This window comes from Cavia porcellus, unplaced genomic scaffold (assembly GCF_034190915.1).
Source record: "Cavia porcellus strain 051 isolate PalLab524CR breed Dunkin Hartley unplaced genomic scaffold, mCavPor4.1 scaffold_4, whole genome shotgun sequence".
Lineage (NCBI taxonomy): Eukaryota > Metazoa > Chordata > Mammalia > Rodentia > Caviidae > Cavia > Cavia porcellus.
The window spans coordinates 104,872,757-104,943,820 of NW_026947487.1; the positions used below are offsets into that span (position 1 = coordinate 104,872,757).

General features: G+C 43.3%; 2 protein-coding genes across 9 annotated transcripts; both read left to right on the plus strand.

Annotated features, from left to right (window-relative positions):
• The first annotated feature begins 15,666 nt into the window (after positions 1-15,666).
• Znf23 (zinc finger protein 23) lies at positions 15,667-28,872 on the plus strand. Of its 6 annotated transcripts, none has more exons than XM_013154945.3 (6): positions 15,667-15,801; positions 18,898-18,993; positions 19,418-19,482; positions 21,644-21,770; positions 22,328-22,441; positions 24,402-28,872. In XM_013154945.3, the coding sequence occupies exons 3-6, from the start codon at positions 19,450-19,452 to the stop codon at positions 26,198-26,200; spliced, it is 2,073 nt and encodes a 690-aa protein (XP_013010399.1). In that variant the 5' UTR covers positions 15,667-15,801; positions 18,898-18,993; positions 19,418-19,449; the 3' UTR covers positions 26,201-28,872. The 6 variants fall into 6 exon arrangements, with proteins under 6 accessions (XP_013010399.1, XP_013010400.1, XP_003471980.1 ...); XM_013154946.3 differs by having other exon boundaries at positions 15,668-15,801; positions 21,594-21,770; positions 24,399-28,872; XM_003471932.5 differs by having other exon boundaries at positions 15,668-15,801; positions 24,399-28,872.
• A 21,511-nt stretch (positions 28,873-50,383) lies between these two features.
• On the plus strand, positions 50,384-55,449 carry Tle7 (TLE family member 7). 3 transcript variants are annotated; one of them, XM_063246751.1, is made up of 11 exons: positions 50,384-50,703; positions 51,693-51,816; positions 51,934-52,340; positions 52,462-52,484; positions 52,631-52,689; positions 53,013-53,225; positions 53,318-53,559; positions 53,732-53,873; positions 54,012-54,165; positions 54,528-54,601; positions 55,134-55,449. In XM_063246751.1, exons 3-11 carry the CDS (start codon positions 52,027-52,029, stop codon positions 55,263-55,265), a joined length of 1,353 nt encoding a protein of 450 aa, XP_063102821.1. In that variant the 5' UTR covers positions 50,384-50,703; positions 51,693-51,816; positions 51,934-52,026; the 3' UTR covers positions 55,266-55,449. The 3 variants fall into 3 exon arrangements, with proteins under 3 accessions (XP_063102821.1, XP_063102820.1, XP_063102822.1); XM_063246750.1 differs by lacking the exon at positions 51,693-51,816; XM_063246752.1 differs by lacking the exon at positions 51,693-51,816 and having other exon boundaries at positions 50,388-50,703; positions 55,070-55,449.
• The last annotated feature ends 15,615 nt before the right edge of the window (positions 55,450-71,064 follow it).

The following is a 71,064-nucleotide window of genomic DNA, read 5'->3' on the forward strand; positions in this document are numbered from 1 at the left end:
CATAATTTGATTACAGTTATTCACCAAAGTTACTGGAAATTAAATTTTGCAACCCAGAATGCTGTTTTCCACTGAAATAACCTCTTCGATGATGATTGAGTTCCCGCTTGGTGAATGAAAATCTTTTTTTTTTATAATGAGCAATTTTACTGTGTTTGTACAAAAATCACTGTAAACAAAACAGTGATATTGGAAAATATCAAATGTGAAATAGTTTCTTCCATTTCATTCTTTTTATTAAGATACCAGGGGAAGTGGGAGGCCAATTAATTACAATTTAACAGAATTTCCATAAAAGTAAATATTTGGAAATACTGTATTCCCTGGCACATTCCCAGAATAGTCGTAAGCACACAGTAGACCCTCAACAAAAATTTGTCAAATAGATATTCAGTGAAGAATTCAAAATTTATTGAAAATATTAATGGAGGAAGCCTTCTATAAATTTCTGAGGCCCTTAATATTTGATGTAGTAAACTTTTGACATTAAAAAGAAAAATCACGGTTTTCCATTCCACAATGAAGTTTTTTTCTTTAGCGATACTGAGGATGGAACCTCTTGGTGCCCTACTGCTGAGTTACATCCTGAACCCTCATTAAATTTTTATCTTGAGACAAAGTCCCACTACAGTCTCCAAGTTTCCCAGGTTGAGCTTGAATTTGTGACCCTCTTTCCTCCCCAAAACTTTGGGGATACAGGAACCTGCCACCATGCCTGGCCACGTTCAAGGCTTCACTCCTAGTTTCTCCATGGGGTAAGCCATCCCCACGATCTGTTTCTTTCCAGTGCATTAAATGAAGCGTTAAGAGGCAGCTGAGGTTGTTGAATAAATGCTGAAAAATTGAAAAAGTGGTTAAGAAAGAGAGTGTGAAAAGCACCCGAGAAAGCCCCCAAATGACACTTGAATGAAACCAAGCCTCTGGTTCAAATGACCAGGCCGTGGAGGTGTGGGAACGAGAGAAGATGTCAGATGACAGCTCAGCCAGACACCGAATGGGAAAGACACTGTTAGACAGTCCGACGCCTTCCAAAAAAACATAACATTAAAAGAAGAGGGAAAGATAGAGTCTTAATACGTATCAGTCAAATCCAGTGTGAGGATCTTGCTTGGATCAGAATAAGAATAAAGTATGTAAAAGCAGATATTTTGAGATAACCAGGGAAAATGGAATTATGACTGGGTTTCAGGGACTTCAAAATTGTTGTTACTGGTAATACTACTGCGTTACGTTCATAAAAACCTTTATCTTTCAGGGAGAAGCACTGAAGTACTGACAGGAGAAACGATATACTGTGACTTACTTTGAAATACTCCAGCAGTCTAAATTTTGCTGGTTTTTTCTTTCTTTTCTCCTCTTTAAAATAATAAATAAATAAAATACTCCAGCAAAACAAACAGTAAAAAAAAAAAAAAAAAAAAAAAAAAAAAAAAAGTGGGCGACGCAGCAGGGCCACAGACACGATTTTAGGTCTTCACGGCCGAAGCTGGTGATGGTGGGGCGCAGGGAGATGTGTTAGAGCACTTTCCCTACTTTGTGATTCTTGTAAATCTGAAAAGGATTTAAAACAGAAAGTAATGAGAGAAATAGCCCAAGCTACTATAAAATAATAAGTGTTCACACATGAATGCCGTAAATATGCACATTTAAATGGGTGAGCATGTAGATTTCTGAGAGGCAGAGAGGAGACCGTAGAGCTTTCAGCTGGGAAAAATTAAAGAACGCAGGTGAGGAGCAGCAGTACGGCTGATGATCATGCTCCAGCACTCTCCACTAGGTGGCACTGTTGTAAGCCTTGTTTTATTATCTTCATCTTTTTTCAAAAATTAAAATTGTATTTGACACAGTTGAACTTCTGCTCCATCAGACTACTTCTGTGGCTTCCACGATGCTCCTTTCTCCTGTTTCCCACGTACCTGTTTGATCTTGAATCTCTTTGTAAGGCTTTCCTTCCTGTTTTCTCTTCAAACGTTTCCTGGAGGTTTTCCTTCATGGACTCCCTACCCCGGTACTAGGAAGTGAACCCAGGGCCATAACACTGAGCTGATCGCCAGCCTTTTCTATTTTCTTACTTTTATTTGATTTATTTATTTATTTTGTACCAGGAATCAAACTCACGACTTTGTGTTATGCCAAACACCGGTCCTATTTTCTTATTTTTAAACACAGCGTTGCTAACGCGCTTGGACTGGGCTTGAATTTGTGATCCTCCTGCCTCAGCTTCCCAGAGTGCTGGGATTATAGGTACGCACCACCACTTGGGTTACCCTTAGCTCCCTTCTTTCTTCAGTAGGTTCAAATACTGAAGTGTAACACACCTAACCACCTAGGGACATGGGATAAAATACCGAAGTGTAAGCTGTGTCATTTAAATGAGACAGAACTGCTGAACGCCCTACCGGGTCTATGTGATCCCGACTGGTCTCAGTGGTTTTTGACTTTTGGATTTAACACGCTCGGAAAAGTCTGCTTCCTAGTCAGAGCTTCCTTTTGTGGGCCCAGAAAGACACAAGCACCAACACTCTAAAGCTGCTGCTCTAACCCAACAAGGGACAGCACATGCCGTGTTATCTCTGGCATTTTCTTTATGAAAGCAACCAGTTAAAGGGAAGCAAGGACAAGGCTCTAAAGGGCCTTGACATTTTATTTGGACTCCAGGGCTATGACAAACCACCAGAGTCATCTGCCAGGAATCAGGACACCTAAGATGAAGAGAAAGCCACTGGTCAGTGTGACGAAGTAGCAGAATTGGGTGACAGTGAGTCAGTGCAGAGCAGAGTTCAGAGGCCAGAATGAGAAGACATCCAGGGAAGGGCGGTGACCTGCTGGGTCTATGGTCATGGTGATTTTTTTTATTTAAAGAGAAAAAAGAAAAAAACAAAGCAGTAAAAGGCTACAAGTAGTACAGAATTTCAAGAAAAAATATACAGTAAGAAATCACTAGTTAATAGATTACATATTGTCATCTTAGAAATAGTTGTCCAAATTACAAAATTAAAGCATACAAAGTAGACATTCATTCAGTGAGATTGCAGACAGTTCTGTTCAGTGATCCAACAAAAACTCAGTAATATGGTTTTCTATCCTACACACTTAAATATACATGCATTTGTATCCTTTAGGCCACTTTCTTTTCCTTTCTTTTTTTACAATAACAGTTACACTTTTTGGGTTTTATTACTCCATAGTTCTTATTACTTTTTTTTTTAAAGAGAATTAAACCAAATGTGACAAAACAAAACAGAGTCACAACAGAATAATGGACATAGTATATGATGCAAAAATAGAATGCCAGGCAATCAAAAATGATTACCATTATGCCTCTTGCTATCTTAAAAAGAGTTGCCCATATCATCAGGTATAATAGAATTGAACAAAATATTACAGAACAAGACCAACAAAACCTACACTGGAGACCTTACAGGACTTCAAAAGAAGATAATAGTCAAACCATAATGGGCATCATAGTAAATCTTATTGCCTTCAAAGTGGTTGCCTATACCCTCAAACTTGATGCTATCAAACAAAACAGAATAGAGTAAAATCAGACAGAACAAGATGGGGAGAGCAATACTGGGGTTCAAATCAGGTTAATAGGAAAACAAAAAAGTTACTGTAATATATCCCGCTATTTTTTAATTTAGTTTTTGCTTAATTAAAAAATAAGAAAAAATAAATTAAGTAAAAAAGTGGGAGATTGAGATAAAAGAGCACATAGTAACAGAACAACACAGGTCAGAACCGAACAATTTAAGCATCATTGTGTTTCACCACCAGATAACCTGACGTAATAGTAGTCACCATAGTGTCTCTTTCCTTGAATTATTTGAGTATAACTTCATATACTATAGCATCAAACATATTAAGACAGTGTGAAGCCACTCAAGAGAATGTAAGAATTACAGGGTATTTAGAGATATCATCTCACTAACAGAAAACAAACAACAGTTTCTCTATTATCTCTTTCCCTATAAAAAGTTTTGTTCATACTATCACATATAGTAAAATATAATAAGATACAACATGTTAAAATCCATGGAAACCAACGAACAACAGCTTGATGGAACTTCAAGACAAGATGATATTAAATCAGTACTAGCTATTATGATGTCTTGTTTTCTTCAAAATTGCTATTCGTACTATCACAGACAATAAAATCAAACAACCCAGATTAAAACCATTCCAACTAATGAGTGAAAACATTATATGGCTTCAAACCAATATGATTGGGAATCATGGTTACCACATACTTTTATGTATTCTTATCATTTCTTACACTAGGGAAACTATTCGGTATTTATACATGTGAAGTTTGATTTATCTCACTTATGAGTATGGTCTCAAGCTGCGTCCATTTATTTATAAATATGATCACAATCCCTGACTTGAAGTTATACTACAAATGATCACACTTAATGTGATCATTCTTTATAGGTGAGTAGTACTCCATTGTATAAAAATACCACAACTTTTTAATCCATTCCTCAGTTGATGGACACTTAAGTTGTTTCAAAGATCTGGCTGTTACAAATTGTGCTGCTATAAACATGGGTGCACATATATTCTGTGGTATGATGTTTTCAGTTCTTCTGGGAACATGCCGATAAGTGGAATAGCTGGGTCAAATGGGGCTTCCACTCCCAGCTTTCTGAGAAATCTCCAGACTGACCTCCACAATGGTTGCACCAGTCTACACTCCCACCAACAGTGCAGGACAGTTCCTTTTCCCCCACAGCCTCTCCAGCATTTGTTGTTGGTGGTTTTCTTGATCTTGGCCATTCTTTCAGGAGTGAGATGATATCTCAGTGTGGATTTAATTTGCATTTCTCTAATGACCAGTGATGGTGAACATTTTTTCATGTATTTATTTGCCATTTGTATTTCTTCATCTGAGAATTGTGTATTCATCTCAGATGCCCATTTTTGGATTGGGTCTTTGAATTTTGGGGGTCTGATTTTTAAAAAATTCTTTATATGTTTTAGACAGAAGTCCTTTGTCTAAGGGGCAGTTCACTAAGATTTTTTCCCAGTTTGTGGGTTTTCTTTTCACTGTTTTGGAGATTTCTTTTGACGTGCAGAAACTTTTTAATAAGAGGTGATCCCAATTATTGACAGTGGGAAGTATTTCCCGTGCAGTTTGAGTCCTGTTCATGAATTCTGTACCTGCCCCTGTGTCTTCAAGATTTTTACCCAATTTGTCTTCCAACAGATTTAGTGTTTCTGTTTTAATATTTAGATCTTTGATCCATTTAGATTTTGTTTTAGTACATCATGATAGGCAGGGGTCTAGTTTTAGTTTACAGCATATGGAGAGCCAATTTTTCCAACACCATTTATTAAAGAGACTGTCGTTCTTCCAGTGAACCTGCTTGGCTCCTTTATCAAAGATAGGGTGGTTGAGTGTGTTTGTATCTTCTAATCTATTCCTAATCTTTAGCTCTGTTTTGATTCCAGTACCATGTTGATTTAACTACAGATGCTTTGTAGTATAACTTCAAGTCAGGGATTGTGATGCCTCCTGCCTTGCCTTTGCTGCTTAGAACTGTCCTTGCTATTTTAGGTCTCTTCTTGCTCCAGATGAATTTTAGGAGTGATTTCTCTAGATCTATGAGGTATGTTGATGGTATTTTTATTGGGATTGCATTGAATCTGTATAACAGTTTTGGGAAAATGGTTGTTTTCACAATATTTATTCTTCCTATCCATGAGCAAGAGATGTCTTTCCATTTTCTGAGATCATCTTCAATTTCATTTTTCAGTGTATTATAATTTTCCCTGTATAGTTCTTTCACTTCTTGTATGAGAATAATTCCTAAATATTTCATTTTTTTGGTTGCTAGTGTGAAGGGTGTGGCTTGTCTTATTGTATGAATTTGAGCTTTTTCTTCCCATTTTTAATAAAGTTGGCTAGGGGCTTATTGATTTTATTTATTCTTTCAAAGAACCAACTCTTTGATTCATTGAATCTTTGGATTTTTTTTTAGTCTCTATTGCATTGATTTCTGCTCTGATTTTTATAATTTTCCTTTCTGCTTTTCGCTTTAGGCTTGACTTGCTCTTCTTTCTCTAGATGTTTGAGGTGTACTATCAGGTTATTTATTTGTATTCATTCTGTTTTCCTGATGTGGGAGCGCAGTGCAATAAATTTTTCTCTGAGGACAGATTTCTTTGCATCCCACAGATCCTGGTAAGTTGTATTTGTGTTTTCATTTGTTTGTGGGTATTGTTTAATTTCTTTTTTAATTTCCTCTGTGACCCACTGATTACTCAAGAGTGTGTTATTCAACTTCCATGTGTTTGTGGAATTTTGGAAGTACCTTTTATCATTAATTTCTAATTTCATAGTGCTATGATCCGATAGCATGTAAGGGATAATTTCAACCCTTTTGCATTTATTTACATATGTTCTGTGAGTTAATATATGGTCTATTTTAGAAAATGACTCATGTACTGCAGAGAAGAATGTGTATTCTGTTGTTGTTGGCTGGAATACTCTGTATATGTCGATCAAGTCCATTTGTTCACAGGTGTGATTCAGTTCTTTTATTTCTTTGCTGATTTTTCGTCTAGTTGATCTGTCCTTTGGTGTCAATGGTTTGTTAAAATCTCCTGTTAGAATTCTGTTGCTGTTAATTTGGTTTTTCGTTTCTGTTAATACTTGTTTTATATAACTGGGTGATCTGGAATTTGGTGCATATATATTTAAGATAGTTATCGCTTCCTCTTGAAGTTTCCCCTAACCAGTATGTAGTGACCTTCTTTATCCCTTCTGATCATTATTGGTTTGAAGTTCACATTGTCTGCAAACAACAGCTACTCCCACTTTTTGGGGGGGGTTCCTGTTGCATGAAGTATTATTTTCCATCCTTTGACTTTTAGTCTGTGAGTATCCTTTTGGGTTAGATGGGTTTCTTGTAGATAGCATATGGTTGGATTTTGTTTCTTGATCCATTCTGCCAGTCTGTTTAATTGGTTCATTGAGACCATTTACATTAATGGTTATAACTGTTATATATTGGTTTAGTGTTGACATTTTATCTTTCTGCTGTGACATCTTTATCTTTCTGTTCTGTTTGTCTGCTTTGTTTAGTGGTTTTTTCCTAAATGCATCTAGGCTGTCTTTCAGTATTCTTTACAGGGTTGGCTTGGTGATCATGAAGTTCTTCAGCTGTTGTTTGTCATGGAAGTATCTTATTTCTCCATCCATTTTGAAGGACAGTTTCTCAGGGTACATCAGTCTAGGCTGGAAATCGTTTTCTTTTAGGATCTGAAATACTTCACTGCATGCTCTTCTTGATTTTATTGTTTGTGCTGAGAAGTCTGCTCTGATTCTGATAGGTTTTCCTTTATAGGTGATCTGTCTTTTCTCTCTGACAGCTTTTAATATTCTATTCTTTTGTTGGATTTCTGGGATGGCAATTATTATATGCCTGGGTGTAGTTTTATTTTGGTTATGGCTATTTGGAGTTCTATATGCTTCATTGATCTTGATATCAGTTCCCAATCTCATGTTTGGAAAATTTTCAGCTATTACTTCTCTAAATATCCTCTTGACATCCTTTATGTTGTCTCCTTCTTTTTCATTTATCCCTATCAACCTTATGTCGTTTCTCTTTGCGTCATCTTGTAGGTGTTGAATTGTTATTTCCTGATTTCTTGTTATTTTTAAAAGATCTTTCCTTTCCTGTTCACTGGCTATAATCTTGTCTTTGAGGTCTGAAATTCTATCTTCACATTCATTGAGGTGGTTTTTACAACTTTCAATGGAATTTTTGGTTTTCTGTATGTCTCTTTGCATCTGCTTTATATATTCTGTTTGTTTCTTATATTGTTCATCCAGGGATTCTATCTTTCTGTTTAGTTCCTTCAATTTTTTAAAACTATGTGTTCTTTAGATATGTTCAGCATCTCCTTCATTTCTTTTATCATTTCTTCTTTTACATGAGAGATTATTTCTAGTTTGAATTCCTTTAAGGCTTCCCAGAGTTGCTTCTTTATTTCGGTTACTATTATTTCAGGTATTTCAGGTATGTGGCCTGTATTTTCTTCTATGTATCTGGCTCCTAGGCTTTCTTGGGATGGGCTGGATGTTTGAGATTGCATTTTGGTCTTTCATTTCGTCATTTTCCTATATTTTCAAGCTTCAAGTGTTGTTCCAAGCTTCCCCTGGTCGTGTTGGAAATTGTCTCTTACGTTCTGGACTCCTGGGACTCCTCTGGTAGTAGCTCCCTCCTTGGGCAGGGAAGCCCCTGGATTAAGAGAAGGTTGCCAGGCTTCTCTCAGGTAGACCTAAAGCCTCTTCAAGCTACACAGCTCCCCCCTGTGGCAGCAAAGCTTCCCTCCTCAGCAGGGCTGCTCCTTCCTCCACGAGGTGGCAGTAGTGCTGGAGCTCTCCAGGCTTCCGGAAGGAAGGCTTGGCCCAGTTCCCTCCTTCAGGTGGGGCAGCTGCTGTGTGCCCTCCGGGTGAAAGAGGGTGGTCGGCAATGCTGTAACGGGGTCCCGCGGCTCGCCTGGCCTCAGTGTTCCCGGCAGGAAGCTGCAGTGCCGGTCATGTGATTTTTATGATGAATTCTATCATGATACTACAGCTACTCCTGAGCAGAGGCATCCCGCTTCCTGTCCATCCAACTGGAGAGCTATCCAGCTCCTGAGCTCCCCGATGAGAGACAAAGGTGTGCGTGGCACAAGGAAAGGACAACCTGAAACACGCAGACACTGCCCAATTGCATCCTAGGTAAAAACAGCTGTAGGCACGACGGAGTGCTGGCCCCCAACCACGCGGGCGTGTGACCTGTGTACTTCTGTCCGGTGCCTCTGCTCGCACATGACTCACTTCTGCTATTTTATTCTCCTGCGTGAAGAGCCCAAAACCAGGGGGTTCTGGTTGTACCGAGCTCAGAATGAGGGTGGGAAGAGCACAGAATCCAGGCAGCGCCCTTCCTCCAGAGGCTGCCTGGGGCCAGGCGCTAAGAAGGATACGAGGGGACGTCCTGCTTGTCCCAGTTTCATTTCAAAGTTCTTTTTTGAAAATGTTAGGGACCGCAGTGGGGTTTGCTTTTCTTATGTCTACTTCACAACCTGAATCCTAAACTTTGGTGTTTGCTGTTATTGGCTTGATATCAAGTTTTGTAGAATCAAACAAAACCCATCGTTATTTTTTGTGAAACTTGGTTAGATTAGAATATTGGCAAACCCAACTTTGGACAAATGATCGTTTTTTTGTGCACTGTTGTGACTGTATACTACTGATAAATTGGAACTGACCTAAATATCCATCAATAGGTGATTAAATTGTTGAGAATGCTGTGGAATACTGTAGAGCCATTTAAAACAAATAGAAACCCTATTGACATGAAAATAAAGTCCATTTTTTGTTGACTGAAAAGGTATACTACATGACAATATACAAGAACAATGGCTATTTGGGGCCAGATTCTAATAGCATAACCTGAGGTGGGGGTTCTTTTGCAAGTGATTAGTTGGAAAGCTCTTAAAAGAGCAGGAGTGAGCAGAGCAGAACAAGGGGAAGAAAACTGAGCAAAGATGTGGCCTTAGTTGTAGACTAACTTCATATTGCTCTCAAGGGAATTGGAGATTTTGAATACATTTACCATATGACGTTTTTTGTCTTGTATCAAGTAATAATATTTTTTCTTTTAGAAAAAAATCTTTTTTAAAATAATTAATTTTATTGGTACATTTTAGTTGTATATAATGATCACATTCATTTAGGGAATTTATACCTGTACATGATGTAATTTAATTCTTTTTCCCCCCATTCCCTTACCCTATCTTCAACCTCTCTTCCCCTCCCTTTTTTATTTTTATTTTTTTAAAAAAGAGGATAAAAAAGAATAAAACCAATCAAAACAAACCAGTGTTAAAAATACAGGACTTCAAAATATTACAAAATCAACAATAGTTACCATAATGCCTTTTGGTGTCTTCAAAATAGCTGCAGACAACTTTGGACATAGTAAATACTGAACAGAACAGAATAGAAGCAATAAAAACAAAACGATGAAGGGAATAAAGGACTTCAAAACAAGCCAATAGTAACCCAAAATTGCTACCATAACATACCTTGTTATCTTTGAAATAACTGCTTCTGCCATGGGATTTGACATAATCAAACAAAACAAAAAAGAATAAAACCCAACCCAACAAAAACAATGGAAATGATATATGACTTCCAAAACAAGACCACAGGGTATCAACAATGTCTGCAACCCTCAGAAGGATATCCCCCCTAGATGTCACACTGGGCACCACTATCCTCTGTACCCATGATCAGACCACTGGGCCCAGACCTGCAATGTGAGTGAGACACCAAAACACCACAGGCGTCCAACTGCATCTCACCTGCATAGCTACCATCACAGCCTGTGTTTCTGCACATAAGCTTACAGTGGAGGCTAGGGGGTGTACGTGTTGGTACTTCTTGTTGGCCAGCCTGCTTGCCAGAAGGGACAGGGGTCTGTCTGTCCCAGTCCAGCAGTGGCCTGCACATGGCACTGGTTTCCAGACTGGGCTTGCTTGCTGGTGTGGCTTTGTTCTCTCTGCCCCCAGTCTGCAAATGGCACTGACTCAGGGGAGAGGCTGAGGTCTGTTGCAGTCGGCAGCTCATGCATCTTCCTCTCCCTGTTTACAAAAGTTTTTATTCATTTTTCCTTCTTTTCTCATGTTTCCCCCTTTCCTTCCTTCCTTTCCCCATTGTCCCTCCCTAGTTTCTCTTCCCATTTGAGCATTATTTTTCTATTCAGTAATGCCTAATATACATTTTGGTCCTTATTTGAACTTTCAGTTTTTCACAGTAGAGAAACAATGCAATATTTAAGATTTTTAAAATGAAATTGTATTTATAGTCACTTAATATCTGTATGAATTTGTATTTACAGAAAGATTTCTGAAAAATTATTTACCAGTGTTGTGGGGTTTCCGTAATTCTGACATTTCTTACATACTTACATATTCTTTTCATACAACTGTAAAATTCTGATTTAAAATTTACTGCATACAGTAAACTTTATGATTGTATAGCTCTTTGTGTGCTACCGCAGAGTCATGTAATTATCATCATCACAGTCAAGATTCAGAACGAGTCTGTCATCTGAATAAAACTCCTTTGTCCTTCCCCATTGTAGATACTTCTTTGATACTAATTTAAAAATAAAACTGAATTGGGTACCCATGAGGCTAGGATGGGCTCGGCACTTTGGGTTTGCTCCTAAGCAAGCCAAAACTCAGTGCAATGTGAAGAGTAAAGTGAAACTTGAGTTTAACCAGTCAGAAGCCTCTAACGAACTATGAAATTGTGTGTGTGTGTGTGTGTGTGTGTGTGTGTACCCAGAAGCACTAAGTACATTTCCAACTCTGTCTATCTGTCTGTCCATCTCTATATCTATCTAAATTTTGAGGCAGGCTCCATGCTGGCCTCCAACTTGTGATCTTCTTGCTTCAGGGATCCAAATAGCTAGAACTAGTTTTGTGCCACTTAACCAGGCAGGGACTTTAACCAATCAAGAATTTTCTGTCTTGGTTTCCTTCTTTCCCATGAACCAGTTGTGATCTTGTGATGCCTGATTCATGAATCACTGAATGTGCAAAAAACATTTTGTAATTTTAATATGCTTGTGTTTATTTGTACCCCTGAATTCTGGCAGTGATCTAGGAAACAGCCTTATGAAATGGACTCTTCTGATACAATAAAATATCATCACCAAAGAATCCACAGAGGAGGGGGCTGGGGGTTTAGCTCAGCGGCATAAGTGCTGCCTTGCAAGCAAGCAGTCGTGAGTTCAATCCCCGGTACCGATAAAAAGGAAAAAGATAAAAAAAAAAATGAAAACCATTAAGTCATATCCTATTACAAGAAAGCTGATTTATATTCTAGTACTATTTAGTTGGCTTTGTCTACTCTTAGTTATCCTAAAGGACACTAATTGATGTTCATGATCCCCTGCAACTAAGAACATTATTTGGCTCTTTTTAAAACAAGAAAATGCTTTAATTAGGAAGTAAGAAAAGCTGGGCATGGTGGTGCACACCCATAATCCCAGCACTTCAGAGGCTGTCAGAATTGTCTTGAGATCAAGACTCTAGTGAGCTACACAGTGAGACCCTATCTCAAATCCCCCCTCCCTCTAAAAGAAAAGAAAGATAAAATGGCAGGAGGCTTTAACTTGAAATGATGACAAAGATCAGCCAGGACCCTAACAAAGGAGTGTGAGGGAAACAGGAACAGACTTGAGCTTGAGCAGCCAGAGTGGGCCCATTCTGGTGAAGGGATCACACTGACCCATCGACAAAGGCAGGAGACCAGCTCTCAAGGTTTTTCTGGTGGGCTGGGGTCCAGTTGGTATGAGGCAGGAGTTCAGGCATGGCCAGCTGGCTGCATAGGAGGGTGTCCTTGAGCCCGGGACCAATCAGAAAATGCTATCTCCAGTTCTTCTGGCATTATATCAGCAGGGTTTTGATGGGACAATCTAGATCTGACATCAGCCTAAGAAATACGAGATAACAAGATGACTGCCACTAGCCTCCTGGTCACTGTGTTCTTTCTCCAGCAGCCTATTCTCAACTCTGCAGAGCTATTTCTTTTCACTTATTCTGGCCCACACTTATTCTGCAGACCACACTTCTTTTCTTGCCTTTAATGAATGTGAAACCTCACTGCCTTTTGCACCCATCTTGGCCAATTCTTTGTTGAGGACAGCAAGAAACCTCCAAGAGCCCATAGCATCCTAGAACCTCAGAGCTGATCCTTAACCTAGCTCTGATTTTATAGTTCTGGAATCCTCATGGGTTAAGGAGTGGTTCTGAACCCATGAAATGATTGTCTATTTATGGTGTTTGCAGTCATGTGGGGCTCTGCATTTCCTGTCCACAGTGCCCAGCATTCTGAGCACTCGGTCAGTTTGCAGGGTCCAGATGAATCCTAGACTGGAAGAGCCCCATATTGAACATCAAGAACTCACTGGTCAGTATAGGTCCTTGTTTTCAGTGATAATTGAGATTAAAGTGTGTATTTATAAGAAAAATCTTTAATTCTAGAAAGTAAGAGAAAATGGTAAGGGACTTTAGCTTGAAGAACTGCCAAAGCTTAGATTTGTTCTAATCCTTAAGAAAGGAAAGTAAGGGAAGTAGGAAAGGACTCCATCTCATACAGCTGGAGGGGCACGCTCTGATGAAGGGGTCAGACTAGCCACCTGTCTTGTCTGGCTTTTGATCACCCATGAACATTAGTGCAGGCCCTGCTTGTATCTGGAAGCCAAAAGCCAGCAACCTCCACTGAATTCTGTCCAGCAGAAGCCCCCTGGATGATAGACCTTCTGGCTGCATCTAAAGCAATGTACTTGGCTGCATTCTGCCTAGAGGTGCCTTTGGATTTCTTCTACTGGATGCATTTGAACTGAATTATAGAACTACATAATTATAGTCCAGCTTCTCCAGTCCTTTATCTGTCTATGAAAGAGTGGGAACTTGAAGGACTTTCTGAAGCCCAAGGAAAGTTAAGGCCCTCAGTAACTGAGAAAAGTAATGGAAACAGAGAAAAAAGCCAGGGTTCCAGAACAAAGGCAGCCAGAAAGCGTCCTACATCACTGTGAGACCTTAGATATGTGTTCCGTTTCTAGGACTCTGTGTTCTCATCGAAATAATGGAGTGGGCTTGAAATGAAGAAGACAGATTTCAGAGCATTGTCAAGCACTGCCACAGAATAAACACAGCAGAGAGAAACCTCATAGTGTAATGTGGAAAACATTTAAGACGTCCTTACAGCTGTACAGTGATGAGGATGCTTACTCTAGAGGGAAGCTGAGCTGGGCCTCTGTTTTTGGGTCTTGTAGTTTTTTTTACTCTCTTTTCATGATGATCATTGTTCCACTCTCGGAAAACTACTCTGCTGTCACTTGGTTATCCATGTGGTTTAGGTGGGGCTCTGTTCCCCACTGTGAGGGTGGCACAGTGGCCTACCCTGGCCCATTTGCCCTCTTATTTCTCCCTGGCCACGTGATGGGTTCCGGTGATCCACTTTCATCCAATCAGAGAGAATTCTGTGACTGTGTAGCAGGTCACTTTTTTCCGGCTCATGTTGGATGTTAGCTTTGATCCACATGTAGTCTGAGAACATAGACATCTCTGCAGATGACAGACTGAGGTACACAGAACTAAATCTGTCTCTTATTTTTCAATGACATGAGTCAATAAATGCCAGTATTCTGATTTGGTTTTCTTTGCTTAATTGTTTTAAGTTGGATTTTCTGTCACTTAAAATCCTTACTGATGTACAACCGTTTCAATATTTCATGTTTCACAGCCTTCATAACCTGGTTTGCTTCACTAAGTGTATACTACGAAGAAATTTTCAAGTGTAATTGGTTGCAAAGACTGTAGCTGTGATTCTGATGATTCACACAGAGGCAGACACACAAGTATTGTGAATGTTGAAAAGCCACTCACTCAGTTAAACCAGTTAAATATTCAGGCCTCCCACATGGATAGAAGTTACAGCAATTTAAGCACTGTAATGAAAAAAATGCAATTCTCATAAACATAAATTTTTATCAGTGGGTGTCCTGTAGGGAAGATGAATATTAAATAGAAAATCATTAGCTGGTCATGGTGCTGCATGCTTGTAATCCCAGTATACAGGAGGGTAAAGCAGGAAGACCATGAGTTTCAAGCTAGCCTAGACTGCATAGAAAGTTCAAGGCCAGCCTGAGGTATGAACTGAGAGCCTGTTTCAAAACATTCCCCAAATCTTAAAAAGTGTTTAATAATAATAAGGTATTGTACATTTTTAAAAGGTAGAAGCAAGAATTTTGAAAGTTTTCACCTAAAGAAAAGATAAATATGTTTACCCTGACTTGACCATTACACATAGGCATACATGTATTGAAATATCGCGTGGAACCCAGTAAGTCTGAAAATTTTTTATCTATAAGCAAAAGATAAATTTGAATAAAATAAAAATCTAAATTTAAAATAAACAAGATAATAAACACTCAAAGTATTTATTTCCTACTCAGCACCTAATAGAAATGGGTGCCAAATTTGATATATTATGTTAGATTTCTCAAAATGCTATTTTTAAACTTTCCTATATTGTTTTCCTAATATTGAGTAATCCTTATATTCTTCCAACCTTAGAAGAATACCAGCGTTTTAAATTTAAATCTTCCAGAATATTGGCATTCACAAGCATGATTGCCCTCTACTTTTTTTCATTTTTGTTAAGATTCAGGAACTCTTCACCAGAGTACCAATCTAAGAGGGTCTTTTTTCTCTGAGTTCTAGAAGAGTGTGAACAGCCTAGTGGTTATCTATTCTTTATACATGGGAAAAATGGTACCTACAAAACTGACTGAGCCAGCTATGTTGCAGATGGAGGTAGCGAGGACAACTTTATCTGCATTGTCTATTTCAGTGTGCATTTTTTTTCGAGTCAATGTTGACAGATTTATAACCCATTAACACTTTCAACATACAGTCTTTGGCACTGAACTTGCGATCCTCCTGCCTCAGCCTTCCAGAGTGCCGGAAATACAGGCAGAAGCAACCACGCTGGTTTTGGACCCAGCTTCTGGCCTCCTTTCCTGGACCCTCAAAGTGTAACCACCCCTATTAATCAACCCGAGGGCGATGGGCGAAGGGGAGCAGACCGCCAGGCCGGTACCCAGTGCCTTGCCTCCAGAGGCGGGGCGAGAGCACCACCGAGAAGGAGCGACGCGGCTCCTAGAGAGGTTCCGGCGCGCCCGGTGACGTACTTCCGGCGGCGCCGCGGAGCTGCCTGCTGAGGAGGTGAGTGTGTTGCGCTGGTGCCAAACCTCTGGCTCTTTTCAGGACGCTCTTCCATCCAGAGTAGAGCTGCTTCTGTCGCAGCCAGCTTTATGCCCGAGGCTGAGCCCGGGAGAGAGAGCAAGGCGGCAGCCTGCACTCATATCCTCTTCCGTTCCCGCTTTGGACCTGGTGGTCGAGTATGAACCGGCCCATGGAAGGCGAAGTCCATTATTGATGTAGCCATCTCGCCCCGAGCATCTAGCGCTTGATCTGTTCGGGAAAGACGTGTCGGTAACGACAGAGGATGGAATGTTTGCGGAGGCGAAGTGTTCCGGGGTGATCCCAAGTCTTTTGACATGTTGAGGTCGTATAGGGGTTCACATGCGTTTCAAGTTTGGACTGAGTACGCACCCCGTCCCCGGCCCCACTCCTGACATGGGATCCCGAATCGGACGAGAGGGAACGCGGCGAAAGCAGAGCCTTCCCTTCCATGATAGGAGCAGAATAAGCCTTTCAGAGGGCACCTTCTGCTGGAGCGATGCCAGGCCTCAAGGTAGTAGACCCTGCTTGTCTCAGACAGCGGTGTAACAGTGCCCTGGGAATGACTGTGAATAGAAGTTTCCCCCCAAAAGACCATGATTTAACCTTCCAGATTGATTTTATTGATTGGAATGCTACGACCTGATGGAGAGACTTTTTTGTAAACAAGCCTAAATTTTATTGAGTTATTTTTGGCCCTTTAATAGCCATTTGTTATTAGTCTCTGGATCTGGCTTAGCAATTTTTTTGTGTGACTATTGGGTAAGAGCTTAAAAGGTATGGTATTTGGCCTCTATTAAATCATAAGGGTGGTAATTGAGGCTGCTCCAGTCTTGTGGTAGATTTCCTTGCTTTTTTGTAGTTTGCCTACCTAATGACCTGGCTACTTTATTTTGGGACCGTAAAAGGCTTGTGTAATCTCTTCACAGTAGGAATCATGCCCTTCAGTAAACTGTCCTCCCAGGACCATGTCCTTTGGGATTACATATTAAACTAAGTTAATGTTCCCGAGGCATGGTTATTTTGTTATTCAGAATAAATCATTTTTCTTAGATTTTGTTTTGTTTTTTGAGACAGAGTCTCACTGAGTAGCCCAAGATGGATTTGAACTTACAGTCCTCCTTTTGCCTCAGCCTCCTGAGTCCAGGATTGTAAGCATGGGCCACTGTGCTCAGCTGTAGAATTGTCAGTTGCTTTTTTTTTTTTTTTTTTTTTTTTTTATCGGTACCAGGGATCAAAGACTGCCTGCTTGCAAGGCAGGCGCTTACAAGCTGCTGAGCTAAATCTCCAGTCCGTCAGTTGCTATTTTAATGTCAGCAGCTTCCACAATATAGTTCTGAATTTGCTCAGTTCTAGAATAAAATAAAATTATAATATTGCTAATTCATATTCTCATGAAAACAAATTTACTACCTAGAGCACAATATTTGGATACAAGTAATTTTATCTTTAATCTAACAGTATTTGGTTAAAATACTGTTTTCCAAAGTTACTTGGTTCAGGACAGTCTCAAAACTTCACTGTGGTTTTGTTATTCAGTTGTAGTAAGGCTCATTGGTTGGTTGTATTCCGTTTATTACATTTTAGGTCCTCTCCTGCACTCCATCCTAGTTGGGGTGTGTGTTTAAGAATATATAAAGCCAGCACAGCTGTAGTCTCAGTTACTTGGGTGTGTTGGAAGGGTGGGCAAGGAAGGAGAATCACAAATGCAAAGCCAGCCTGAGCACCTTAGCTAGACCTGTCTCCAAAACAAAACCCCAGACCTGGGGTGGGGGACAGATGTTGCTCACTGGCACAGCATTGCCTGCCAGTGGTAGGCCTCAGTTCAATCCCCAGGGCAGTGGTAGCTTGGTATTCCTTGTTAGTTGGTTATGGACGGCACAAGTACCAGAGAAATTATTTTGGCTGGAGGTGGTAGCAAGTCACAAGGCAGTTGACACAATTTCTAGACTGTACACCAAGTGTGAAACAAATGAAGAGACTGGGACAAAATTTTTGTCAAAATGTGTCAAGTCCAAATTTAAATAGAGTTGAAACATTCAAGTACCAAAGTATGACAGTACTGCAAAAAACGTGCGAGAGAAAGAGGGACAAAAAGAGCATCTGTGAACACCACCCAATTAAGAAAGAACATTTCCAGTACTGCTCCATGTGTCTATCTGTTCCTTATCATCCAACTCCTAGCCTCCTATCCCTAGATTTGGATTTATTGTTAATCATAGGCTCTTTAAAAAAATTTATAACATGCATATCTCTGTAAACAATTTGTTGTTTATTTGCAGGCTTGAACCTAAGACTTTACCATTAAGCTATATCCCCCACCCATTACTTATTTATTTTAAAGAGTTGTCAGGGCTGGGCTCACACAGTTTTTGTTTGCTTTTGAGCTTTGTAAAAATGGCACCATAGTGTGTATAGTTGTCTGGTACTTGCATAATATGTCCCTAAATTTACTAATGTGTAGTTATAGTCCTTATAAGAGCAATACAAAAACTGTTGGTATATTCTCAGTGAATGTGTGGGTTTTAGGTATAAGTTTCAAAATTAGGTATTAATGTTGATTTTTTTAAACACCTTTGAGACAGTATGTTTATCTTTCTCTGACTTGTTAATGTAGAGAAGAATTGGTAGAGTTAATTTATTTTATTCAAATAGAATTAGATATTCTCCCCCCACCGAGTAAGGTTTTTTTTAAAACTATAGAATATATTTTTAAAATGACACTACCCAAAAAAAGAAAAAAAACCCTTCCAATACCTCTCTTAGGAGCCTTCGAGTCTCAAGGATATCCCTCTGGAGGACTAAAGGGGAAAACATGGGGAGAAAAATTCTGCTCCCTTGATCAAGGCTAGGCCCAGAGACTTTACCTCCCATGCACTTCAGGGTCCAATGGGTGTCACATATAGGACTCCAGAGAAGTCCCGGTGGAGGAATGAGGTGTACATGGCATAGGTCCTTATGGAGGTATTGGAAGGTTGCAGCTTTGCAAACCTGGTTGGTGCCCCTGTGGAAGTGTGCAAGGCACATTCACAGCCAAAGGGGAAAAATGAGAGACACAACAGCATTCTTCACTTCCAGGTCTCCACAGTAAGCCTGGGCCATGCAGGAGGCTGACCTGCCAAACCTCCACAGAAGCATTGGGGTTCATGAAAACTCTCAGGACTGAAGGAGCAGGTAAGGTGTGCGGGATGCTGTGGGACTTCTAGCCCAGCCAGTCTCACTTCTCTCCAAGTGTAATCCAGGGTGGTGCTTGTTCACAGAAAATGAGTTCAAAGATTGTGTTCATGTTCTATGTCTTGAACTCAGTTGTTGCCACATAAGTCTTCATTGTTTTATGCTTGAGGCTCTACTAGTACTCTATACATTCTTTCGTGTGATTGTCGGTTATGAAATTCCGCAGTTCTTGGCAGTGAGCAGCAGTGACCTAGCCAAGGGGAGTTCTGGGCCCTGAGCTTGCCTCCTGGGCTCCATTCCTCCTGGGCAGCTCCAATCACACTCCTGACAGGATGAGGGCTGCCTGCACCTCAAATCTGCTGTGAAGGGCTGTATTGTCCCAACAGGGGTGGCTTGTCTCACGTTTTCTCTTGTTTCTCCCTAGCTCTGGCTCTTCTCTGAGAGGGACACTAGGTGATGGCACCCGTGCTCCTCACTGCCTGGCCCCAGGTGAGCTCTGGGATCTTCAAACTGAGGAAAACTAAGGGGAGTTGATGAGCCTTCGGATGAAAGCCTGGAACTTGGGGGAATGGTGCTGGGGAGAGGGTGTGGTAGAGGCTGAGACAGTGACCAGCAGAGGCTGCCAAGGAGAGCCCAGAAGGTGGCACATAGTCTGCCCTCCAGGGATCCTGCTCCCCTAGATAGCAGTGCTTTTGGCAGAGGGCTCAGGGTGAGTGGAGCTGTGGACGCTGCTCAGCAGGGATGCTGTCCGCTTAGATGAGAATCGCAGAGGTTAGGGAAACAGGAAGAGCAGAGCAGGTCAGTGAGAAGGAGAAGATAGTAGAAATTGGGATCAGGAGAGGAGAAAAGCAGGAAGTCCTGTGTCCTGTTGTGTCCTTATAAAACTTTTAGGGCTGGGGCACAGTAGCTCCGACTTCAGATCCCTGGTAAATTGTTGCTTCAGCAGCCCATATATAAATCTCTGGTAAAAGCTTTCAACCTTCTCCAAAACTGGCAAACCCAGTTTTCCATATAGTTTCAGGGACTTCCTGGACCCTCTGAGGCTTATCCATGACCCTCCATGGATTCCAGGTTGGGAATAATAGACCTGGTGACATGGCTTGAGGTGTGCTATGCTGCAGCCTTTATACCATGCCCACTGCACGGGCTGCTTAATCCTGACATCTACTTCCTGTGATAGGCGCTGTATTGTGTACTTATTCTGCCAAAAAGAAATAGAGGCAAAGGGGAACAGCGTGCCTAAGGTCTTGCAGTTATTGTGTGATAGTAACTGCTCATTATGTGATAGCTCTGAACCAGTGATCAGATTTGTGACAGTCCTGTAGGGGATAATTTTCAAGGGAGATTCAAAAGTGAGGGGACCATCAAGAAAGAATCTATTTACTGGTTCAGGTGATGTGGGCTTCATCAAGGAAAGTTGGTGGAGAGGAGGGATCTAACTGAAATAATGCTGGAGTAGCTTTAGGGAATGAGTAGAGGAGCAGGAGGGTAAGTAATGTGCCTTAGTTTTCTATGTGAGGTTTCCCGTGTAGGTGGTGTGGACACCAGCTGAGGAATGAATTCAGGAGGGGCCAACTTGCTAGAGACAGGGTAATGGTGTCATGCAGGGGAGGCCATAAATTGTGTACAGGAAAGTTACATGACTTGTCTGAGGTTACACAAAGAGGACTCATAGGCACGTAGAGGTTGGACTAAAATTACTGATTATCAAGAAGCTACATCTAGAGACCAGGGATATAGCTCCGTGGTGCAGCTTTGGCGGCAAGCCTCAGGTCACCACCTCCCACCAAAGAAAGCTAAATCTGGGCAGAAGGATGAGAGGCAAATCCCTTCAGTGAGTCCTCCAGGCCGTTACAGAAGACTGAGATGGGCAGGAGGAGCGTTTGCCAGGGGCTGCAGCTACCCAGGAAGAAGCATTTGGGCCTGAGCATCGGCCCGGAGCAGCGGAGCTTACGCTGACCACATAGCATATTGCCAATAACAAAGGAGGATCCAGAAGGGTGGCAGAACAGTTGACCAGCAGGAAAGCTGGTCTCTCTTCTTTGCCCAGACCTTCTTGGAGAAAGAGTAAAGATGGGAGAATGTGTAGAAGAAGGGCCAGGAATGCTGAGTGTTCAGGGAGACCCTGGCCCAGGCAGCTCTGAGTTTCTTTGGCTGGCTGTGCTGCAGCCAGGACTGTGGAGCCCTGACTGCGACTCTATAATCAGAACTAGGTGGCAGTTGAGGTCGAAGCCAGGACTGCTCTTTGGGGGTGGCTTGGACTGTGAGAATGAGGGCAGCATGGGGTTCAGGCCTGAGCTTAGGCCCAGGAGAGCCAGACCTTGTAGGGAATTCCTGGTGAGCTGGTCCTAAGCCTGTAGTAAGGGAGCTACCTAACAGAGCAGAGTTGCTTTAGAAGGGTTTGCTTTTTCTTTTCGTCTAACTTACATTGTCTTTTAAAACTGTAGAAAGTAGTAGAGTATTTCTCTGCTCTGAGGGGAATTAGATATTCCATAGTTTACTTTCCTGGTGCTTTGTCTTACCTCTCCCTTGCTATTAATTATGTGATCTTTACAAGCTCCCTCCCCGAGCCCTTATACTACCCTCTGCCCCTCACTTAGGGCCTCATCCATGGAATTGGCCCTAGGGCAGCAGGAACCTGTTGTTTCAGAAGTTGGTGACCTTTGAGGATGTGGCTGTGTACTTCACCGAGACGGAATGGGATGGCCTGTCCCCCGCACAGAGAGCCTTGTACAGGGATGTAATGCTGGAGAATTATGGGAATGTGGCCTCCCTGGGTAAGGCCTCTCTCTCTCTCTGGGATTTATAGGCTACCATTGGGGTTTTCCTGGTACCCTTCTCCCTGACCATGTGTAGATAGGGCGTCTGGTAATTCTTTGCTAAGTAGAAAATCCAGGGTTGTTCCTCATCTCAACAAATATGTTAGGCCAGTATAATAGTGCACTGATATATGCTTCTCATCTACCTTGTGGAAGCTGTGTTTTGGACACAGTCTGAAAAATAGTAGCTTCCTATCCCATGGTAGCATCTTCAGGTGTCCACCTTATTTTATTTTGAGTCTTTTTAAGGATCTCAAGGACTCTGAATATTTTAGAAGCCACTTTGGGCAGACTGTCCCAGCTTGCTCTGTAGGTCTCCTGGGTCTGCAGTCTGCGCCTTCCTAAACCCTCGTTCCCAAGTCCCTTCCAAAGCCCTGGCCTTTCTCACTACTGCCCTCGATCTCTTCCAGAGCTCTTAGTGTCCCTCCCCATTTCTGAGACAATTTGAGAAGAAGCTTAGGAACTCATCTATGGGAGATTATTCATGTCTTTCCTCTTTCCTTCTGCCAAACCAGGGTTTCCACTTCTCAAGCCTGCTATGATCTCACAACTGGAGAGAGGTGGTGAGCTGAAGGGCCCATCTCCACTGGCCACTGGAACTGGAACAGGCTCGCAGGGCCTCTGGCCTGGTAAGGAAGGCACAGAATGCTCAGCAGCATAGTGTATAAACATGCCACAGTTGTTAGTCAGCTATGCAGAGTAAAGTTAATTTTTTTTTTTAAATGCTGGGGATTAAACCCTGGGCCTTACTAATAAATTTTGGTGTTTTCTAGAGGTAGGTCTGTTGTGTCTGTTTTCATACACATTTCTGTATCTAATCCTAACAACAGATTTTTAAAATGCCTTGTTCTGTTTTCAGTCCTCTTAATTTTGGAATCCTGCCTTTCTCAGGACAAAAATTAATGAATTCAGTAATTTTTGGAGTCCTTGCCATTTTCTAAGCATTGATTACTTAATATGGAGGTTATAGAACTAAGCCTTTTCATACAAAAAGGTGGGAGTGGTTAAAAGTATAGTCTTTAGAGTTTCTTCCTATCTCTTGTCTCAACAAGACTACTTTATAGCAGTGTGACTTTGAACCAGGTCAGTTATTTGAGATCTCTAAGTTTTAGTGATCTCATCTCTGAGAGAGGGATAATAATAAAAAGGCATTATTGCTAGTCTTATGAGTTGAGGATTGGGAGGATTAAAATACATATCAAGTACCTAGCAAAGTGTGTGCTCAATTAAATGTTTTTATTTTGAGGGTTGGGGCCAGAGCTATACATAGCAGGCTTAAAGAGGAAGTGCCCCAATTCCATGCTTCTTGAATGTTGATGTTAAAATGAGTCAGTCATTATCAGGGAGAAAGTCCTGTGGAGAGCCAAGTGTACATTTCTAAGTGTTTTCTAAGTAATTTGGCAGTGATGTTTGGATCTCATTCTGGGTTTTTGTTTTCCAGTGCTAGGGCCTTGCATGTGCTAGGCTGGTGCTCTACCACTGAACTACACCCCAACTCCATTGCAGAAGATGGTCTGAAATCTTTAAAGTCTCTGTAGGCCATCATGATTTTAGCAGAGAATAAAAACATGAATCTCATCCATGTATACAGATTAATAGGGTTGAGGAATCAGTCAGGCTGTAGTTAGGCAGAACGGAAGGACAGGGCATGAGGCCCATGACAGCACTGTTGACTTTCTTTTTCAAAGCTTTCTCCTAACCCCCATTGGTGACTTCCATTTACACTCATTCGCTGGAGCCCTGCCAGCCTTACTGCATGAAAAGGTGGAAAATGCAGACTTTCTTTTTCTTCAACAACAACAACCACTGCTACTACTTTTTCTTCTTTCTCTTCCTCTTTTGCTTCCTCTTCCTCCTCCTCCTCTTCTTTCCTCCCCTTTTCCTTCTCTTTTTTCCTCATTGTTCTTTCCTCCTCCTTCCGTCTCTTCACAGATTATTGGGTCCTGTGCCTTTTCTTTCTTAAACATTTTCCACTTTTATTAATAAAGGACTCAGTGCCATGGGGACGAAAGTATAGAAGAGTGTGGTATGGTGTCTAAAATGCTGATCTGGTAGACAAAACCTAGAATGTTATTCACTGCTGTCTTTTAACCATCATGTTATTGGTTATGGCCGTGCCTTAGGCAGAACATGACTGGTTGTCCTTTTTAATCATTTAATTTAAAATTAGTATTAGTGCTCAAAACAATACAGAAGTGTCTAATGGGGGGGGGGGGTCCTGCCAAACTTCATGTGCCAGTTTGCTCAGTTTCTTGTATAATCTTTTGATTAGAAATTTTTTAGGCATATGCAAAGTATGTGTGTATATCTGTTCTTTTTTTGAACAAGTGAAATCTTCTGTTTCTCAGTTTTACTTTTCCATTAAACAGTGTGCCTTAGAAAACTTTTCATGTTGGCATATATAGAGTTGTTTTGCTGTTTTACCAGCTATGTGTTATACATATTACATCCATTGTATGGGTGCATATTGGGTTCTTTGACTTAGTTTGGTGATATTAAAGGACCTTCTGATTGTTACGATCTTTTAGAATACATTTATTTTTTTCTAGCATGTTATATGACATTCTGTATTTTCTATTTTTATAGTAGATACTGACATACAGACAAACAGTAATTTGACAAAGAAAATACATGAAGAAAAGGATGGCACATCATTTGAACTTCCAAGGGACATTTGCCTGAAAACAGACTTTTCAGAAACATATATGCCACAGCAACAACAAGAAGTCAGTTCAGCAGGAAAGGTAAAGAAGGAAAACAGAAACAGCATGGAGGGCGCAGTGAAGGATGAAACAAGCTCTATGGAGGAGTGTTCCTTTAGTCACAGTGCAAGCTTTCTTCAGCATCATAGTATCTCCACTGAACAGCAGCCCTCTGGTTGTTTAAGACTAATGAAAGCTTTCAGCTTTGACACAGAACTTATTAAGCATGAAATAATTAATACTGTGGAAAGACCTATGAAATGTGAAGATTTAGTGGAAACCTTTAGATTTGACTCTCAACATAATCAGCATCTAGAAAACTGTAGTGAGAAGAAGGCTAATCAGTGTGTGGAGTGTGGCAAGGCCTTCAGTGTTATCACAGAATTAATTTGGCACCAAAGACTTCACAATGTGGAGAAACCCTTCAAATGTGTGGAGTGTGGGAAGTGCTTTAGTTACAGTTCCCATTATATCACACATCAGACAATCCACAGTGGAGAGAAACCCTATCAGTGTAAGGTTTGTGGGAAAGCCTTTAGTGTTAATGGGAGTCTTAGTAGGCATCAGAGGATCCATACAGGAGAGAAGCCCTATCAGTGCCAGGAATGTGGAACTGGTTTTAGCTGTAGTTCGGCATATATTACACACCAGAGAGTCCACACTGGAGAGAAACCTTATGAGTGCAGTGACTGTGGAAAAGCTTTCAATGTTAATGCAAAATTAATTCAGCATCAGAGAATCCACACTGGAGAGAAACCTTACGTGTGCGGTGAGTGTGGGAAAGGCTTCAGGTGCAGCTCTCAGCTTAGGCAGCATCAGAGTATCCATACTGGAGAGAAGCCCTATCAGTGTAAAGAGTGTGGAAAAGCTTTCAATAATAATGCAAAACTCATTCAGCATCAAAGAATACACACTGGCGAGAAACCCTATGGATGCAGTGAATGTGGAAAAGCCTTCACTGTCAAAGGGAAGTTAATTCAGCACCAGAGAATCCACACTGGTGAGAAACCATATGGATGTAATGAATGTGGGAAAGCCTTCAGGTGTAACTCTCAGCTTCGACAACATCTGAGGATCCATACTGGGGAAAAGCCTTATAAGTGTGATGAGTGTGGAAAGGCTTTCAGTGTTAATGCAAAACTAATACAGCACCAGAGAATCCACACCGGAGAGAAACCATTTGAATGTAATGAATGTGGGAGATGCTTTACTTCCAAAAGAAACCTACTTGATCATCACCGAATCCATACCGGAGAAAAACCTTATCAGTGCAAGGAATGTGGCAAAGCATTCAGTATCAATGCCAAGTTAACTAGGCATCAGCGAATACATACTGGAGAGAAACCTTTCAAATGTATGGAGTGTGAAAAAGCATTCAGCTGTAGTTCTGACTATATTGTGCACCAGAGAATTCATACTGGAGAGAAACCTTTTCAGTGTAAGGAATGTGGGAAAGCCTTCCATGTTAATGCCCATTTAATTCGGCATCAGAGAAGCCACACGGGGGAGAAACCTTTCCGATGTGTGGAGTGCGGCAAAGGCTTCAGCTTTAGTTCTGACTGTATTATACACCAGACTGTCCACACGTGGAAGAAACCTCATGTGTGTACTGTTTGTGGGAAAGCTTTCAGGTTTACCTTCCAACTTGGTCAGCATCAGAGTGTCCATAATAAAGGCAAGTCTTAGTAGTGAGACGAAGGTGGGAACTCTGAAGGTTAATGCTGAAATGGATTATGCATCATCAGATTCGCCCTGGAGAAATACTCTGGAAGGGAAATGGATATGGCAAAGTCTTCACATGGAAACATTTTTTTTGTTTTATTTAATTTTTAATCAAGAATGTATCACCAGTTAAATATCTAAAAATAATAAATGACTTTATTTTGTACTAACAACCAACTAGAAAATATTGAAGAAAATACCTTCCCAGCAGCATCAAGAACAGTAGATTTGCTAGGAACAAATAATTGTTTTATGAAACCTATATGGTGAAAATTATAATTCTTCACCAAGGGCTGCCAGAGGAAGCTTGAATAAATAGAAGGGAAAAATGTGTTCTTACATAGAAAAGTCCATATGACATAGATATTTGCTGTACCTAATTTATTTCTGTTTAATTTTTAGTATAAGCATGTGTTTTGTAAAGACGAAAAACAAAATTTCACTTGAGTGAAATACAAAATGTTTCAAAGTATCAGATGAATGCTAGAAACAAAATACTGATAAATTGAACATTCAAATTTATCTTTAATGGTTTTGTTTTAAATACTCCCAAATAAAGCTAAAAGGGTAAAACAGAAGTTGGAAATTTTGTAAAATTTATGATATAAAAGTATATGTAATGTACAGAGGTTTTACAGTTAAAAGGAAGATAAATAGGTTAATAAAAATCAGCAAGTGACACTAACAAACAGCTTTTAAAAATGTAAAAATAACTATCAAGGTAAAAGTGGTGTTCATCTCAGTGGTACTCCAAGGAGTAAAAACTAAGATTTTTTTTTCACATATTTGCTGTGTGTTTTATCTGTGCCTATAGACTACTCTCAAAAATGGCAATTACTGTAGATACCCTTTCTGTAACCTATATGTACCTGTTATGTAAATATAAACACCATAGTATGTTAAAGCATTCTTATTTTGTAGTAATGAACTCCTCTACAAACATAATTCTTTTTATTTTTTAATTTTTAAAAATTTTTTTATTTTGAAATGCAAAACAAGGGATAGAAGTTATACAGAATTTATTAAAAATAGGAAATTAATAGTTAATATATTGCATGTTGTTACCTTAGAAGTTATTCAGGTTATAAGATTCAGGCATAAAGTGATCAGACAATGAAAACATAAACTTTTTGATGTACTAACAGAGCTTAGTGGTATAGTTATCTATCTAGTATATATATGCATACATATATATGTATACCTATATACATTTACTCTTTTCCCTTCCTTTCCCCTATCGCAGTTGTTCTTTCATTTTGAGCACTTTATTTTCCTTTGATTATCACAATATCTTTTGTACATTTTGGATCTTCTTACTTTGAGTTTTTTTATACATGGAACAATACAGTATTTATAAATGTGAGTTTGATTTATTTCACTTATGAGTGTAGTCTCAAGTTGCCTCCATTTACCTATAAAAGCCTTAAGTTTATCCTTTATAGTTGCATAATATTCAATTATATAAAAATACCACATCTTTTTTTATCCATTCCACGGTTGATGGGCATTTGGGTTATTTCCAATATTTAGCTGTTACAAATTATGCTGCTGTAAATATTGGTGCACAAATATCGCTGTATTGAAGACCTGAAAGAAGCTATTTACCTTGGATTCCTACTCAAGTGCTTGTCAAGGTCTCTGGCTTTTGGAAGTCTCAAGATACCCTTCCAATGAGCATCTGCTCCTTTAAAGCAATAAATAAGTGAAGTTGCTTTGAATGACAGTAAGTGGTGATGGTGGAGGATTGAAGAATGCATGCCCTGTGGAAAGAGGGCAGCCTCTGCAACAGCTGCAAGTTGTAGTGGGGCCTAGAGTAGGATTAAGTTTTCAAAAAGTCAGAAATTGAGCTTACAGAGTCTGAAAAATGGGCCAGGAATATAGCTTAGTGGCACAAGCTCCTGCCTGGCAAGCTTGAGTTTGATCTCAGGTACCAAAAAACAGCAACAACAAAATCTGTCTTTCTCCCCTCCCCCAATTGAGGTTAAGATTGATTGCTCCAGAAGCCTTAAACAGTTAAGCAGAAGTCCATTTCTAGGTAATAATTTTCTGGAATCTTATAAAAGGTTCTATGTGAACTCTTGATAGAGATAAACATATAAAGGAAAATGGATCAGCTGTTAATGGGCATAAAGGAAAACAGCACTTCCCAGTGCTCAGTGTGTGTTTCTGCAACTTGAAATTCTTTTGTGGACACTGTGTCTTAGAATTGAAATTATTCCTAACAACCAAGAGTAAATGTAAACCCTACAGTTTAAGGGTTCAGTGCCCCTTTCCCCTATGGTAACAGTCACAGTAGTAGATCTGCAGGTTACTCACACTTCTGTCTGTCTTGGCTACAAATTGAGAGTTTTGACTCAGGTTCAATAATTTCCTATAAGAGACAAGACTTACAGAAATTACCAGTTATTATGGACATTGTAAAGGTTCAGATAAGCAGATGAGTTAGGGCAAGGTCCAGAGGGCATCCCAAATGCCCCTAAGGAATTGAGGTGTACTGCCCTGTCTACCTGTGCATGAGTCATACCCCCTAACCTCTGTAAACCTAATTGGTTTTGGTCTTTACAGAGATTGCATTATGTACCGTGGTGGGTTAAATCATTGGCTACCAATAAATAATTAAATCTGTCCTTCCTAAAGGTCAGGATGAGGCTGAATTTTCTAATTGTCTAAGCATGTGGTTGGTTCTGGAGCCACCCCTCAACCTGGTGCTGTGTAGAGGCACACCAACAGTTACCTCATTAGCAAGCTCAGGTATAAAAGGGTCCTGTGAATAACAAAAGGTAATATGTTCAAACCAACTCACAAACTTCCAAGCATTTTAGAAGCTTTTTACACCAGAGGCTTTTACTTTAATTCTTTTTATGTATGTGTGTATGTATTTGGGAGTGTCGCTGGGGGTTGAAACTGGTCAAACTTGTGATCTTCCTGCCTCAGTCTGGGATTACAGATACGTATCATATATATATATAATTTTTTTTTTTTTTTTGAGCAGGCTCTCTGTATAGTTCAGGCTGGCCTTGAGTTCACTGTGTAGCTCAGGCTGGCCTTGAACTTGTGAGGATCCTCCTGCCTTAACTTCCCAAGTGCTGGGGTTACAAATGTACAGCATCACACCCAGCCTCCAAATATATTTCTTATTGTTACTGGCTATTATGAATCCTCATTGTAATGGAAGTTAAAACTGCAGCAACAGTATAAATTTACAGAAAAACTAAAAATAATAAAAATAGAAGGGAACTGCTCTGACAAAGATCAGGCTTGTCCCTAACAAAGGCAAGCAAAAGGAGATAATAAAAAGACTTCATAGAAACTGATGGGAACACCAGTCTGAAGAGGCGAATCAGACTGTCATGTTCACAAAATTCAGTTTTATAGGGTCCAGTGGTGGGGTGGAGCCTGGTCACTAGCTCAGTCCTGGTTCATAGCTCTAGAGGAACATGATTCCAGAGTGACTTAGTTCCCATGAGATGAATGTTTCTGGGAGAGTCTCAGGCACATAAGGCTTTTCTAAAACCCAGAGTAATCCTGAATTTAGGGCAATGGCGATTTCTGTGTGTAGCAAAAATTCCCTGGTGTACTCAGTCTTGATATGAGGGTAGGTAAGTTTAGGGTTAGTATGTCCTGTGTTGCCAAAGTTTAGATAGACTTCCTAAATGGTTAGCACGGCTATAAGCAGAGGTGAGTATAACTCAGAGCTTTACGTAGTGAAAGTCAAGCTTTGTTCTTCTGTTATCTATTGGACTTGTATTGGCCCAAGAGAAGAATCACCATTTTGGGCAAAATCTACTTTTAAATTCCTGACTTTCTCATAAGGAAATACAGATCATGCTTTTAACAAGTAACAGATTGAGGGCAAAGGGGTTTGTCACTATGATGCATTAATATGGTCTTTGATTCATCAATATGGCTTGGCCAGAAATCCATTTACTTGATCGCGTGGGTTCAATTAGTCTTCTGGCCTTGAGCTGAATGCACTAGAGGCAGGGATTTCTGAAGGTGATTGGATCCTGTGGTGCTGTCCTCATTGTGGATTCATCCACCAGTGAGTTAAGTGCCTGATATTGGGAAGTGGCATCTGGTCAGAAGAGGGAGGGCACTGGGGACATGACCAAAAGGGTATAACTTTTCCCAGTCCTCACTTCTCTCTCTTCCTGGCTGCCATGGTGTCAGCAGTTTTTCCTATACTATGCCCCTTTCTTTTGCTCTTTTCTGCCTTGGAGCCATGGTTACCATAAACCAAACCTGTAACCATAAGCCAAAGCAAATCTCTGAATTTGGGGTGGTGGACATTGTATCTCAGTGACAAGAAAGAGACTAAGACAGATTTTGGTACCAAAGAATGGGATTTTGCTGTGACTATCTGACCATGTGGTTTGGGAATTGGTTCATGGGAGGAGTTTGAAAATGTTTAGAGAGAGATGTCAGAGAAGTCCTAGAATGTTGTAAGCTGAGCTTGATGGGAAATTCTGGTCAGTTCAGAACGCTGGATGCTCACAGAAATGCAGACAGCAGCAAAGCCAGGCTTTGGAAGTTTCATTAGGGAACAAGAACTGCGTTGGCAGCTGGCCTTGAGACCATGTATGTTATGATCTGGCAGAAAATTTGCTTACATTTTGCTTGTATTCTGAGACTTTGTAGAAGATAGACTCAGGGCTGTAGACAAGTTAATCTGATGGAGGAAATTTTAAGGCAGCCCAGTGTTCATGATATGGCATATGAACTGTTGGCACCTTTTAGTCTAGCCTACACTGAAAATCATGGGGAAATGCCAAAAGTTTTCAGTTTTGTTTGAAAGGCTTGCCATGTTGGAGAAGAGAGCTTGGTTGCTAAAAGATTAGCATTCAAAAGAAGCCAAGTACTTTTCATGAGGACACAAGAAACATGCCTTGAAGGTATCAGCAAGAGCTGGTGCTTCATAGGCCTAAAAGTGCAAAAGTGAAAGTTCTATAGTAATTATGTGTTTAACTTGTTGAGGAGCCACTAAACATAGCAACTGCAACGTTTTATATTTCCATCAGCAATGAGGATTCTGGTTTCTTTACAGCCTCACCAACACTTGTTATTTCCCATTAAATAATGTAGCCATCCTAGTGTGCATGAGGTGTACCTCACTGTAATTTTGATTTCCATTTTCCTAAAGGTGAATTATGTTGAGAATCTTTGCATGTGCTTGTTGCCCACTTAGGTATTTTCTTTGGAAAAATATGCATCTAAGTTCTTTTGTCATTTTTTTTTTTCAGTATAGATGATTGAACCTGGGGCCTTTGCACTGAGCTACATCCTTATCCCTTTTTATTTTTTATTTTGACACAAGGCCTTGCTAAGTTGCCCAGGCTGGGCTCAAACTTTCAGTCTTCTTGCCTCTGCCTCCTATCCCATGCCAGTTTTTAAGTTGGATTGTTTTTCATTTTTTTTGTTGAATTGTAAGAGTTCTGTATGTATTGTGGATATTGGACTTATCTGATACATGATTTCCAGATATTTTCTTTTGCTTGTAGGATGTCTGTTCACCTTTTAAATTCTATTCTTTGAAGTACAAAGAATTTTATGGAGTCCAATTTTTAAATTTTGATGAAGTCTAATTTGTTTTTTATTTTATGCTTTTGTTGTCATAGCTAAAAAAAAAAACCATTGCCAAATTCAAGGTTTTAGTGATATATCTTTGTGATTTCTTCTAAGTTATTTCTTCTAAATTCTTTTGGTTTACCTCCTACATTTTGAAAAGGTTTTGGCCCAGACAGGACACTGTAGCCAGGAAAGCCTCAACCGGAAGCAGGAGGCCCCTATCTCCCCTGCCCTTAGGAATTTACCTGTGATGCAATCTTCCCGCCGCTGGAAATTTACCTATGGCACCAAACCTAGGACCAATGGGCTACCTGTGCATCCCTTATGCCCCCCTTGGGTTCCACCCCAAACTGAGGCTACTTATGTGCCTCACTCTGCGTGTTCCACGGAGAGATCACTGGACTCCAGCAGTGAGGGGTGCCGGTCATCTCTCTCCGTGTTCTCAGAATAAAGGCCTCTTTTTGTTTTATACTTCTCATCTTTTGGAAATACTTATCATCTTTTGGAAATAATTCTATCATTTGGTGCCATGACTCGATCGGCAGGTGATTGACTCCTGGGACACACCCAGTTGAGTCCCCAGCCGATTCACAAACCAGATAACATCCTGGATTAATTCCGAGCTTTTTCCTCTCCCTAGACGTCCTTGTTGCCAGCCGCCTACACTCACCATCGGCCAGATTGATTTCAGGTGAGCACTCCCTGGGGAACTCTTGCCACTGGGCAGCCCCAGTCAACTGTTCTCCCTGACGACTTGTTCTCTGGACCACGGCTTATTTGTTGCCTGAATCAATCATGGGAAACATATTTTCTAACTCCCCAAAGACGCCTTTACAATGCCTAATTTCCAATTTACATACTTTAAAAATTAAAAGTACCATAAAAACTAAACAATTAACTTTTTACTGCCGGGAGGTCTGGCCAACCTACCCACTTAGTGGCAATCATTAGTCCAAGGAAGGAACACTTGACCCCTGCATTCTCAGGAATTTGATTTCTGTCAGGCCATTGACAAGTTATTAGAACTCCCTATCTTCGGGCCTTTCTTATTCTGAGAACACGCCCGTCTCATTAAGTCTTGTGCTCCCACTGAGATACTTTTAGCTAACTCTACCGAGCTGCAAACTTTTCTGTCCTGCCCTCAGGATTCGCTTGACGATGTTCCTCTGGTGTTTTCCCAGCCGCCAGCTCCCTACCCCCAAAATGGTTCCTTGCCATTATCTTCTGCTGTGCGATTGACTTCCCCCCATCTCCCGGGACCCATAACTCTCCCAGCAACTCTAATCACTCTGTTAGCGCTTCCTCAAAGTCTCCGACTTCTTATTCTCCTGAGAATTCTCTATCCCCTACAGCATTCTCACCACCCGCCCACCATAGTAGGTCTCGGTCACTATGTCCTTCCAGCAGGCCACGTGATTGTTCCAGCTTGCCCCGGGAACAGTCGCCATGTTACAACCCTCTGCCATGTGGCCGGGCGCCGCCATGTTCACAGGGGTCTCACTGTCAACGGGCGCCCCCTTGTGGCTTCTCTTGTGAACTGCAACAGCCGCCCTGTTGCAGTGCACATGACGCTTCATTGTGCTGCCGACAGCAATCCTCTTGCTGCAAGGCACACAGTGAGATGCCATCTGCCTGTGTTTCCCAGGGTGACCAGCAGCAGCTCTGTAGCCGCTCTACAGATGATTGCTCACACGTGTCTACTGGATGGATGGCTGCTCAGTGGCCCTCTACTCCTCATTCTTCTCCTCAAGCTCTGCTACCACTTCGGGAGCAAGCTGCCCCGAGGGACTTGTTAACATCCATGTGCCTTTTTCCTTTTCTGATCTATCTCAGATTACTCATAAATTAGGTAGCTTCTCTGTTGACCCACAGAATTATATCAGGCAATTTGAATTTATTACTAATTGTTATGGTTTACATTTTAAGGATGTTTATGTGGTTCTAAATACCACTCTCAGCTCACAAGAGCGAAATCAGCTGTGGCAAGCAGCTCGAGAAAAAGCTGATCACAGACATAAGGTAAACACTGCTGATAATGACCCTGGACCTATAGCTGTGCCAGAGCAGGACAAGCATACTAACTATAACAAACTTTTAAAACAGGTCCATGAGGCTAATAAAAAGCCAGCTGTGTTCCTAAATTGGCTTTCTAATCATCGCGCCCTGTGAGCAGTTCCAGCTTCATGCGCTGCATCGGGCCACCTCCCAGCTCCTCCCCCATGCTCCGTCCCAGCCCCTCCCTCCCCGGGGGCAGTCCCAGCCTGCCCCTGCGTGCTACGTCCCGACGCTTGCCCCACCCCCACACTGGGCATGCTCTGCCGGCGTGCCGCAAAATAGTAGCTCAGCGGCTCCGCTCAGGCATCCTTTTTTTTATAATTCAGCTCCACTCAAAAGATGCTATTTTTTTATTACAATTCTCAAACCATTTAATCAAGTTTATTGGCCACCTGATAATTTTACCAGTCTTGTTTATCAATCAAAGCCTTCACCAATCTCCTGTTTAACAACTAAGGTTATAAATTCCTTTTTGCTGGAAACCACTAGCTCTGTTCCAAGACAAGGGTTTTGTTAAAATTTTATTTGTCTTGGCTCATACTACTGCAAATAACAGGTTTTTTAAAAGTAAATGTGTTCAAAATTTGACGGTATTAGATCAGTTTTCATAGATTTATTCATAAGATTGGTAAACCTTTACTGCAAAATATTTCCATTAAAATGAGATTATACTCCAAAAGAGAGAGGGCAGAATAAAGCCTTTTTGGGCAGACTAAAGCCTTTTTTGTTAATTCCATGAGGCACCCTATAAAAAAAAGGGGGTGTGCCATCCAGATAAAGCCTACTCTCTGATCTCAAATGCCAATGTTAAACTCCTACATACTTACTTAATTATACTGTAGTCCAAATCCCAAACAAAAGGCAAAACTTGACCTTCAGACCTTAGAGAGATCTTAATACGGTTTTTCATATTTTTAACACTTTTGACACTTGGAGTTCTGAGGCAGGTAAATCTACACAAGGTGGAGCTGCCTGGCCCCCCATGGACCACACTCAAATGCAGCAGAAGACATTGGGCAAGAAAGTGCCCCATCCTGGCGTTCTTTGAGACTTTACTCCAGGGCTGCTGGACTGTCCTAGCCACCAAAGAGTGGGTAAGCTATCCTAACTTCTAGCCCTCACAGGAAATATTGACACTGCCAGATTCATTGTTGACAAAAATTGCTGCTGAAGACTGAGGGGGTTCAGGGCAACAACAGCCCACTTTAAGGTGTCTGTCTCAGAGTCCAAGTCTACTAAAGTCTCAGGTAAGACAATTCTCTGTATTTGTGGACATAGAGGCCTTCCTGAGTTTTCAGGCTACTATATTAAATCCTCTATGACAGGGTATTGATGGTCAACCGATGCCATTTACAAATAGGGCCTATTTCATACAGGTCCCAGTCCTAGATATACAGGCTAACTTAGACACACTGAGGCCTCAACAGCTTCCACCTGTTATCACTAGTAAACATCTTCTCAGTGATATAAGACCACCCCCTTCCTTTCTTATTTACCAATTTCTCAGGTAACCCTAGTCAAGACTGACAGATACATTTTGTCTTCTCACTTTGTTTATACTTGTTCAAGATACATAAAAGCTTTTCTCACAACCAGGGAAACTGCTGATATACTTGCTAAAGTTCTGTTGCTGCAAATCATTCCAAAGACTACAACCAGGTTACAGTGACCCATACCTGATATTCTTGATAACCTCAACAGCAATCAAAGTTGCTGGACTCCCATCCTGGTTTCACATCACTCAGGCTAAGAGATGCCCTCTCAGCCCTAAATCTGATCATTCTGAGTGGTCATCTTGTCTTCTGCCGCCCACCCATCTCCATCCCACAAAAGCCTCACAGCCACAGTTAACAGGCTAAGTCATGTTTTGTTATCCACTTTGGTTCCTAATTCCTTACATTCTATTAATGATCATTTTTACAGCAGGACTCTTGACAGTCTTTCCTAAAGACTCCCACATCATGCATAAGATAATCTTCATAATGTTCTATATGATAACAGCTCTTTCTACCCTCAGCTGTCTGGTTAAAGGTGACATCCCTGAAAGCCTAAGCCCTTATCTTCCCTATACTGGTACAGCCACCACCTTCCCTGCTCCCCCTATTTTTTCCAGTTCAACTCCTGGACTGGAGACAAGTTTTATACACCTACCCTCTTAACTTTTATGCTTTCAGATGGGGGAGTAATCACCTCTCATAACGTCATTTCCCCTAACCTCACACTTAATTTTCAGAATTCTACCTTACTGTGGAACATGTCTAAATCAAAGGCACCTTTCCCTCTACCTCACCTGGGTCCTTAAATATGACAGTGCCATGTCTCCTCATAACATCTTGTCTCTTGTTTTTCCAGTCTAACATACATGCATTCACCAGTGAAGTTGTCCTGGCTAAAACACCTGGCACCAGCTTCTACCTGGACATCAACCTTCATCCTGTCGACTCCTCTAGGCTCCAGTACAGCGCCCTCTGCCAGCAGGAAGTAGTTAAAGAGAGAAATCTTTACCCCTTTTCATAATAATAATAAGACGGGATATGAAAGGGTTTTGGCCCAGACAGGACACTGTAGCCAGGAAAGCCTCAACTGGAAGCAGGAAGCCCCTATCTCCCCCGCCCTTAGGAATTTACCTGTGATGCCATCTTCCCACCGCTGGAAATTTACCTATGGCACCAAATGGGCTACCTGTGCATCCCTAATGCCCCCCTTGGGTTCCACCCCAAACCAAGGCTACTTATGTGCCTCACTCCGCGTGTTCCATGGAGAGATCACTGGACTCCAGTGGTGAGGGGTGCTGGTCATCTCTCTCCATGTTCTCAGAATAAAGGCCTCTTTTTGTTTTATACTTCTCATCTTTTGGAAATACTTTTCATCTTTTGGAAATAACCCTATCACATTTATGTTTTTAATACATTTGAATTAATTGTGTACATGATAGGAAAAGTTCAGCCTGATTCCTTTATACATGAGTATCCAGTTGTTCCAAGTAACGTTTTTTGAAGAACCTGTTCTTCTCCTATTGAATGATCTTATGCCCAGAAAAAAAACCCATGTGGCCGTGGACTGGGAATTTATTTCTAGACTCTCAATTCTATTCCATTAGTCAATGTCTATTTTCATGTCTGTACTACAATGTTTTACTTTGTACTAAGTTTTGAAGCTGGGAAGTATAGTCCTTCAATTTTATTCTTCTTTTTAAAAACTGTTTTGAATAATACAGGGAACCTTGTAATTCCATATGAATTTTAGAATCTGCTTTTCCTCTTGGCCAAAAATTCCATCGTGGAATTTTTTAAAGGATTGAAGATTATAGTTTTGGGAAATGTTTCCATCTTAACACTGTTAAGCCTTCCAATCCATGAACATATGTTGTCTTTGTAGATTTTCTTTAATCTTTTTCAGGAATATTTTGTAATTTTCAGGGGATGTTATATACCTTCTTGGTTCTGTTTATCCCTAAGCATTTTTTTCTTTTTTATGCATTGTAAATAGAATTGCTTTCTGTACTTCCTTTTCATATCATTTATGCTGGTGTGTAGAAATACCACTGCTTTTGGTTCATTGGCCTATCCTGGAGAGTGTTGCTTGTGTATTGATGTTTTGGGGTAGAATGTTGTGTGTATGCCTGTTAAGTCAGGTGCACTTGTAATACTGATCACGTCCTCTATTTCCTTATTGACCTTCTATCTGATTCTATTTATACTCAAGGTAGCGTATTAACGTCTCCTAATATTGTAGAATCATCTGTTTTTCTCTTCAATTTTGCCCATTTTTGCCTTATATATTTTGAAGTTCTGATGGTTGATATGTGTCTTGGTCTGTTCAGAGCACTATAACAAAGTACTATAACAATGGAAATTTATTTTCCACTGTTTTGGAGGCTGGGGAGTCTGAGAAGGCCTGATTCCTGATTAATAGATTGTACTTTCTCGCTGTGTTCTCACATGATGAAAGAGACAACATGGCTCTCTGGAATCTCTTTTGTAAGGAAATGAATTAGAAAGGGCAGGGACTGCCAAATCACCTCTGATAAATCCTACTGCCTAATATTGTCACATTGGTGATTAGATTTTAACACATGAACATTCCAGGCCATGTCAGTGTCCATATGTTTGTGATTGTTATTTCTTCTTGGCAAATCAGCTCCTTTATTAATATATATGATCTTTATCTCTTGTAACAGTTTTAGCCTAAATTCTGTTTTGTCTTTTATTAGTATAGTCACCAAAGCTCTCTTTGTTACAGTATGCATGAAATGTCTTTGTCTATCCTTTCATTTTCAACGTCTGTTGTTTTTGGGTCTAAAGTGAGTCTTAGCGTCAGCAAATAATTGGGTCATTTTTAAAAAAAAACCTATTCTGAACTTTGCCTTTTGACTAGAGTATTTTATTTACATTTGAAAGCATTACTGAAAAAGAAGGACTTATTTCTGCCACTTTGCTGTTTGTTTTCTGTTTACATTAGGCATTTTTGCTCAGTCCCTTCACTGCAACTTACCTTTTATTTGACCTTTTATAGTGTACCATTTGGGTTGCTTCTTTATTTTTCTGTATATTTTGGTTCTCTTTTTAGTGGTTACTATGAGGATTGCAATTAGTATCTTACATTTATAACACTCTGGTTTGAATTAATACCAAATGCTATAGTTTAGATATGGTGTAAGTATATCCTTTGTCAAATGTTCATGTGTTGGAAGCTTATGACACATTGCCAATACACCAGTGTGGGAGTGATGGATTCTTGAAGAGGTAGAATTATGAGATGCAGCATTCAACAGGCAGGTAACAGATGTCCCTCAGACCAAGTCGTTGTTGACTGGTGGAAAAACACACAGGTTGGTAAGTATGACATGGCAGCAGGCAATCTCTTTGACAAAAGGCAAAGTGAGGACAGGTCCGAGCAGCCCTAACAGAGGTTCTTGTGTGGCAGTGTGGACCTGTCCAGAGGAACACATGTTGCACCCACTCTTTGTACAGGCATGTCTCAGGGTCTACCGAGATGGGTCATCACTGGCCTATTTATTTGTGGTTGAGGGTCCTTTGGGAGAAGACCTCACACTGAAGAAAGACCAAGCCAAATCAGGTGCTGCCAGCTGGACACAACTGCTGAAGCAGGTGGATTTGTGAGTTCACATGTGACCCTTGCCCCAGAACTCCCTGATACAGCATGGTATGAATTTGAGAGTTGGGAGTCTGGAGATTGCGGGGAATGCTTTTGTGATACTTTCTGCACTCGCCCAGCCCACCTAGTCAGAAGGTCCTCTGTATGGTTCTGTGTAGCTTAAAAGGCATTTTTATTTTTGCATAGAGGTTTTGCTCTTTCTCCAGGCCCAAGACTCCTTTTCCTTCTCTGACCCAGACCCACTGAGGGCATCATCACAGCTCCAAGGGGCACCTAGTCTCCTCTGATCTCAGGTAAGAAGCCTTGGCTGCTTCTCTGAGGGAGTTGAGGTCCTGCCAGTTCACAAGCTGCTATGCAGGAGGCACCCAACACACAGAGCACTTGTGGTCTGTTCATGCACACGTATAAACTACCCTCAGTCGCCCAGCCCATTGGTATGGCAGGGGACACCTGGATCCCAGAGCACAACCAGCAGGGTGGGTGTATCCATGAGCACTCACTTCCTGTCACACCCACGGTCCACATATAGCCACATAAAACCTCCCACTCTGTCCTCAGACACCTGCATAAACAACTATATATGGACATTGACTGTACAGCCTCCATGCAGCTGGTGCACCCATGCACAGGCTTTCAGGACAGAGCAGATCCCTCAGCAGAGGTGGCCTGCTTCCTGCTTTCTTCTTTTCTCTTACCTGCCTCCTTCCTGCTCAGACACCCAGAGTCTGGAGAGACATGGGGGTAACAGGGCAGAGTCATGGGAGGCGATGTGCCTGAAGAAAAGGACAGACCTGCAGATATGAGGCAGATTCAAGAGAGGACCCCTTTCCCGCACAGCTTCAGTCCCACTGGCTCTGTCCCTGAGGCCCAACAAGATCTCACTAAGATAGACCAGGCCAGGTGCCACAGGCTACAGACCTCCTTGGCATAGCAGCAAGGCCCAGGTGCAGGCCCAGGAACCCCCTAGGGGCTTTCATGCAGTACCGGTCACCTGAGGTAGCATCTGTGCCGCACAGGGAGGAGAGCAGAACCTTTCCCATCTACCATCTGTCATAGTGCCCTGTGACATAAGCCTGAAAGTGTTACCTCTCCACTTCCCCGAGGAAGATGCTGACTCAGAGTCATGGACTCAGATATTCAGACCCAGGTTCTGGGGAGCCAGTGACTACTTGGGTGGCACCGTGCAAGTGTTGTACCCTCTCTTACCTCGTGGCCTCACCTGTGAGGGCAGAATACATCTGGCTGCCTGTGGGGTTTCTGCCTGTGGGGTTCCAATAATAGAAAACAAACCCTCCTCCTGAAGAGCCTGGACAGTGGGAGCTGTGTCTCTTCTAGGGTCCCAGAGAGGCCCACAAGGGCCTGATGCTGAGGTCACTCCCAGCCACCTCCTCTTCCCCTCCCATTCCAAGCATTTGTCCTGCCCTGTCCATCCCTCCCCCAGTCCCTCCTGTTCACACCTGTTGTCTCCAACTCTCACTCCATGATTCCCAGGGTCTGAGCTATTTGCAGAGCTGACTCTGAGAGGGTGAGGGGGCTGCTGCCACCTACTGGGCATCCAGCCTCCAAGGTCTTCTGTGAAAACCTAAGGAGAGCACGAGCCATTTCCTCTGGTGGCTGATAGACTGACCTGGATATGGTAATGCTATAGTGGGGGTGGGCAGGAGGTCCCACTGGGGCTCATGGAAGCTGTTCGCAGCCCACTCAGTCTGGGACTGACCAGGTGTCCATCAGCCCAGATGTCCAGCAAGTGTGGCTCTTTACATGAGAAGGGACCTTTGTTCTACCAAGCCACTCTTTCTGTTTTGTGGCCCCAAGCATGATGTCCTCCTATTCCTCAGCTTCCAGAGCTATGGAACAGGATAGAGACCGAATCCCACCAGCTTGGTTATCCTCACCTACCCTGGGGCCAACCTTGGGGGTTCTGCGCAGCTTCATCAATTCAGTAGTTTAGTACAGTACAAGATGATGTCTTTTTGGTTTTTTGTTAATAGAGAAACCAAGAAATGTCCCCTTTGAAGAAGCCATGTGTCGTCATTGTCATCACCCCCACCCCAGGCTCTGGTCATATTCTTTGGGAAGTCACAAACTCTCCAAGAGGACTCAGGCACAATCTCTCAGGTTCATTTTGAAGGACATTGGAGGAAGCAGAAGGACATGGGTCTAAACATCACCTGTCACCAGCACGTTTGCCTCTCTTGGGCTCCTGGCACGCTCTGGTCACTTGCCTCCTGGTGGCCTCTCTGTGCATGCTCATGTAAGTGAGAGCAGGAAGTGGCAGTCTGATGGGCACCTGTGAATCTGGGATGGGGTTACTGGGACCACAACACTATACAGGCAGGCATGTTTAATAATACCCACCTGCTCCACTAAGAATTTTAAGGGTGCAGTTGCAAAAGATTTTTTCAGTGAGGCAGTGAAAAGAAAAATAATAAAGATGCCTTCCAGAATCCAGGATCGGCTTGGAACGTTATACAATTTTTGCACATCTCATACTGTGATTGAACCCTGCCTAGTGAGGGCAACATGGAGACTGATTCTGGTTTCACATTTATAAAAGTCCTTTGTTAGCATCTGGTTCAGCTGGTCAAACCAGATTCATCCCCCAGGAGGTTAGGAAATGGTTATAGTGGCAGGAGGAGGGGGGATGCCTAGGAAATGTACCATAAGGCTAGGAAAAAATAAAGCCACACTGTCATCAGTTAGCCTCTTTCCAAAACTTAGACATCTTTTTCTTTGCATATAAATGAGAAACTGAGGCCTACAGCAGTGTCTCCAGATCTCTGGGGCAATGATACAACCTACCACAATCTTGCATGTGCATGGATGCACAGACACACACATAAAGCTCCCAAATCTCTCTCCCTTGGGCACAAAGACGTACACACAGAGCCTCCCACAGACACAATCAGCGACCCCAACATACACAGACTCACAAGAGGCACATGTGGTCCACCCTTACACACACACACCTGCTTCTGCTCTGTCTAGCCCAAAGTACTAGTGTTGGACCATTGCCCTGAGTACTTCAAAGAAACATTTCTGTTAGAAAGCTAGTGAGATGGTATGGGACCTCAGCTGAGTGTCCCAGAGCTGCTGCTGAGTAAACCTGTCCTGCTGTGGGGCTTCTGGGGGCTGGGCATGGTGGAGGCTGGACATGGTAGAAATAGCCCCAGAGCCCCGAGAACACACTTTGGGGAGAGCTAGAGAAAAGAGGACACTTCTTACCTAGACCACTTGCCCTGCTTATCTGCCTTGCTTACCTGGTGCATGGGCAGCTTCCCACTATGCACTGGGAGACCCAGCAGGGCCCCAGGCCATGGTTTCCAAGCCCTTAGTTTACCAGTGAAGAAACAGCCAGACACGGACATGGCATGCTCTGGTCACATAGCAAAAGTGGTCATGACACCTTCTGCAGTTGCCGGGACAAAGCCATCAGGGGAGGGAGACAGCTGTTTCCTGCTGGCTCCAGTTTCCCTGCTGCGGCGGGGCAAGGTGGGAACTCTGAGATGCTGAGACTCACTGGGGACAGGATCTGACGCCTCAGGTCTGCCTCGGATGTCCTGTGTGAAGCTGGGCTTCCCTGGGCCTGGGTGTTGTCCCAGGCCTCTCTGCAGACCCTTCCTGCTGCGATGGTGCCTGATGTTTTTCTCCCTCCCTGTAGGTTTATCACTGTCCAGGGAAGAACCATCTGCTGAGACACAGGGGATTCAGGGTGAAGAAGGCAGCCAGGCACCTGCAAAGCCTCACTCAGTCACGTGAGAAGTCCTGGTAGCCGGTGCCCCTGGCATTCGTGCCTCCACCCAGAGCGGCCTGGCTCCAGAAATAAGGAGGAAGCTCATCACTAAGACCCTGTCCCTGCACACAAGCATTTCTCAGATGGAGCCTGGGGCGTCAGGGGAAGATTAAAGTCTTTTCCCTCAGTCTAGGTCAGTGTGTCTGTCCCTGCGGTGCAGGGCACCTTCCCACCCCAGCCTGTCACCCTCAGAACATTTGAGCCCACCCTGCCCATTCAGGAGGGGAACCCCAAGTTCAGAGAAAAACAACTGCCAAGGGTACTGGAGGGTGGAGTGGGGTGCTGGTGGTGGCCTGGGCTGGGAATACCACGGCTGGCCCAGGGGAGCTCCAGGGCCATCCACAGGCTGGTGGGCCTCCGTGGTGAGGGTGGGGTTTCCCCTGTCCTCTCCGGCCCTGAGCTCTCCACTCCCTCCAGAACGTCTCCACTTTTGTCTGTTACTCTGTGGCCTGGCCCCGACTGAGGGCAGCCTTCTCCCTCTACACGGTCCGTATCAGCTTGTTCACTGCCCCTTCTGCAGGCCACCACTTGACCAAGTCCTGGGTAACCCCAGAGGAGGGGCTATCAAGATAGCCCCTCATCAGGGTGTGCCCCGGCCTCGGGGCAGAGCAGGGTTCTTGCAACCTCTACTAGCTCCCAGTCATGCCTCGGACCGCGGAGGGGGTCCCTAGCACCTCCAGCGACTTCCAGGGCTGCTTTGCAGGAGCCCAATGCGCTGGACCAGACCCAGCGGCCTCTACTTGTTCTTCGGCCTCCACGGCCTGGGCCTCCCTCCTGTCCCAGCTTGAACTCCTACTGCTCAGGTCGGTCCCCAAGTAGCTGCCATCTTCCTGCTGTGACCCCCACCCGCTAGGGGCCACCGAAATCCCACCCACCCCGGGTGCAGGCCCTGCCTCCTAGAAGCCTTCCCAGACTGCTTAGCAGCAGCGGACAAGGCCTCTCTCCTCTCCTGCGTCCGCCCCAGACTGCGGCGCAGCCCGCCACGGTAAGCGACGCTCTGCCTTCACCCCGCCTGTCCGCCGCGATGGGCCTGCGGGGAGCTGGGGCTTGGCGGCCCACGGCACTGACCCGCTCCCTGCAGGCCCAGGCTGTGTCGCGGAGCCGCGCCTCGCGCTGGCGCCCGCCCGCCCGGGAGAAGGTGCCTGTGAGTGCCCGAGCCTGGCACAGAGGCCCTGCACTGCCCTGCCCCACGCCCCCTGCCGGCTGGGCGCGCCGGGCCTCAGGCCACCCGGCCGCCTTCTGTGTGCGGCCCCAGACCCAGGGGCGCAGGGACTGAGCTCCTCATGGAGTGACTTTCCGTGCAAGTGGAAGGCTGGAGGTGAAGCAGACACGCGGAGGCCCCAGACCTCACAAAGCCCTGCAGTTAGTCACTGCCACCTATTCCTAGGCGAAGCTGAGCAGAACTCACCTGGCGCAGTGGTGTGCGTCCGTATCCCGGCTACTCGGGAGGCTGAGGCAGGAGGATTGTGAGTTCAAGGCCGGCCTGGCCAACTTAATGAGTCCTTGTTTCAAGAAAAAAGAAAAGGGGCTGGGGATGTATTGAGGTTCTGGGTTCAATCCCAGGTAATTAGGGAGGTGTGTGTGTGGGGTGGGGTGTGAGCGAAGCCCTGCTCACAGTGAAATCTTAACCTCCAGGAGCACGTTCATAAGTGCAGCTGCTGTTGAGGACTGCGGGAGAGGGAAGCTGGAGGGTGCCTGAAAGTGAGCAGGCCTAAAAGTCCCCGGTGGATTCTGGACAGAAATCCAAATGCAGAATTAGGAAGCAAGAGTTCCGAGCGGCCCGGGTGTGAGGTGGGCGGGAAGAGCCCGGCTCCCGGCCTCGGTGGTCTCCTGAGGGACTTAGTTAGAGGCTCCCCCTGGTGGGGAGATCGGCTAACGGAGAAGCGGCTGAGCCCTGCACGGCGCCTCCTACCCGGAGGGCTCTCCCTGCCTGCACCCCAACACCACCTCCCCTGGCTGGCCTCCCCGGTCTCACTGGCTAGCCTGGGTTCCCCGATTCTGTGACTGGGGTCTAATCCTTGCCACACTGTGTCCCCGACCGAGCCAGTTGGGCCAGGCAGGCACAGTACCTCTTGGAGTGGGTGACAGCAGTGTGTCAGTGGGTCTGTCGTTCATACATTTCCATCAGCGGCCGATGTCCAGGTGACTCCTCGGGGGCACCATGCAGAAAGAAATAGCAGGGTGAGGATAGTACCATGAATAACCGTCGAGGTGGAGATTAGAGCTGGGAGGCTCTCTGATTTCCCACCAGAGGGCGCAGCAGCCCTAAGGAAAGATCTGGAGGTTGATCTGTCCAGAGGATCCGGACTGGCCTCCATGTTTGCCCGCCACCTGTACCGGCCCCTCCGTATTCCATTTCCACCGCAGCCACCCCTCTGCGCCCGGGCATTAGCCGCCGACCGGCCCTTGCAAGGGAGCAAAGGTAAAGAAACCGCAGGCGTAACTGCCTGGAGTTTGCTGGGTGGCGGGGGAGCAAGAGAAACGCTGCTGCGACTTGCCGGCCATCTAATTCATACCTGGCTTTGCTGATGCCGAGTCTTGTCATAAAACTCGTGAGACGTGAAATTTACCATTTTCCCTGGAGTACGTGGCTCCTTGGCATTATGTACATTCAGTGTTGATTGACTATCACCGTTATCTAGTTTCAGAACTTTTTCTTACCTCCAAAGGAATGGAGTCATACACACACCCACTGAACAGACAGTCCCCCACCTTGTTCTCATTCTCATTCCCTGGCATCCACTAATCTGCTTTCTGTATTTATAGATTGGCCTTTTTAGGATATTTCCTATAGATAAGAGTCATATAGTATGTGCACTTTTATGTCTGTCTTCTTTCACTTAGCCCACTTTTCTCAAGGTTCATTTCTTTTATAGTGTATATCAAAAGTTAATTCCTTTTTGTGGCTGAGTAATATTCCATGTAATGGGTATACCACATTTTGTTTATCTAAACAATGATGGACACTTGGGTTTGTCTACCTTTTGGCTATTGTGACTGAAGCTGGTACTGAGATCAGTGTACAAGAATCTGAGGGCCTGTTTTCAATTCTTGTGGTATCTACTTAAGAGAGCAATTACTGGGTCTAATAGCAAGTCTATGATTAGATTTTTGAGGGACCCCTGAACTCTTTTCCACAGTGGCTGTACCATTTCACACTCTTACCTACAATGTATGAGGATTCTAATTCCTTCGTACTCACCCCATTGGGTGCTATGTTCTGGAATCTCATTGTGGTTTTGATTTGGACTTCCCATATGACTAGCAGTGTTGAGCACTGTTTCCTTTAACTGGCCCCCAGCCTCCTCAAGCTGCTCGATGAAGAGGGGGCTGAGCCCTCCTTCCAAAACTCGAGTCTGCTCAGACTCCTGTGTTCCCAACTGTCCCCAGGAGAGAACATAGTTCCTGCCCTTCGGGTCCCCACACCACACCCTTCAGGCCCTGGAAACTCTCCCCACTACCCACAGATCCTTCCTTACGTCCTTGTACTCCCCCACATGTCTGCCCAGAATACTCCCCAGTATTCTCCACATTCTGTGGACCCGCCTACTCTTGTGTCTCAGACCTCACCCGCTCCCTCTGACCTTCTGTAGGATGTACCTTTCTGTGTGCTCCTATGTCCTCCTGAGAGTCCCCTCCCAAACTGTGTCCCTTCTCATTCTGGAACAGCCAGTGCAATGGTCAGTTTGCCTCCAAAGACCGAAACCCACAAAGGTCATGGCCAGGCCTGTAGATACAGCCGTGAGCATAACTAGGCTCAGTGTGACCTTGCTCACCAACCCCTGGGTGGATGGGTGGAAACAGGTAGTTGAGGACACACAGATGTATTTGGTGTCTACCTTGGGGGCTGATTTCTCTGTCCCAAAGCAGCTCTGACCTGATTCAAACAGATTCTGGTCACAAGGATCCCAGCAGTGGCCCTTCCTACCTGAATTTCAACATGGCACAGCTTGGGTCCTTTCATCCACAGATATGCCTGAGAGACAACAGGAAGACTGTCTCCGTCCAGCTGTTGTTTTTTTTAAAGCACTCAGGTGACGTTAACTTGCCCCTCCGTTTGAGACCTCTGGCATTCCTCTGGCTGTTCCCATTTTTTCTGTTCTTCAAATGTCCCAGTTGAGTTCTCAGCCCCTGATGGTCCAGTTCTTGGCAATCTACTGTCTGGCCCAAGGGTACACAGAAACATGCCACCCAGGTTGCTCTGCCTCCCCATCTCCCTGCAGCCCTGGGGCCAGGTGGGGTTGGGCAGGCTCAGGCTCAAACTCCAGCTCTTCGAGCTGTGTGACTGAGCAAATGATTTCAGCTCTGTTTAAAAATACATTTTCTGTGTATTTTTTACTGGTACATGTTTGCAATATGTAATTATTAGCTTCATTGTAGGAAGTTAGTACATTGTACGTAACACAACTTAATTCTTTTTCAAATCTTCCTCTTGGTCTCCTTTCCTTTTGCAAAAGTTCTGTCTCCGCGTCCCATTAGCTTTTATTTTGCTTTTTGTTTATTTATACTTTGGGTTTCTTCCTAAGAGATGCAATGCAATGAGTGAGCCTGTGTGCCTGATTTGTTTCACTTAACATTATGGTTTGAAGTGCATCCATTTTCCCACAAATGACTCAAGTTTGTCCTTCTTTATGGCTGAGGACTTTAGCTCTTTGTACCTCAGTTTCCTTCTCTGTAAACTTACCCCCGGAGGTAGCTACAAGAGTGGGGCGCTGTTAGTTCAGATAATACGCCACAGGACGATCAGACTCTAAAAACCCTGTCCTCCAGGACTGCATCAGTGACCACAGGGCCCTCCCTAGCTTCTTCCCCCTTTCTTTTTCTCCTGATGCCCCTATGAATGGCTGACCTTTAATAAATATTCACTTCACATCCGCATCATCACAGCCCTTGCGTCGCTCTGTCTCTGACTGCAGGTGTAGGGAGGATGGATATTTGTTGGTCTAACGCTGAGTTGGGGAACCATATCAGAGTCCAAATCACCAGCCATGTGTCCGCTTAAGTGCAGTTTAAATACAGTTTATCAGCAGGAAGTATGAGACTGGTGGCAGGTTATTACATGAGGGTTCTATGAACGAAGCCACATATTGTCAGGCAAGCTAATCCTAAATAGATTCACTTAAAAGGAATTCTTTACTTAACAGGAATTGTTTTCCCTAAAGTAGGAATGTCCTGGGGATAGAGACAGGGGGTATGAGTGGAGCAAGGACAGTTATACGTGTCCTTGACTGGGCCAGTCTGTCCCAAGATGAAGTTCTTGAAGTAAGTTGAAACTATATATATATATACTATATTTAGATATTATAGTATTCTGTTCTTCAAATGTCCCAGTTGAGTTCTCAGCCCCTGATGGTCCAGTATATATTATATTATACTGGATATATATAATATTATATATAAATGTTATATATAATATTATATATATAATATTTTATATATACAAAGTATTATATATATATATATATGCATATTATCAGGGAGACACAGCTGGATGCAGACAGTCAAGGCTCACTGAACTTAGCAGGCTGACTACCTGACAAGCAGCAGGAACATAGTCACAGGCCATTAATTGATTTTTAACTTTTGCTATAAAACGTTTGTAAGTTTGCTATTCTCTAACTGTGCCCCTATAATATGTCAGCTCCCTTTACAGACGAGGCATAGGCTGGTAGCCTGTCAAAGCTCATCAAATGCTTGGGAGCAGCAGGCCTGGACTCCTCATCCACATGTGTCCTGCTTCCTGAGGTGCACCAGGCTTCCGTCCTGGCCCTCTCTTTCCCCAAAATCTTTTCTAGATATTGCCAGTCCTAGATCTTTTATTTAAATTAATCTTACTGGTATATTTTTGGCATACATAATGATCACATTCATCATAGGAAATTTGTATCCGTGTATAATACATGCTGATTCTTTTTTCCATTCCCCTCCCCTTCTTCCTCTCTTATTTATAAAAGCTTTGTTTCTATTTTCCTTTTTTCTTTTTTCCTTTCTCTTCCTCCTTCCTTCCTCCTCTTCCCATTTGAATATAAAGAACTCCTATGATTCACATTTTTAAACACATTTTTAAAAGCCACAAGCCTTTGATTGGTATTCTAGTTCTTCTGGCCATTTAGTGACTTCTCAGATAAGAACCTCCGAGGTTCAGATCCCTGCCATTATAGCTCATGTGTGCAAGCTGGGAATAAAGCCGAGCCCTGTATGGCTCACTGTTGTGTTTCCTATGAGAATAAAAAAAGAGAACTCACCTGGAACGAATCACGTATTTGGATGAGGATCTAGGTGTGCATCGAGGCTTGCTCCCTGGACCTGGCTCCTGGAGCTCCTTCTCTCAGGTTGGAGCTGCTTACAGACTTGAGCCTGGTCTGATCTCTAATCCCTGGATCCTCATCCAGGCCTGGCTCACAGAGCATCTGTTTGACATGTGAGGGTGAGGAACAGCATTTCTGGGCGAGGGAAGAGCATGAGCAGAGCCTGAGGTGGGAAATGCTCAGTTAAATATACAGTGAGTCAGGTGTGCAGAGACAGAGCAAAGCAGGAAGAAAGGATGGAGTTGAATCTTAAATACCACACTAAGGAGTCTGAATTTTTTCTCCAAGGCAGTAGGTAGCCACAAAATCCCTGGGGACGAGGGGTGCAAATGTGAAGGGTGGGACAGCGACAGACCAGAACTTTGGAGACTGGAGGTGAAAGATTTATAAGTAACAGCTATTTCAGGACTTCTGCTTCGAAAGAAGGAAGCCAGTGAGTGAGTGAAACCAGAGGAGAGAGGCTGATGAGGGGAGCACAGTAAGAGAGGTGCCTGGCTCCACTGTCCATCCACCTCCCCATCCTATGGAAAGGGTCCCCCAACCTGAGGCTTGTGCAGAGCTCCTCAGGTGTTGTGCCCAGGCCAGCAGCACCACCAGTGCCACTACCACTACCACCATAACCCCATCATCTCCTACTCCATCCACCCCTCCATCATAACCACCCCATCATCTCCTCTGCCACCACCAACCTTCATCTCTTCAATCACCGTCACCGCCATCATCTCTTCCTCAATCACCAGCACCACCATTGTCTCCTCCTCCATCATCACCACCACCAAGGCCATCACCTCCTCCTCCATCACCACCACCACTGCCATTCAGTTTGTTAAAAATAAAACATCTCGAGATGTTACTGATAGACTTTCTGAGCCAAAATGATAGAGGTGGGCACTTAGTTTGAACAACAAAATCTGGGGATTTTGATGTGTGCTCATGTGAAGAGCTACTGGATGATACAGACACAGGGGTACAGGGCTTTCCGGTCCTCACTTTCTTTTTTTTTCTTTTTTTGGTCTTTTTCATTTTTATCGGTACCAGGGATCGAACTCAGGACCGCCTGCTTGCAAGGCAGGTATTTATGCCGCTGAGCTAAATCCCCAGCCCCCCCGGTCCTCACTTTCAAAGATCCTGTTTAAGGATGACTGGCACAGAGTCAGGCATGTTCAGGCCAGTGGTGGGGAAGGAAGGGAGAGTGCTGGCCCCTCCTCCACCACCCATTATTGGCTTCAGCCCAAATTCAGCCTTCAGGAGCAAAAGGGATTCACCTGAAGAGCTTATTTTTGCTCAAACACTGGCTTTTGTGGGTCAGCAGGAACCCAATCTCCCCAGCTGTCTGCTTGCGTTTGTTCCCTGCCGTGAACTTACTTGACCCTACCTTGCTGCCCACCTAAAGACTCAACATTAATGGAAATGTTGGTCCAGTAGGAGCTCAGCATAGTTGTGACCATGCCCTGGAGATTGACCAGTCATTCACGGGCCTAAAACACCTGACCCAGGTTTTGATGTTTATAAATAGCAGCAATGCAGGCAGGAGGATCTAGGGTCAGGGAGGAATCCCTAGGCCTGGCTGAGTCTTGACTCTGCTGACTTCTTTCCTGTCTGTTGAATCTGACCTTCTGCCTCCAGAGGTGAGTTTCCTGCTGTGGAGATTTGTGGGTACTTAGCTTCCTGGCCAGCCAAGTCCCAGGATTTTGTGTTGAGGCTTTACATACAGAGATGGTATGGTAAGGGGAGGAGTCTGAATTCTCAACTCTGGAAGGGGAAGAGGGTTGGTGATACTGCTTCTTCTTTCTTTCTAGAAAAACTTGTCTTAATAGGATGAAGTTCTGGTTAATCAAAGTTGGGGCTAGATAGCTCTTCACTGCCTTTTGCTTTCCCCAGTTTCTCAAAGGGAGCCTGGGTAGTGGATCCATCACTTATCTGGGTTTCATCACCCTAAGTTGGGAGTGCCTGTGCTCCCCATCCTGCCAATTAATAGTGGCCTGCTCTATCTCAGGAAGAGCTTGTTCAATTATTAAACAACCAACCAAGAATCATACAGATTGTCATTTGGAGGAAGATGAAAGATCAGTTGACCAATAAAGAGGCTTCAGGTCCAATAATTTTTTTTTTTTGTCTTTTTATCGGTACCAGGGATCGAACTCACGACTGCCTGCTTGCAAGGCAGGCGCTTATGCCACTAAGCTAAATCCCCAGCCCCCAGGTCCAACAATTTTTAACCTAGGTCAAAATAGCCACTGATTTCCCCCCTCCCCAACCCCGATATTCTTTCCTATTTACCAATTTCCATTCCCCCAGAGCAACTACCCTTCCTAATTCCTTTTATGTGTACACGCATAGATGAAAATAAGTTCTAATTTCCATGTTGCTTTTACACAAAAATTGTGTATTTTTGTAAAATATATTTGCAGTTTTTTATCTTATATTACCAGAAATGCCACGAATGCGTTTAAAAGGAAAATATACTTTGTATTCAGTCTCAAGATGCTTTTTCAAATTCTTTACTTTTAACTCTGTCTCTGCCAACATCTTTCTCTTGTGATACTGAGGATTGAATTTATGGCCTTTGCACTGAGATATTATTCCCAGCCTTTGTTTGCTTGCTTGTTTTTTTCAGACAGGGTCTTCCTATGTAGTCCAGGCTGGCCTTGAATCACTATGTTGCAACAATCCTGCTAAGCCTCCAAGTACTGGGATTGCAGATGTGCACCACCATGCTAGCTGCTGCTGACATTTTAAAAGTCAGTTGTCAACCAACCTTTTAAGGCCTTGTGCAAAAGCAGTCATTCTTAGAGCCTTGTAAACAGACACCATCCAGCACATGCACGTTTTTACCTGTGTTCTCTTTCATGCTACAGGGGATCAGGACAAACTAAGAACCTGGGACCCATTTGGCTGGTCTTCTCTCAAGCCCTTGAAGCAGGTGGTTCAGTACTTCAGTGACCAAGGATATGAGTAGAGAGAAGGAGGAGGACTTTTTCAGGATACTCAGGATTTACGATGAACAAGAAGAGAAAGGAGATATGCCGGAAAGCTCTGGTATTTCTTCTCAGCACGAGCAACCAATGCAGGACATCCTGGGCAGTCATCACGGACCATCCCAGGTGCTCCCACATCCCCTAACATCGCAGCTGGGCCCTGTTTACCAAGAGCTGAGGACTATGACTCCAGAGCAGCAGCACTTCTGGGCCCTAGATACCTCTGAGCTCCAGGCCACGTGGTTTTCAGAAGGGGCGATGGGTAAAGTGGTCCAGGCTGGCCCAAGGTAGGTCTGTCTTGGACAAGCCTGGGTGGGGAAGCCCCCTGTCCTGGGGCGAGGGGATCCCAGCACGCAGCTCTGGATTTCATGCTTTGGCCCCTCCTCCTTGCCTCTCCATCTGCCACAGCCTCCCACCAGGACCTGTGCTCGGTAAGTGCTGGCCATGACGGCGTGGGCAGGGAGGGATGGTGGCCCCAGATGGGGGAGAGGAAACAGGGTCTGGGGTCAAGTCTCCCTGAAAACTCTTGCTGCCGACACCCTCACTTTGAATGGGGGGTGCTGCTCTCTCCCTGCAGGCCAGCCCTGCTCTTCGTTCTCTCCCCTCAGTGAAGCCTGGTCACTTCTCAGAGCAACTGTAAGTATCTCACTGTTCCACTTGTTGGTTAACACTTGGGAGTCTTCATTCTCCACCTGCCCCTAATCTAGAAGCTGTGTCTGTATTCACGTTCCCTCTCACAGGGTGCTGTCCTGAACAGGGTTGCTGTCCTCTCACTGTCCTGCTCAGTAGGGCCTGCAGCTCTTGGTGTCACATCCTCAAGTAATGTGACCTAGGGAACTCGGCCCCAGGCCGTGCTGTTGGATGGATGGTTGGATGGATAGGACCAGGTTACGCTCATGCACATAGTAGCTCAGGGTCACGCCACCTTATTCACAGCCACCTGACTTGTCTTCTCCCAGCCTCCCATTCTAGATAAAGCAGTGGTCTGCCAGAGGACCCCACGGGCTGCCTGGAGTGTTGGCACACTCCACCATGGAAAGAAAGTCTCTGCCATTGCCATCAGTGGTTTAACACACCACATGTACACATGTGGCTCTGGCTACATTAGGGTGTGGGATGAGAGTGCTGTGCAGGCCCTGGACACGACCCCTCTGGCTCAGCTGGACTTTCAGGTGAGGGGCATTCAAGCATGGCTTGGGAACCAAGATAAGGCCCCTGTTGCCAGTGCTACCAGGTGACACAAGAGTGTGCTCTGTTCCTGCAGGACCCTCACCACTGTGTCCTCACCTGTAAGCTGTTTCCTGATGAGCAGAGCCTGATCACAGGGGGCAGAGCCCAGACCCTGACTCTCTGGGACTTGGTGCCCACACCCCGGGTCCGTACACAGCTGGCTTCTACAGGCACCCTGTGCTATTCCCTGGCCATCTCCGCTGATGCCCATATCTGCGTGGCTTGTTTCAAAGGATTTGTGGAGATCTGGGACTTGCAGAACCAAATCTTGATCAGGTGTGTCCTCTCTCCAGAGCTCCTCGTGTGACCGGGAGAAGGCTTCACCCTCAGACCTCTGCTTCTCTTTGCAGTAGGGCATCATGGAAGATCTATCTGGGGCTTCCTAACCTTCAGTTTTCCAGGAGGCCCCCAAAGCTGTCTATGAATCTCTGAGCTGTTTTCCCACCAGGAAACACGAGGTCCCTTCCTATGGGTCCCGCTGTGTTGACATCGCAGGCAATAAGTTCTGGACTGGAGGTGAAGACACCACCCTGTACTCCTGGGACCTGAGGAGCAACCAAAGGCTGCATGAGTACAGCCTGCAGAATGAGGTGCCTGACTATGTCCATCCAGGCATAGTGTGCCCAGTGGGGTTCTGATTCAGGTGGTGGTGGGTCTGAGTGGAGGATGCTGGCATGAATGATGCTACTGGTGACTTTGAATGCTAAGCCCAGGCCTTCTCCAAATAGATCCTCAGTATCACTCATGATCCCACTGAGGAGTGGCTGTTAATGGGCTTAAGGAACAGTAATGTCGTAATCCTACACACTCATCGCATGGAGAAGTTCAAGGTTCCCATCCAGAGATACTGCAACTTCCACAACCTCAAGTTTGCTTCCTGTGGTGAGTGAGGAGCCAGGTGACTCCTTCGGGCATTGTTTTGAACTCCCTTCCTGTCTTTCTCCGCTTGCCTCCTTTTCCTTTCCTGGCTCCCTCTATAAGAGGAGCTTCCTGCGCAGAGTGACAGGTAGCACCGAGCCCCATCTGTGGGCCTGTGACTCAGTGATACCCAGTGATACCACGGTCCTGTGTGTGGTAGGAGGGTGGGGCAGTCAGGCATGGCTCAGATCGTGTGTCTGATTTTCATAGGGAGTTAAGCCGAGGCAGGGAAAGAGTTATCCTCTCTCTGGTGTTGTTGAGGACAGAGCTGGAGCTGGCAGCCAGGCTGGGTCCCTTGCCCCTTCACATGTTCTTTCCTTTGCCAGGGAGCTACTTTGTGAGCACAGTGGATGAGACGATCCAATGCTTAGCAGCACCTTCTCTGCAAAGGTTGCTCCAGGTATGGGAAGGAAGGATGCACACACCCAGACTCTCAGAGTGCGCAGCCTCACACCCAGTTGATGGATCCCAGAGAGGGCTGAAAAGTACCATGTTTTTCTAGAATTAGGAATGAAACCCATGGCCTTCACACTGTCTTCAACTCCTTTTAAAAAAAAAAGGTTTTTTTTTTTTTTTTTTTTTTTTTTTTAAATTTGAGGGCCGAGTGAGGTGGCGCACACCTGTAACCCCAGCCCTTGAGAGGCTGAGGCAGGAGGATCACTGGGAGTTCAAGGCCAGCTTGTTGAGGGCATGTCATAGAGTATGGGTGCTGAGGATTTAAGATTCCGCGACTTGTGGGCTCCATCTCAGACCTCGGGACTTGGCCCAGTTTTCATGCAAACACTGAAACAGTCCTAAATGAAGTGCCCATGGCTGCCTCAAGCCTCTGCCCTGCGTGTCATCTCTCATTTGATCCCTTTCCCTCTAGGAAGAGGAGTCTTCAGAGATCTTCTGTTGTGATGTGTCCTCTGATAACCAATATCTGGTCACAGGCTCCAAAAGAAGTGCCACAGTTTACCGGCTCTTATACTGAAGGTCACCTCCGTGGCCTTGCCTTTGAAGACCCAGAGAAGCCTTGTGTGACCTCGGGGTGCTGCACAGCTTCAGCCCCTGCCACCTCCTGAGCCTCAGCCCTAGGGCTGGTCCCCCGTGCCTGGCACTTCCAGCCTGACCTCTGGGTTTTTATTTTAGGTCTTAGGGTTTTTGTTACTTTTGTACCACTGATTTCAAGGCAACTTTTGGGATGTGACCTTCATAATTAATAAAATAGCAAAGCAGACATCAAGACAGCCCGGATATGTATCCATTTCTTTCAAGTAACAAAGACATTGTGACAGATTACTTATGGCTCTGTTTGGTATATTCTGGTGGCCATGACGGAGCATGTTGAACATACTTACTGTCATTGAACTGTACACTTCGAATGTTTAGATGCTAAATTTTTAAATATATTTTAAACAATTTAAAAAACAAAAAATCTTGGGGGTTATAAAAGTGTATCCAAAATGATGGCAATCTGTGGAGGGAAAGAGAAACACTGGATCATAAAAGAACAGAAAGAGGGCTTCAACTCCACCTGAAATATTTTTTTTTTTTTTCAAAAATAATTCAAGGTTCTTAAAAATAAAAATGTGTGCTTTCAAGGACACCACAAGAAAGCAGAAAAGATAACCTGCAGGTTAGGAAAAAAGTATTTGCTTCTAAGGGACTTGTATCCATAATATATAAAGGACTCTTACAACTTGACAATAAAAATTCAACCCAGTTTATTTAAAAATGAAAAGGATTTGAGTGAACAGACATTTCTCCAAAGATATACAAGTGGCCAATAAGCACATGAAAAGGTACGATGTTCAGCACCATCTGTTCCTAGGGAAATGCAAGTCAAATCCACAGGGAGATAACACTTAGAACCTGCTGGGATGGCTGGAATAAAAAGACAGGAACAGTGTGTTAGACAGGACGTGGAGGAGCTGGAATCCTCTAGTATTGTGAGCCAGTATTCTAAAACCATGGGGCCACTTTGAAAAACAGTTTGGCAGTCTTTAAAATGCTAAGCTAGTGTCACCATGTGACCCAGTGCTCCCACCTGAGAGTATTGAAATTGAAAATGGAGGCGCTGTAAATTGGAAGGGTAATCAGTTTCAAACTTTTTTTGTTATTGCTGTTTTTAAGATAGGGTCTCTCTGTAGTACAAACTTGCCTTTAACTCACTGTAGCCCAGGCTACCCTAGAACTCAGAGATCCACTCAGTCTCCTGAGTGCTGGGATTACAGATGTGGCCACCTCATGTGACTGGAAGGATAATTTTCAGTGGTAAAGAAATTCTAAACTTTCTGTACAGAAAGCCAAAGTCCCAATTAACAGTAGCAGAAGTCAAGGAGCAGCACTGTACTTTCTAAGTTAATTACTAAAACAATATTAAACAGTGTGCAGCTTCCAAACCAATAGAGGGAAAGTATTCCACTAATAATAAATCAGTGCAAAAGAAGAGAAGAAACAAAAAAAAATTAAACCAGCAGTACAAAAAACCTTACTAATATGTTAGATATAAATCCACATATATGTCAGTAATTATATTAAATGTAAAGGAATTAAATATTCCTATTAATTTCTAAAGGTTATATGACTAGATTAAAAATTAGCTATATGTATTTAAAAGAAACAGTAAAACATAAATGTATGGAAAAGTCTGCCAATAAAGAATAGAAAAAGGTACCTGATGTTGCAGGCAGCTGAGTTAGTCAGAAATATTATAGGCAGTGAGATAGGGCTAGGTCCTCAATGGAGCCAGTGCAGACACCTGGCAGCTGCCGGAAGCTGACCCCTCCTGCTGTGGGCCAGGCCTCAAGACAAAAGACCATACAAATGCACCCATATCCTGGGATTGTCACCCTAAATAATTCCCATCCCCCTAGGAAAGAGTCACAGCTCTGTAAGAATGCTAGCTTTCTATGTGACTCGCTTCCCCATTTGTTCCTAATGTAATCAATTTTACCTGAACTATTAATCTTATTGGCTAACTATAGTTATGTCCCACCTTATGATCATCTGCCTCATGAGTTCCCAGTCTTCCCCCACCTTAAACCCATGGTTTTACTCTATAAAAGTCCCTAGAAAAGACAGAGTCCTGGGCAACCCGCTCAGGATCCCTTCTGTCTCTTTGTAAATATATTCTACTTTTTTCCTCCATTCTTCCTAAAATTCATTCTTTGATTTTTAGAGAACAGGAACTCGTGGACATAGTAGGTTGGGAGTTTCATTCCCCTGTATCACTGAGGCCGGTGATTTAGCTCAGTGGCATAAGCACCTGCATGGCAAGTCCAAGGTGTGAGTTTGATCCCTGATTAAAAAAAAAGAAAGAAAAAGATAATTCATGTATACAATAGAGAAAGCCAACAATGTGTGTATTATATTAGATAACATATACAATAAAACAATACTTGAGATAAAAGTGAATACTTGATAAATTATTACCTAGAAGATACAAGAACTCTATTCAGGGATAGGGTTGAGCACTTACCTGCCATGCCTGATGTGTGAGTGTGATCCTCAGCACTGAAAAAAAATTATTTTAAATGCATTTACCAATGTAGCCTCAAAATACATAAGGAAAAATTAAAAATAAGACAAATTTATCTCTTACAGTAGCCAATAGATAGAACCAAAAGCATAAGGATAGTGATTCAAATAATGCGATTTGAAAACTTAGAACAATGCGTATACACTAGATTTTATACTGACCAACCTTCAGATTGTGATCTGTATATAATCTGGGCAAATAGAAGTTCTTATGTAGGATAGCACAGATTGTACTTTCTCAAGAAGGAGCAGCAGGTGGAAAGAAGGGAAAGCACAGGCAGTCTTCCTAGTCAGAGTGCTGTCTCCCTGGATAGTCGTCTTGACCTTGGGGTGATCATAGAAATCATGGAAACAACAGGTAGCCTGTAGTGTCTAGCTCTTTAGAAGGGCCTCTCGTACCCATTGGTGAGCCCACTGCCATAGCAGACAGGAGGTGTTGGCCCCATGGAGCCCTCACGTGGTGTTGGAGCTGCCAGACTTGATGGGGAAGAGGGAGAGGCTGGTGGTGGTCCTGGGTGAGACGCCCCCTGCTGCAAGGGGTTGGCTAGAACTCTTGTGGGGGTGGAGGGCATCTTCAGCATGTCTGATGATTCTGCTGCTCAGAGCCACTTTGATGGGCAGTAGTTATTGCGTTTGTCTCTTTCTCTTGCTGTTTTTATCTTAAAATGTGCTCTGAGCTGGAAATTCCTAGTTTCTGTGTGGCAAGAACTCTTGTGCCAGGAAGGACAGTGCCTGTGTATTCTTGTTGAGAATGGACTGTGAATTCCAGTTTTTTTTTTTCCAGGTCTTGGATTTTGATTATTTTCTTGGAGGGAGGGGGATTTTGCTTCTTGACTTCCTGTTAGTTGTCTTGCCTAATAATCTTGTTTGAGGACACTGTGTTTGCTGAAAGCCCTCATTAAGGCTCTGCAGATTTTTGACGTTGAGGATCTCAAATGTCCTCTAAAAGTCTCATGTGTTCAGAGGTTGGGTTTTTGAAAGGTGGTTGGATTGTGGAGGCGCTGTACTCATCAGTGGATTAATCTATTGAAGAGGCCATAGCTAAATGTGCTGTGGGAGGTAAGGGGTGATAGGAAGAGGTGGGTCACTGTGGGGCATGAGCTGGGAGGGAATAATTCCCTCCTTGATTCCTCCCTTCGTTCTTTGCTTCCTGGTCACCATGATATGAGCAGCTTTCATCCACCAGCCCTTCCCCATGCCCTTCTGGTCTTTGATCCAGCAGACTCTAAACTGAATCCTTTAACACTTTGAGCCAAGATAAATCTCTCCTCACTTGAGTTGTGAGTGTCCCGTATTTTGTCCCAGCAATGAGAAAGTGACTAGCGCAGTGGTGGCGAACCCATGCCATTCACGCTGCAGCCGGCTGTTTGTTATCATGGAAAGCTCTAAAACGTTCACCATTACTAGACTAAAACACTGATTTTCCAGAAGAGTGCAGATCCTGTGAAGTAAATAAATCTCATCTTTCAAAATGCAGTTTTTCTTTGAGCCAGGATTTCACTGGCACTTTCCCTCTGTGTCATTTGGAAGACTGCATCTTGCTAAGATTAAAAAAGAAAAATGAGGTCCAAGCCTTTCCTCTCCCTTTGACAGTCGATGGGGGCATGATCTCACTGACAGCCTTGTTCTCCCTCATATCTCAAAGAGTGACCTGGGAGGAATCACTTCAATATCTTCCTATTACTGCCCTCTAGGTTGCTAGGAGCCATAGTTTAGTATCTTAGTTGAAAACCAAGATGCGCCTCTCCTCTGAGCGGTGTTGTCAGGTGTTGCCTCTGTCTTTCTGAGCCGCCGCTGGAGGAACATGACCACCAGGACATACATCTGGAACGGTTTAGGGAGCCTGCTGCTTTTATCTCCCAAATCTCCAAACTCAACACAAATTTGGATTATGGGAACATCGTGTCCCTTGGCTGTGCCTGTGGTGCGGCATTCTGCATTTCTTCTGTGGGTAGCCGGGCAGATGTGGGAACACTGACCTCCAGGATTGGTCCCCTGGACCTTAATGACTTATGCTCATAGCCCCAACAGAGCTCCCACTGTAGCTACTAGGTTGCACGTTAGCAGGACTGGAGCTACTGGTATTATACACAGCTAAGTTAGGTGGAAATATTATAGGCAGGCAGGCAGGCAGGGCTAGGCAGGCGCTCAAAAGAGTCAATACAGATACATTACAACGTGGGCAGAAGTGCATCCCTTAAAGGCCAAGCTAAAACACGGCATGACTGCACCTACATTCTTCTAGAGATGAACAACAGTGGCTGACATTCTACTTAGATATGGATCATCTTGGATGGGGGACCAAAACTTCCCTTTCAGGAAAAATCCTTGTTCAGTTTATATACGCTTTCTACGTGACTTGCTTCCCCATTTGATTCCTGTTTAATCAATATTTCTTAAGCAATTATACTCATAATCTTATTGGTTGACCATGGTTTTGTCCCACTTCATACTCACCTTGTGATTTCCCACTGGATCAGTGTTGTCTAAGCGACTATACTTGTAATCTTATTAGTTGATTATGGTTTGGCCCTCCTCATGGGTATACCCACCTCATGTTGTGGTTTTGCTTATAAGACTCTTTGGGAAGTGGGCTCAGCAACCTACTCAGGACCCCTTCTGTTTCTCTGAGATAGATGCTTTTATCTCCCCAATGAATATAGCTTTCTTCCCCCCAATAAGTATCTTCTCTTCTTAACCTCCATTCTTCCTAGAATTTATTCTTAGATTTTAGAGACTACAAACTTACTGATTGACATCTGGCAGGCGGACAGGTTGGGAATTATCATATTTCCCCTATATTATTTGGAGGTGTTATATCATCCTTGTATCACTGGGATCAGAGACCCCTGGGGAAGGAAGGAGGGGAGGCCTGGGATCCCAAGCTGGGTGAGGTGGGAGACACTGATGACTGCATACAAGGTCCCCCTGAACCCTTCTCTGGGCTGCGAGTGAGAACTGGGGGCTCAGACTGAAGAGAGTAGAGGGTGCCAAGGCCCCATCTTCCCAGGACAGCTCTCCAAGTGTGTTCTGGCTTTACCACCTGACCTTGGACCAGGCCTTTCCATCCAGTCCCTGGCAGCCTATGCCCCATGTATGTTACAATGGGACACTTGTGCTGCTTTTGCTATCTACAGCTCAACTGTAGACCCTCCTGGGTGTAGAGGAGCCCAGGATAGAATGCTTCTCTCAGTCTACCAGCCTCAGAGTCTTCCCCCTCACACCCTTCCTCTGCCTTTTCCACCCAACTCCCAGTTCATCCAAACCCCATTTTCAGCTAACTTCAGGTGTTGACCTAGGTAGGTCACTTTTCTGCAGGATGGGTGTCTAAAAGATTTGGTTTGTCTGTAGATCTGCTAAAGTTTATACCATATTTTTTTCCAGTTATCATTCCCTGAATCTCAAAAGTGTTGTTCATGCTTTTGCATGGTCAAAAGCATTGCTATTGTACCTTTATTTATTTTTGTGTGTGTGCTGGGGATTGAACTCATGACTTTGCGCTTGCCAGGCAGGCACTTACGCTGATGAGCTAAATCCCCAGCCCTATACCTTTATTTTTGAGGGTTGACTTGGTTAGATATAGAATCCAAGGGTCAGTGTGATTTTTCTTCAGGGGCCTCCTGGTGTTAAACACGGCTATGGTAAAGTCTGAGCACAGTCTGGTCCTCAGTACCTCACTAGGGACTCCATGCAAGCTGCTTGGTTTATTCTTTCTTTGTTTCAAAGTGCAATGTCTATTTTTGGGTGTTTCTCGGTATGGAGGCAGTATAGATTCAGCCAAGGAAAAAGTCAGGTTTCTTTTAGCAATGGGAATCTGACCAACACAAGACATAATTCACCCATTATCACGCACAATTCGGTAGTTTTGGTATATTCACAATGTAGTGTAGCGTCCCTGAGGCAGAGGAGTGCCTGGCTCTCTCATTTTTCCTTGCCAACTGGGGGGGGGGGGTTTGCCACTTAAGTCAGCTGCTGTCTGCCCTAGACCTTTCCTCCGCTTGCATCCCTGGGATAGTTTACTTCAGGGTCCGCTCTGTCTATAAAATCGCCATTCTCCACTGTGACGAGTGCTCTGCAGGCAGAGTGGTGCCCCTCACCCACAACAGACGCTTTAGATGGTACAGCTGCATTTTTTGAGAACGGAGCAGGCACTCTGGAAGATTAGGAAGAAAGGAATTTGGGCCCCTTAGTTGCTTACCTAACATTCACAGCAAGCCTTCCAGAAGAGTCCCTGTTTTCAGTCCTCGCGCTCACAGAAACAGGCCTGCAGGCGGCACTTCCTAGGCATTTGCTGCGTTTTAGTTGGAGGGCTCCCTCCTGTGCAGAGGCCCTATTAAAACAGAAACTTGCTTAGGGGTTCTGTAAACTCGCCCATGATGATTTATTTCTTGGGCAGTGTGAGCTCCAAGAGTCCTGTAAATCTGCTTAGGATTTTTATCCTGAGCAAAGTGGACAGACTGAATAAATACTCAGAGCTGCTAACATCAAAGAGCTCCAGAGACCAGCAGCCAACTAAGACTGGCAGTGGAGACACAGCACCCAGTAACTTTGACCTATGGCGTCCACCACAAGCTGGCCTTGGATGGTGATGGTCAGCGTTGGCATTGATCCACAGCCACTTGGGTCAACTGTTGGCGTCCAATATCACCTGGTGTCATCTGGTGACTCAGGACTGTTAGCAGAGCTGCACTTTGTTAAGTCACCTTTTCCCTTTATATCTGACTTAAGCAAAAGAACCCTAGGCTGACTGGCGACATCGCCACAATGAATTTTTAAATATTTTCATCATCCCCACGAGAAATCCCATAGCATCTAGCAGTCATTCCCCATTACCCTCTGTCTACCCCTTGGTGAGCAAAAACCCACATCTTGTCACCATAGGGTTGCCCATTCCAAGCATTTGATGGAAATGAAATCATACAATATGCAGTCCTTTGTAGCCGGCTTCTTTCACTTAGCATAATGCTTTCAAGATTTATCCAGATGATGGTGTGTGTCAGTACTGCATTATTTTTAGGGACAAATAATACTCTATTGTATTGTTATGTTACTGTAAAACCATTTAAAAATAATTAGATATGAACACAAGTTATTAAAAGCTAAAGTAAATAAACAAAATAAAATAAGAGATAAGGAATGAAAAAGTACAAAGTTCGATGATAGTAATAGATAGATAATAATTGAAGCAAAGTGATGGGTAATAAAGGTTTGCTACACTATTCCTTCTTTGGTATAGGCCTCAAATGTTTTATAATAAAAGTTTCTAGGAACTATTTAAAAATTAAAGCACCAAGCTTAGACATTTTTTCTTCTTTTTTATTCTTTATTAGTTTATTGTATTAGTGAGATTATTACAGAGGACATGTTGAGGTGAGTATAAAACCAAGCCCAGTCAATCTACTGTCTTGTGCCCTTGAGTCTGTAGATATATGCCATTGAAGGGGTTATCTTTTAAAGTATTTACTTTTGTGTAATTAAAAGATTTCAGTGTTTATTGGTACCTGTTTACAGTACATAATGATCACTATTATTGTGGGGAATATTTCCCCTTTTCTTCCTCCCTCCTCCTTTCACTCTATGTCTAGATTTCTTTCCCATTTGTAAAAGTTTTATTTCCCTGCTTCTTACTATCTTTTATTTTCCAACTTTAACATTTTCATAGGAGATTTCTACCATGCTTTCAAAGACCAGATGGCTTCAGTGATTTAAAATAATGAAATGGAGGAAAAAAGAAAATAATAGAGGAAAAATTCCTAACTCTTATGAAGCAAAAGTAACATTGAGAGCTAGTGATGACAATAATATCATAGGAAATCTAAAAGTCAGTGTAAATTATTATTAGTATCAGTGCAAACTACCAATAAAATATTAACAAACAGAATCCAACACCACATTAAAATAATATGCATGACTAAGTGGAATATTCCAGGGATGTAATGTTGGAAAAATATTAGGGAATATTTTAATAAGGAACCCCATATTGAAAGTGTTATAACTTGTAATTTTCCACAGATCACTTCACACTGTGTTCCTGTTCTGTATGCAGTACCTACCCCCATTTTTCTGTTCCTTCTTAGCTGGGCTCATGAAGATAAGTTAACGGCCTGCCTTGTACCTCCCCCATCCCTTTTATCATAGAAACATTCTGCACCTAGCCCCCAGCCCAACACCCCATTTTCTGAGATCACTGTGCACCAGATGTCCCTTATAAAACTCCCCAGACTTCCACCCTGTTTTGTGAACCTCCATCCTGTTTTGCAGTTTTGGCCCATAAAAACTGTGTTCCCCACTATCTTGGCATGCAGAGGTTATCAGTCTCCACTGCTCCCTGTGTCACTGGAGACCAGCTAAAATAAAGTGCTTCTTTTTCTTCAAAGACATCTTGCCTCATTTTGAACAACATTTTGGGGTCTTATTTTTGGGGTACAACATTTTGCGGCTCATCTGGGATGGACTGAGACCACCCTGAGTCCCCTACTTTTAGCTAGATCCCCTTTTTGACTTCCCTCAACCATCAGCCTCGTGACCTGCCTTTAAGGACCTCTGTAAGTACATTTTGAGACTTCCAATCTGCATTTGACTTTGTGGGAGTGGGATGCCCTCCCAATTGGGAGCATTATTTGCTCAATTTGCCTCTTTGTAGAGAATTTGTCTCTTTGTAGGGAATATTTGTCTATTCCCATTTGGCAGATTGGATGGTCTTATGGGACTTTTTGGTCACATAGGCATATTTTACCATCCTCTTAGGGAACAAAAGGCCTTAGAGACTATTAAGTGTCTTGTCTGCGTCATGGGGCAAGGAAATTCAATCATCTCCCTTAATCTCTTAATGCTTGTTCTTAATCATTTTAAGGAATTTAAACAGAGAACCTAAGGATATGGGGAACCAGTTCACCTGAGGCGTCTCTGAGTCCGTGTCTCACTAGGATGGCTGCAGGGGATTCCGAGCTGGCCACCTGAAGGTTCTTTTGACATGCCTCTTGCAGAGGCAGTTTGAAGATATGTTACATCTTCAGCCCCCCTTCCCACCCTGACCAAATTGTTTACATACAGGTTTGGATTGATCTCATATATGATTCTTCCCCTTGGATAAAGAAATATACACAGGCTTCTTTGCAACAGCCTCAGAATCCTACACTGCTGGCACCCCTGAAGGGAAAACCAAAACCAACAGTACCGGTCTTAGAGGGAGATAACAAGGAAACCTTGATTCCCCCCTTACCGCCCGAGGGATCAACGATCCCCTCAAGAAGAGGAGCCCACTTTGCCTGAGAGATCCTCTCAGGCACTCCTTTTGAACACGGAGCCACTACAGACCAGTCTCCACGGATTCCTCTTCTGCCACCCCTGCCTTGCTCCCCCTCCAAGAAATTCCCAACCCTGAGGACCCAGCTCACCCCATTTTTACCTATGTACCTTTGTCTACTTCTGTCTCTATAACTGGAAGGGACCCTCTCTAAGGACCCTCAGGGTCTTGTTTCCCTCATTGAATCCATCTTTTCCACTCACTGACCCACCTGCGATGACTGTCAGCAGATTTTGCAAGTTCTTTTTACAGCTGAAGAGAGGGAGTGCGTTTGGTCGTTAGGACAAAAAGCAGTTCATAACCCCAATGGAGCCCCTTCTTCTGACCTGGCACGACTAAACTTTGTTTTCCCCTTGACCCAACCCGACTGGAATCCCAACACAGAGGGAGGTAAGGAGGCTCTCGAATGGTATTGCCAGTTATTCCTGGAAGCTCTTAAGGGTGCCACCAGAAAACCTACCAACTTATCCATGGTCTCAGAGATAAGGCAGTTGGCTAATGAATCCCCTGTGGGTTTTCTGGAAAGGTTACAGGAGGCCCACTGACCCGGTGGCACCAGAGAATTCAAGGGCCATAAATATAACCTTTGTGATACAGTCGGCCCCAGATATTAAAAGAAAATTGCAGAAACTAGATGGATTTGAAGGGATGCTTCTCATTTAGTTATTAGAAATTGCTCAGAAAGTGTGTGAGAACCTTGAAGACCCTAGAGACCAGAAGCTGACTAAAGTATTAGAAGTTTTAACTGTAAAGTTTCAGCTGTAAAAAGAACTAGCAAAAAGTGACTGAAAGAAGTGAAAAGTCCTGGCCACCTATTGATAAGAACCAGTGTGCCTACTGCAAGGAGATGGGGCATTGGCGAAAAGACTGCCCCAAACGGAAAGCAAAACTAGAGAAAGAGGCAAAGGCCTTACTGTCTCGCAATTAGGGACATCGGGGCTCTCATTACCCTGGAGCCCAGGCTGACTTTGTCTGTGGGGGGGCCAACCAATTGATTTCTTGGTGGATTCCTGGGCCACCCACTCGGTCTTAACATAGCCCATAGGAACCCCTTTGGGGGACAAATTAAAAGTATTAGGAGTCACTGGCATCCTAAAAGTCTACCCAAAGTTCCAGGCTCAGTTAGCCCAACCAGGACAAAAGACCATTTCTCATGCATTCCTATGGGTCCCAGAATGCCCAGACCCCTTACTAGGTCGAGACCTTTTACACAAATTAAAGGTTCATCTCAGTTTTGAAACAGCCACCCCAACGGTGCAAATAGATGACAACCCACTTGAATCTCCCGGTGCCACCAAGGTTCTAGCCCTATACCCTGAAGGAGAAGGACATTTGCTATTGGGAAGCCCAAAAATCTTGAATGACAATAGCCTGTTACACCAATGGATGCAAGAAATCCACAGGGTGTGGGCAGAACATAACCCTCCTGCTTGGCAATAAACCAAGTCCCTCTAGTAATTGAGCTTATACCACAAGCCTCTCCCATTAGACTCAATCAATATCCCATCAACCTGAAGGCCTGCCAGGGCATTGCAAAACATATACTAAGGCTGAAAGAACATGGTATATTGAAATCTTGTGTTTCTCCTTGGAATACCCCCGTTTCCAGTCCAGAAGCTGGGAACCCAGGACTACTGACCAGTACAAGATCTCAGAGAGGTAAACAACAGAGTTGTAATCCTCCACCCAACTATGCCTAACCCCTACACTTTGTTGTTTACTGAACCCTGAACAAACTTGGTACTACGTATTATTTTTGAAAGATGCCTTCTTCACTCTGCCTATGGCCCTGGTAAGTCAACTCACTTTCACTTTTGAGTCGATTGGCCCCCTCACGGGGGTCTCTGAACAATTGACTTGGACACACCTACCTAAAGGTTTCAAAAAATGCGCTCTTTTTGATGAGGCTCTAGCCAGAGACCTTCTGGTCTACAGAGAGGATTTTCTCAGTGTGACTCTCTTGCAATATGTAGATGACCTCTTGGTGGCAACCCACACCCATGAATATTGCATAAGTGCCATCCAGGCCTTATTAGAGGCTCTAGATAAACTGGGCCTCATAAGGCCTCAGTAAAGAAAACTCACTTATGCCAAAAACAAGTAACCTATTTGGGCTACTTGATCCATGAAGGGAAACGCACTCTCTCCTCTCAATGGCCCAGCTTTTATAGCTCAAATAACTCAAAAATTAGCTCAGGTTTTACAGAGTAATTGGAAGCTCCATTGTGCTTGCCAGCCTAAGTGTTCAGGGCAACTGAAGACTGTAATAACCAAAATGGCCTTAGAAACTGGTGAGAACTGGGTGAGTCTCCTTCCTTTTGCTCTCTTGCGTGTGCATTGTACTCCCTATATTGCAGGGATTTCTCCTTTTGAAGCTCTATATGGAAGACCCCTCCTCTTTTTTTTTTATTTAAAGAGAAAAAAGAAAGGGAAAAAAAAACCCAAAGCAGTAAAAGGGTACAAGTAATACAGAATTTCAAGAAAAAAATATACAGTAAGGAATCACTAGTTAATAGATTACATATTGTCATCTTAGAAACATTTGTCCAAATTATAAAATTAAAGCATACAAAGTGGACATTCATACAGTGAGATTGCAGACAGTTCTATTCAATGATCCAACAAAAACTCAGTAATATGGTTTTCTATCCTACACACTTAAATATACATGCAGTTATATCCTTTAGACCACTTTCTTTTCCTCTCTTTTTTACAATAACACTTTTTGGGTTTTATTACTTTTTGGGTTTTACACTTTTTGGGTTTTATTACTCCCACAGTTCTTATTCCTTTTTTTTGAAGAGAATAAAACCAAATGTGACAAAACAAAACAGAGTCAGTTAGAACAGAAGGGTGGGCATAGTACATGATGCAAAAATAGAATACCAGGTGATCAAAAATGGTTACCATTGTGCCTCTTGCTATTTTAAAAAGAGTTGCCTATATCATCAGGTATAATAGAATTGACCAAAACAGTACAGAAGAAGACCAATAAAATCTACACTGGAGACCTTGCAGGACTTCAAAAGAAGATAATAGTCAAACCATAATGCGCATCATAGTAAATCTTATTGCCTTCAAAGTAGTTACCTATACCCTCAAACTTGATATTATCAAACAAAACAGAATATAGTAAAATCAGACAGAACAAGATGGGGAGAGCAATACTGGGTTTCAAATCAGGTTAATAGGAAAACAAAAAAGTTACTATAATATATCCTGCTATTTTTTAATTTAGTTTTCCCTTAATTAAGAAAAAAATTAATTAATTAAAAAGTGGGAGATTGAGATAAAAGAGGACATAGTAACAGAACAACACAGGTCAGAACCAAAATATTTAAGCATCATTGTGTTTCACCACCAGATAACCTGACATAATAGTAGTCACCATAGTGTCTCTTTCCTTGAATTATTTGAGTATCACTTCATATACTATAGCATCAAACACATCAAGACAGTGTGAAGCCATTCAAGAGAATGAAAGAATTACAGGGTATTTAGAACCAGCTAACAAAAATGAACAATGGTTTCTATATTACCATTTTGTCTATAAACATTTTTTATACTATCGCATATAGTAAAATATAGTAAGATACAACATGTTAAAACCAATGGAAACAGAGGAACAACAGCTTGATGGGACTTCAAAACAAGATGATATTTAATCAGCACTAGCTATTATGATGTCTTGTTTTCTTCAAAATAGCTATTTGTACTATCACAGATACTAAGATCAAACAACCCAGATTAAAACCATTCTAATTAATGAGTGAAAGCATTATATGGTTTCAAACCAATATGATTGGGAATCATGATTACCACATACTTTTATGTATTCTTATTATTTCTTACACTAGGGAAACTATTCAGTATTTATACATGTGAGTTTGATTTATTTCACTTATGAGTATGGTCTCAAGCTGCATCCATTTATAAATATCTCAATGTGATCATTCTTTATAGGTGAGTAGTACTCCATTGTATAAAAATAACACAACTTTTTTATTCATTCCTCAGTTGATGGACACTTAGATTGTTTCCAAGATCTGGCTATTACAAATTGTGCTGCTATAAACATGGGTGCACATATATCACTGTGGTATGATGTTTTCAGTTCTTCTGGGAATATGCCTATAAGTGGAATAGCTGGGTCAAATGGGGCTTCCAATCCAAGCTTTCTGAGAAATCTCCAGACTGACCTCCACAATGGTTGCACCAGTCTACACTCCCACCAACAGTGCAGGAGAGTTCCTTTTCCCCCACAGCCTCTCCAGCATTTGTTGTTGGTGGTTTTCTTGATCTTGGCCATTCTTTCAGGAGTGAGATGAAATCTCAGTGTGGTTTTAATTTACATTTCTCTAAAGAGTAATGATGATGAACATTTTTTCATGTATTTATTTGCCATTTGTATTTTTTCATCTGAGAATTGTGTATTCATCTCAGATGCCTATTTTTGGACTGAAGACCCCTCCTCTTATTCCTAAAAATCTCTGAGGAAAAACTAGCAGAAAGGACTAACCAGGATCTTATTAAGTCCTTCCAGGCCCTCCAGCCAGCCCTGATGTCCATCCATTGGTTGTTCCAGCAGCAGCACCTTTCGCCTGAAGCGACCCCATGTAGGGATCTGTGACCGATCGCAGGACCAAGAGCATTGGTCCTCATTAAAAGACACCATCGAGAGTCACTTGAGCCTCACTGGGAAGATCCCTACACTGTAGTCCTCAGCAGCCCAGCTGCCGTCAAGGTCACTGGGAAGACTGCCTGGATTCATCATTCCCACATCAAGCTGGTATGTCCCTCAGAGGATCAAATTACAGATAAGTGGACTGTAAGCCCCTCCAAGGACCCCTTAAAGCTGAAAATCACCAGATGTGCTTGATGTGGCTGTATACTATAGCTGTCTAATCCCTGCAGTGTCACTTCACAAACCCCGCATAGCCGCTATTATGGGACCTGAAAAATAACTGATTATAACACAGGTGAACTCCTGGCAGCCAATTTCACCATCCATGAACCATTAAAATAGATTTATGTGCCCTGTTGAATAACATCCCTACAAGAATTAGACGTGACAGGATGTTATTAGGTCAGCACGCCATGCAATATGATCGACTGCTAATGAAAGGAAAACCAATCGGGCCCTGCAGAGACTTAAATAGTCAAAAGAAATTACAGTCCATTAGTTGGTATCTCTGTCCTCAGTTCCAATACCATAGTGGAGTTGTTGATTTATCCAACACCAAGTACTGCTCCTACACTGACAGTACTGAATTCTTTTGTTATGCCTGGAAATGTATAACTATTGCTTACTGGAAAAACATAGATGAGCACCTCAGATTAACCCACAAGACCCCCTCCTCCTGCCAATTGAACCAATGCAATCCAATAACCTTCATGATAAAACATCCCACTAGCTCAATATGGAAGACAGGATTACATTATGCTATTAGGTTGTGGGTCAATGGATATAACCCAGGCAATTCCTTTACCATCCAGTTTGTCCCTGGTGTCTACGGCCAATTGCCTGCTCACCCCAGAGGAGCCCTAGCTTTAGGGCCTCCTCCCTGCCCAACTGTTAAAGAGTCTGCCTCCACTCCAGCCATCAATATACTTCCTACTACTGGCCTGGTGCTCCAGATGTCTGACCCCCTCTTTCTGGACCCTTTTTTGCTGTTAGATATAGCCTTTTAATATGTTAACCTCAGTAAACCCAGTCTCACTAACGATTGCTGGCTATGCCTGTCTGCTCGCCCCTCATTTTATATGGGAATTCTTAATACCATTAAGGTGACAGATATCAATAACTCAAGTGAGGATGACCCTTATTGCTGATGGAATGAAGATACTAGCCCCCTACTCACCTTGGCTGACATCCAAGGTGAACCTGATATTTGCATTTATTCTGCCTCTTATCCTCTCCTCGCCTATTCATCCCTTTGCAAGTCCCAGTTCTCAGAACAGATACAGAACAGCTCTTATCCGGCAAACCAACATTTAAGAGCACCTAATGGAACCTGGTTTGCTTGTACTTCATG

What these genes read in the sequence shown, in the direction of transcription:
- Znf23 (XM_003471932.5), top strand. Translation starts at nt 19,450, where the DNA reads ATGGCACCCGTGCTCCTCACTGCCTGGCCCCAG. An exon ending in TCCTCACTGCCTGGCCCCAG is followed by an intron (nt 19,483 to 21,643) that starts GTGAGCTCTGGG and finishes CTGTTGTTTCAG; the next exon opens with AAGTTGGTGACCTTTGAGGA. An exon ending in CTCGCAGGGCCTCTGGCCTG is followed by an intron (nt 22,442 to 24,398) that starts GTAAGGAAGGCA and finishes CTATTTTTATAG; the next exon opens with TAGATACTGACATACAGACA.
- Tle7 (XM_063246751.1), top strand. Translation starts at nt 52,027, where the DNA reads ATGAGTAGAGAGAAGGAGGAGGACTTTTTCAGGATACTCAGGATTTAC. An exon ending in GGTCACTTCTCAGAGCAACT is followed by an intron (nt 52,690 to 53,012) that starts GTAAGTATCTCA and finishes GTCTTCTCCCAG; the next exon opens with CCTCCCATTCTAGATAAAGC. An exon ending in CAGAACCAAATCTTGATCAG is followed by an intron (nt 53,560 to 53,731) that starts GTGTGTCCTCTC and finishes TTTTCCCACCAG; the next exon opens with GAAACACGAGGTCCCTTCCT.